Here is a 72,089-nt window from a genome sequence, read left to right on the forward strand (position 1 = left end):
CATTCCTGATTGCATCTCAGCCCTCATGCACACCACTGAGTTCCCAAAAGTAAGCCCCGGAACCATTACACCTTTCCACAGGCGTCGAAGCACCTTGTACCTATTGTGTCCCCACAATGCTCTGTGCTTCATTATTGCAGCATTCCTCATTCCTTTTGCTGCCGATGCTTTTTCCTGTACCTCCATGTACCTGTCGCCCTCATTTATCCATACTCTGAGGTACTTGTATTCGCTCACCCATGGTGTTTCTTGGCCCTGTATTTACACCGCCTGATCACAAGGATCATTGATTACCATCAATCCACATCGAGTGGAGCGCCGCTAGTGGTCTCCACTCAAACTAGAGCATGCGCCGGAGTGCAGCGAACGTTCTACCGCAGAGCCATCTAGTGGGCACTCTGAGTACTAGCAGCGCACTGACTACGCCGGGGGGACAGGCCCCATTCGTAAGCTGCTTCGCATCTAAAACAAACACACAAAAGAGCCCTTCTCGTTCTACCAGACAATTAACCTGTGGTAAATGGAATATTCCATGAACTAACAACGTATGTGGTGAACGGCTCTTACAGTTCATTGGTATTAAAATCGGAATGTTATTCCCTTTAAAATAAAAATGTGTTCTAATTTCACTAAGGCACTAGCAGAACACTATTTAGAAGAATGTACTGATTTATTAATGTCCTGTCATATTTTGTCTGACTGTCTTAATTTTAGTATGTAAGTAGGTGTTTTTCTTTTTTCGTTCTTTCCTGTGTTGTAACGGCTTTGTGCTGTTATTTCATGTACTGTAATGTTCCCTTGCTGATTGTTTATTAGATATTATATAACTTTTTTAGTCACACTTTTCCAAAGTGCCATTATAAAATGTCTCTTTTTGGACCCAAAGTAGCCTATGGCTATGGGTCCATGCAGTGTATGCAAGCTTTCTGTAAAAAATGTGAGCAGTAAAATTGAATTAAAAAAATTCAACTCTGCTCCATTCATCCATGGTCCGCTCGCTGCCAGCGCAAAATTGTTCCGGCAGGAGAGCGAGTCCGCGGGCAGCCAGCGGGTTGCCGGAGAAGGAGAAACGAACGCGTTTACGGCAGCGTTCTGCCCGGTGGGTGGAGCTTCGGCGCTGCCCGAGAAAAACGAACGTCTGGCAGGCACTCGGGCAGCCCGCTGGCTGCCATCTGACAGCCCGAGCGAATATTCGAAGACGCTCAGTGACGCATGATTGACGTCGTGTCATGTCGGAATAGAGTCCTCGTGCTGCCTTAACAGCAAAAATCGAATAGCGAACGGCCGCACACTTGGACTTAATTATAGGGGGGCATCTATAGTTGAATACAACTTAACAAGTTCCGAGAGGCCCCGCTCAGATCACCAAAGTGCGGCAGCCAATAAGAGTCTCCTTCATGCAGTCGGCAATGCTCTCTGAAGGCGGAGTCACAGGCCGTCCAGATCATGACGTCACTGTGGAGTGCGCGCCCATTGGTGCAGGCCTGTCACCATGCGCCTTTGAGGATGAAATGCCACGAACTTCTAAAGCTGTATCCGACCGACTATAGGCCCTGGGTTACTTGCGTCTATTAAGCGGCGCTGCCTTCGTGGCACCTTGTGGAACATGTCGAGCTGCAGCTCGGAATGCACCCATGCGCAGCAAATTGCAGTGCACAAACGCAAACCACTGTCATGCTCAACTTCCACTGTTTGCAGCATGCATCGTGTGTAGTAAGACTTCATAGTTGTTACAGATCGAGAAGTTTTGATTATAATTGTCTCTTGGGGTTTTCGCCATTACTGTTCCATGATTAGACACTGACTGGTATGCTTTCTGTCGAACTAAAAGAACAGGTACCATAAAAATTGATTGTTGGCCCCTTTAATCGATACAAAAAGAGAAAAAAAAATCCCACAATATTTTTCTGTCTGTGCACATGACACCGCCTCAAACGTATTTCTGTTTGAGAACATGCTTGACATTCAGAAGAGAAAACCATTTTCTTTTATATAGAAGGTTTCTTCATTTAAATTCAACAAGCAGACAAATGAAGCATGTCAACTTATGGCAGGTTCACCGCTTGGCCATTGACTCCCCTCCCCTCCTGTGTGACGATGCAGCAACTGAAAGCACTCACTTCTGAACAAAGATCTCCAATCACACCCCAACTTGCATCAAAACATTGTATTGACATTTAGCTGAATAGTAAAAAAACGTAGCTTAAATTTTTTTATGTTCTTATGTTACCAAACTGTGATAAAAATACTCAGAAAGCATTCTTACAATATGTGTGCACAACATTACGCAAAATGTTAAAATGGCATGTCACAAGCTTGTCCTTTAACGTTTGTGGACCATTTATGTATTATCACGAAAGATGTTTGTGCAGCACTTAAAACAAGTGCAATGTCAAAAGCCACTTAAGACTGAAAAGCAAGATTTGCTGTGAATCACAGCTACAGTTGTTTTCAACATGCAGAACATTCCTGAGGGGGCGTCATTCAGGAAACACATGCGTGTGTGTGTGCACGCGTGTGCATGCATGAATTCTGCTCCATTGCATTCCTTGATAAAACCTTTGCAGCTCAGACTAATATCACAGCAGTAAGTTGATTTAAAATTCAGCACCAAACATTTCCGCAATGACTGTCTTGTTTGTTTTTTTTGGCCAATACTTGTAGCGATGCATTTTCTGATGCTAGTGCTTCCGCACTTGGCCAGAGGTCAGAGCCACAGTCTGCCCACATTATCAACAGGATCAGCTGGCAGTGGTGAATGATACGACTGGCATCAAACAAAGCGACATTCAAGGCCACGAAATACCGGCCCAGGTATCTGAGGAGTAGAAGGCATTGGCATGTTCATGAAAACAGTCAGTAATGTAACATATTCCCAGATATTTTTGTTATGGGGGCATGTTGTAAGTATGGGAATGCAGACACCGGATAGCCTTCTGCCTGATTCTGCCTGAAACCTTAGGCATCACAATTTTTAAGCCTGTGGACGAAATGTGCTGGAAATTCTTTGGTGTCCAATTAACTTTTCGCCACAGTGAAACCAATGAAATTAACTTATTAAAGCTTTGTAATTCCTTATGTACTGTCATCAAAAGTTATCCTCTGCCTTTAGCCAGCTAAAATTTTGTCATTTTGTCTTAAATATTTTATTTTTAGTATCAAAAGGCAACCTGCCTAATAGCACATCCTGATGCATCGCAAGAAAAGCGTAGATGAGTACTGCTTATGTAAACACTATACCTGTACACTGCATATGTAGGTTGATATCCTAAATCTGCTTGCTCACTTAAAACAAAACTTTCCTTGAGGCAGGGGTTATACTGAAGGATGGATATATGGACATTAGGCTAATAAGATTCTTTCTAGCACACGTTTATTTATTTAATTGTTTTTTACATACTGCCAGTCCCAATGGGGACAATTGCAGGAGGGCAACCAAAAGATACAAGAGATACATTGAAAAAGTGAAAAATGTATGACAACAGATCTTATATGATAGTATTACATGGATTGTATGGGAGCATAAGCAATATGGTGAAAAACATTTAGAACACAGATTTGGTGCATAGTGGACCATTTCAGTAACATGCAAAAAATGTCACTAATAAACATGAAAAAAAAATCACAGCATATGGCACTGATATAATTACCATAATCAAAAGGCACTCAAGATTTGTACAAGGAGAAAAAATTAAAAAAAACATCAATTTAACTATGGGTGGCACGAATATGGCTATCAAGCAACGTCAAAAAATTATTCAAATCGTTACTATTATTTATACAGCCGGGTTCCATTCTCTAATTGAGTGTGGGAGAATACTTGAAGCAGTTGCTGTTGAAACAGTATTCCTGTAAATTTAATGGATGTCTGTGGCGTGACTGTCTGGTTTCCAAAATGGATATGAACCTAGAGCTGTCGATGTTTAGCTGTTTATGAATAGGTTGGAAGAGCATTTTTAGGCGTGAGAGTTTAGCGTGATTTCGTAATGTTAGTAGCCCAGCTCTTGCGATTATCTCAGTGGGTGAATTGAGGAAACTGTATTTGTTGTAGATAAACCTAACCGCCTTTCTTTGTACACTTTCTAGCTTTTTAATTAAGTTACTTGTGGCCGGGAACCAGACTAAGTTAGCGTATTCTGTTGTAGGTCGAATGAAGGTTTTATAGGCTAAGAGTTTTGTTTGAGGTGGTGCGGATCGTAGTCGTCTTTTAAAGAAAAATAAGCTTTTTAAGGCTGATGATGTAACCTAGTTAGCATGTGCCTCCCATCTAAGGTCCCTAGAAATCACTAGTCCAAGATACTTATGCTGTTTGAGGGAAGTTAGTTGCGTGTCGCCAATAGTGTAGGCAAAATATGAAATGTTTTGTTTACAGGTTATTCTTAAAGGCCGTTTTTTTTACGTTTAACGTCACCTGCCATTTCGTGCACCAATCTGACACTGATAATAGAGCATTGCTGAGGACCATATGATCTGAAGGAGAGTTAATTTCCTTGTAAATAATACAATCGTCTGCAAAAAGCTTTATGTTTGTTCTGATGGATTGCGGCAAATTGCTAATAAAAATCAGAAATAGAATAGAAGCTAAGACGCTGCCCTGTGGTACACCTGAGGTAACTTCCGTTAGTTCCGATGTTTGCTGGTTTATTTTCACAAACTGCGTCCACTTGGTTAGATATGCACCAATCCAATTTGTGATTGGTCCTTTACCTATTGTCGCCTGCAATTTTTTTATAAGCTTTTGATGCGAAACCCGGTCAAATGCTTTCGAAAAGTTGAGTGAGATAAGGACGATCCGCTTTTGACGGTCAATGGCTGATGACAATTCATGTATTAATTCGGTAAGTTGGGTAATGGTGTCACGAAACTCGTGCCAAGATGGTGTCAAAATGTTCTCGTTTTCAAGGTAAGTAGTTATATGTTTAAGAATAATGTGCTCAAATATTTTACAGATTGTGCTTGTTAAGGATATCGGGCGATAATTAGCAACGTCAGCTTCACTACCCGATTAGTGAATTGCCATTTATGAATTGCCTGTGCCATTTTCCAGTCATTGGGCAGTGAAGATTTTCTTAGGGACATGTTAAATATAATAAACAGATATTTAGTTATCCATTCGGCGTAACGGGTGAGAAACTCATTCAGTATATTATCAGGCCTTGGTTGTTTCTTGATCTTGGTTTTTATCAAAAGGCCAAATGTACCCGCTTCGTTTATGCGGAGAGGTTCAGTGGGGTTTACCCCATGAATTTCGAGAGGTGGTGGGATGTCATCTGTAGTGAAAAACGAGTGAAAGTAGCTGTTGAACAGATTAGCTCGGTCTCTACTTTCTTCTGGAGACATTGTACTATCTTTTTTTATTTTAGGATTTAGGTAGTTCAAAAAATTTTTAAGGTGCATCTTAAGGGGTACTGACACGAATATTTTCAGTTGTTTTTTTGCGTCAAACAGAAGGTAAAGCCCTCAAGAGCCTAGAAAAGGTAGTGCTAAGCGCGAGTGTGCCCTGAAGAAGTAATTAGTCTGTTTTTAAATGCTAGTTTCGGTTCCCACTGTACCCTGACGTCGCAACACGGTATGAGCTTCTCGTCACGTGCTCGCACAATATATAGTGACGTTTCTACGGCTGCTCCGCCCCGTGGCTCCGTTGGTGACGCACAAGCGGCCATTTTGGAAGTTTTGATGACGCACGAGCGGCCATATTAGAAGTTTTGGTACCTAACGTCATCCCAACTAGCCAGACTACTGCGTGAAGTCACCAGAATTTGTACTCTAGCCTGACGTCAAGCTAGTGTCGACGTCCGTAGGTGCACCATGGAAAAGTTGACTTTAATATCAAAATAAAACATCTTGTCAGCATTTGCTGAGCTTCACACTTGCTCAGAGCCGTCTCTGCATACAGGAGATTTGTATGGCAGAGTAAACTCCCATTCAAAAAGGGTGTCAGTACCCCTTTAAGAAAATTAGGTAGAGTATAAGAAAAGTAGTGATTCCTGGCTGCTTTAATTTGAGACTTCATACACTCTTGACTGCACAATTGTTTGCTAGGAAAAAAGAAAATCATGTACTAACCACCACAGATGACCACAGCTTTGCTAGCAACTTAACCTTTGCAGCTGCTTCTGAAACCAAGACACTGAACGTTGGTCACAGTCACTGTGAAGGCTATAAGCAACATACAATTGGCCGCATTTGAATTGCTTTTCAAAGTTGGCAGCAGCTAAACTTCAGTTCAGTGTGAGCCAACCACCAGTTACGAGTGCTACCAACAATGCTGCCTCCCTGATTTGCCTTAATTTGATAGTGACATTCCATTTAGTTTTTGGTGGTGGATGCTGTGACTTTCTGCCAGATTGCAGATCTCTGTCCTGTCTTACTGAGGCAGATACTACAAACCATGCACTCTAACTGTAAACAGCTAGGTGTCCTAGAAAAGGAGGAAAACTATTATTTAAGAAATACTCACATGCTTATGCAGAGCTTGCAAGGATGCTTTTCTTTGCTGTTTTAACCTAATGTGAATTCTTGCATTATGGATCAGTATATTGGCCAATTGTGGCCCGATGTATTCTAGCAACTATCTCACTGTTTGAATGACTGCTTTTTTGCTTATGTCACCCATGAGTGGGCACGCATATTTCGTGAGTGGAAGAGCGCCTACAACCACTTGTGATTCATGGAATAAAAAGACAGAATACCCCAAAGGAAAAAACGTGAAAAAAAGAGAGTCAACTCGCAGCTAACTTTATTCTTGAAAGGACATTGCAATATATACCCAAGCCAGACATGTGCAGCACACAACAGCTATTGCTTCAATGTGTTTAGGAGGTCCATTGGCTAGATCTTGCCCTCACAGGATGCAGGAGAGCTTCCATAACCAGGTCAGTTGGCTATACTCAGCAGGATTCCCTCATTCGGTTGTTGCAGCAGTGGCCGAAACCCTGCTTCAAAAGTGAAAGAAAAAAAGAAGGAACCCCAGCGGTTCGAAAAAAAAAGAATGAGTACTTGTCCAGTATGTCTGCAAGGTTGCACGCAAGCTTAAAAAGGTGGCTAATAGGTACAAATCCTTTGGTGCTTTCTGCGCCAAGGAAGCTGTTGGGCGCACAGATTTCAAGAGGACCCAAGGCTGCCCTGTGTGGTAAAAAGCATGCGAGGCCTTATGTCACCTGTGTGGTGGGGGTGGTCTGCAAAATATTGTGCACCTGTGGAAAGGTTTACATCGGCCAAAGCAGCGGATGTGTTAAGGACAGAGCGAGGAAGCGGAATTAAGAATAATCTTTCGGCAGACTGGCCTGTGCACTGCAATACATATAAATGCGAGATTCACCAATATCAGAATTTTTGGTAGAAGAGGCGCTCGAAAGAGAAATGCTAGAAGCTTACAACATAAGAAGCAAAAAAGTTATCCGTGTTAGCGACACGTCTGTAATGTTGCAATCGGCAGAGTTTGAATTTAAGGTAATAGTGTTAAAGAGCTCATTTTGCGGCAATTCCGGCGTCAGTGTCGTTTGTTGTGAGTGAAAAATCAGCGTTGTCCATGAGCGAAAATTGAAGATAGCTGCAAAGAAATAATAAAAATCTTCAGTTTGAGTGGGAATCAAACCCAGGATGTTTGCGTGGCAATTAGGTGCTCTACCACAGAGCCATGCCCATGCTCAAAATTGCTTAGGAAAAAAAAACACTACATGAATTTTAACAATGTGCTTGATTGGCCTGGTTGGTGCTGCATGGTAGACTAGGAATAAAAACAGCGCTAAACACGGGACGAGCAGAGGTCAGCGCCGTGTATGTGTCCTCTTCTCGTCCCGTGTTTAGCGCTGTTTTTATTCCTCGTCTACCACTACACGAATGTTATGTAGTGTGAGGGTTGTCATTACAACCGTAATATTGCATGGCAGAAGCGTGCAATTGCGCCAAGTGTCACAACATGAATTGCACAATGAGTGGTTGGTTTAAAGGGCCATAAGTTACAAAGCACACAGGCATAATAAATATCATTATCAACAACAGCATCAACAAAGCATGCAGGTGCGCGTGTTGCCTTATACTGGGTAGCTCACCAACTTGCAAAAGAAAGAATTATGCTGTAGTGGGCACTTCACAACTGTACTCGCAGTAGGCATTCTATAGTCTGATGCAACTTTAGAAGTTTCCTCCTCAAAGGCAGATGCACACAAGCCTGCACTCAAGACTGACGTCATGAGCCGCACTGCCGGTGGCCCCATCTTCGGAGACCATAGCGGAGAGCATGAGCGCGACTGTATAACCGTGCAGGCAATCCACTGCCGTGCTTCGGCGGTCCAGACTTCTCAAGTTGCAGTTGGAAAGGGCCGATTCACAGGCACACAGATGTTGCTTTCCTTGCGGCACGGTTTAGGTGTCTCCCTAGAGGTGAAGCAAGGCTAGTGATTGACGATACAAACAGGCTCCAAATACGCTATCCCATTTTTGAAAGACTCTTGAAGGTGAAGCTCAAGCGTCCTTCAAGATTTTTTAAAATGTTTTTTGGACTAAAATGTGCACTGGGAGTGGCCAATAGCGGTGATATTGTACGCGGAATGTTGTTGCAAATGTATGGCTTGGGTATATATTGTGATGTTTTTTTGAAGAATAAAGTTAGTCGTGAGTTGACGCGCTTTCCTTTATTGCAGAGGTCATGAATTGAGCCACTGTGTCCAAGCTCTCATAAATCTTTTCTGGCACGACACTCTGCTGGGCAGCGAAGGACTTCACTTTTTCCAAGCACATCAGTGCTTCTTTAGCTGAAATTCTTGGTGCTTCCTCTACAAGAATTACTTCCTTCTCCTCTTCTTCCTGAGGTAGGGCACCCGCTACAATCTCTTGTAGAGAGAGTGGCGCATGCATACATGTCTCAACACGAGAGTCAGAGGTGACATAGTCCTCAAAACACAATGCGCTGTCTGCACCCAGTCTTTCAGGCAATTTCTGATCCATTTGACATGAAAGGATGGTGCCACACGATACGTTCGTAGAACGTAATTGTGCTCAGCACTAATTTCGTTAAACTGAAATGCATTAGCATTGGGTCCAATGACGCTTCGGCAGGGGATTTAAAAAAGTTTGTACAACTGAATAGTTTGTTTATTTGACATTCGTTCAAGTGGTATTCTACTGTATTCACATCTGCAATTCATGCACAGGAGAAACCAATTCTCAGTAGCACAAGAAAACCACACCAGGAATTACTTGGTTCTTCTAAGAAAGGGCTGCAAGAAGTTCAGTTAACTGCAGTGCAGGCACACTGATACTTGATTCATCACTTAGATGAATAGGCTTAGATGACTTCCCATTCTGGTAGGCAAGGGGATAGTGTCCAGCACATTGTCAAGTTTATTGTGTATAAACAATGCATGTCGCCCTTCTCTCACTTCTTCAGCTGCACACATTTTTGTCTTTTCAGAGCTTGTTAGTGCTAAAACCAACGCAGTATATGACTGTCATAACCAGTTTATGCAAAGTTTGGTGCACATAAAAGGACGGGCAATTTTTCTCTTGCTGCTCATCATGGTTGGGTGACGAGTATGCTAAGCGATTGAAAAGACGTATTCACTGATAACTGTATAATAGGTTGTGTAAGGGACACTCGCAGAGCTGCATGCCGGCTTGACTGGTGCGGTCCTAGAGAAGAGGAGCCCTTTGGCATCTCATGGGACAGCTTCTCCAATAAAGTGTTGATGCACATGGTGCCACCTCGTTGCAGTCTAGAACGTGACATCTCCCTTTCTTTAAGGTTGCCTGCTCGCCAGAGGTGGAGCCAACTTGGAACTGTTACAGCACGTTCGCTTCTTGTGAATGCTGCAGGTCGCAATGGCTGTAAATGCTTGTTTGTGCATCGTCGGAGACTACTACCTGTGCTCACCACATGTGAATGTGGCGTGTGAGCATGCCTTCATATATGGTCATGAGTGTGTTGTATGTGCGCATGCAATGTATATGTGTATACAGGATCCATTATAAAAGTAATGCGCATTTTCGGGGAAAAATAAGACTTATACTGTCCCCCTGTATTAATACACTTGCGGGGACGTGTCTGCCACGCCTGGATGGCACCCTGAAAGTCCTCCACGGTAATGTCTCTCAGGAACGCTGTAACATGCTTTAGGATGTTTTCCATGGTGTCCCAATGCTTTCCTTTCAGCTTTCTCTTTAGTCTGAGAAACAAAGAAAAGTCGTGCTAAGCCCAGTCGGGAGTGTAACGGAGATGGGAGACCATCGGCGCACTGCTCTGGGCCAGGAAGTTGGAACGATGAAGGACGTGTGCCTGGGGGCATTGTCATGATAGATCTTCACCGTGGCTTTGATGTCAGCCCTCACGTGAGCGACCTGGCATTTCTATCTCCTCAAACAGTTTCTTCCTGCGATACAAACTCGAAAGGGACGATTCCTCAGGCGTCGAAGAAGACAAGGAGCATCATTTTGATGCGAGACTTGCTCATTCACGCTTTCTTGGGGCAGGTAAATGAACGATTTTGTGTGCACTTCCTGCTCTGCTTTTTCAATTCTGGGTTGTACTCGAACATACAGGATTCATCTCCGGTTACAACACAGTCAAGAAAATCCACCTCATTTTGAATGAAATCCAGAAATTCTTGACAGCACAAAGCTCGAATTTCTTTCTGATCTTTCGTCAACACTTCCGGCATAAGCTTTGCACAGACCTTGCGCATTTGCAGACCTTCGGTCACTATCCCATGTTTCACGTTTCACGTGGAGGCACTTCTTTCCGCTCACACTGCTCGGAGTAAACTGGCGACCGGCTGCATTGGAAGGGCAGACCTTCCACCACATTGACCAACTGGTTTTACCGCGCTGCCATGGATAGTCGCGTCACAATAAAATCATGCTCATTACTAGAGGCCGGATTTTTAGGCATTAAAAAAGCCCATTTTAGGCACCAAAAATAGGCAGGCAAAATAACCTTTTAGGCTTCCAATATCGTAAATATAGGCACAATAAATATGCACATAAATGCAAATAAAGATGTGCACGACCTCTATATATGACAGGAAAACAAAAATGTTATTGCTCAAGGTGGTACAAAGGCGCCAACAGTTGAACATAGCCGTACAATTGTGCTTCGTCCCGCACGGTTCGCAGAACACGGACTTTCCCGTGTTCTGCACAGTGAGTCAAGTGTCCACTGTCGCATCAACACACTCCTAGGTGTCTTTTTGGCAAGACTGGGAACGGCAGAGCACAAGAGCAGATAGCCGGATCGCTAAAAGACCAAAAGGTAGGGATTCCTCCTATTGGCCGGTTCAAATCACATAGAGCCAATTTCTCACCTGGCAGTGAACCACTGGCGTAGCCAGAGAGGGAAGGGGGCTCCGGAGGGGTTCAACCCCCCCCCCAGAAACATTTCAGTTTTGCATGTGTATATATACATGCACACATGCAAATGCACACGCGAACATACATAAAGTATGGTTGAACCCCCCTCCAAAAAAATTTCTGGCTACGCTACTCTAGTGAACCCCTTACAAAGTAAATTGCAAACAAAAGTCCGTGCACATCACCTTTTTTTGTTTTGTTTTTGCTCTTCACTCTCTTTTCCGCTGACAACTCTCCGTGATCTCGCATTTGCCAACTGCTTGCGCGGCGGCAGATGCTCGCCGGCGTGTCCCACTTCACTGCTGCTAGCGGTTGTTTTCCGGAAGTTGGCTGAACTAGAGGACTAGGTTGAACTCCAACCCGTTCCGAACAGTTATTGTTGCTCGGTAACATGAATAACAGTCTCCAACTGCACTTCAAAGCGAAACTTAAGGCTAAACAGCATTCATATAAGCGTCAGTTTTGAAAATAGGCATTTATAGGCATTTTTAAGCATTTAGGCCCAAACACCAAAAATAGGCACTATAAAAAACACAGTAAAAGCCCCTGTTAACCTCTAATTCATGCTCATATATCAAAGTGGCGCGATAGGAACGCCCAAGGAACAAAATAGGCATTTGCCTAAAATCCGGTCTCTACTCATTACTTTCATAATGAACCCTGGATGTATGTGTTTGTATGAGTGCGGGGGGTTTGAACACCCCCACCCCCAATGCCCCCCCTTGGCTACACCAGTGGGCCAATCACCTGGACAAGTTTTTTCTAGGGCTCTTGCAGCTCTCAAAATCATTGTGTGACCATAGCTTCACAGAAATGACGAATGGTGCTGAGACAACATGCCGCAAGAAAGCGTCAACACCTTCAAAAAAAGCACTGGCAACAACGCCAGTGCTCACCTGCTACAACCCTCACTGTGTCTGCAGATGCATCATCATATGGTATTGGGGTAGTCCTCCTTCAAGAGACAGCAAGTCGGAGGCTTCTGCAGTTACCTATGCCCAAAGATCCCTCTCTGACACAGAGACACAATATGTGCAAATAGGGAAAGAAGCACTGGCATTTATATCCATGGGCCCGCGAGCATTACCACTGCTAGCATCACAAGTTGCCATAGTGCTGCTGCTGTAATCAAGCCACCTGGATGAACTTCAACGTCTGCAATGTTTCCAAATGAGACTACTGCAGTTCGCCTACCCCACTACCCACAGCCCTAGAAAGCGCTCTCAGAGAAACTGCAGAAAGAGACTCACAGTAAGAGCCCAAGGTGCCTCAGCAAAGCCCATGATGCAACTGTTTCCCAGGACGTGTTAGAGAGGACTAAGGCAGCTCCGAAGAATGGTCCAGTGTTAGCAAGGGTTACGCACTACTGTACGACATCGTGGCCCAAACATCATCATCATCATCATCATCAGCCTGTCTACGCCCACTGCAGGGCAAAGGCCTCTCCCATGTTTCGCCAATCAACCCGGTCCTGTGCTTTCTGTTGCCACGTTATACCTACAAACTTCTTAATCTCATCTACCCACCTAATTTTCTGTCTTCCCCTCACGCGTTTACCCTCTCTTGGAATCCAGTCAGTTACCCTTAATGACCACCGGTTATCCTGCCGACGTGCTACGTGCCCGGCCCATATCCATTTCTTCTTCTTAATTTCAACTATGATATCCTTAATCCCCGTTTGTTCCCTGACCCACTCTGCTCTCTTCCTGTCTCTTAAGGTTACACCTATCATTTTCCTTTTCATCGCTCGCTGCGTCGTCCTCAATTTAAGTTGAACCCTCTTTGTAAGTCTCCAGGTTTCTGCTCCGTAGGTAAGTACCGGTAAGATGCAGCTGTTATATACCTTCCTCTTGAGAGATAGTGGTAGACTACCATTCATGATTTGATAATGCTTGCCGAATGAGCACCATCCCATTCTTATTCTTCTAGTAATTTCACTCTCATGGTTCGGCTCCGCGGTTACTACCTGTCCTAAGTAGACGTACTCCTTTACAACTTCCAGCCTCTCGCCACCTATCGCAAAGCGCTGTTCTCTGCCAAGATTGTTCCACATTACTTTAGTTTTATGCATATTAATTTTCAGACCTACTCTTCTACTTTCCGTATCCAGTTCAGTAATCATGAGCTGTAATTCGTCTCCCGTGTTACTCATCAATGCAATGTCATCAGCGAATCGCAGGTTACTGAGATACTCTCCATTAACTCTTATCCCTAATTCTTCCCAATCTAGGGCCCTGAAAACCTCCTGTAAACACGCGGTGAATAGCATTGGAGAGATCGTGTCTCCCTGTCGTACGCCCTTCTTTATTGGGATTCTGTCACTTTCTTTATGAAGGACTATAGTGGCTGTGGATGCGCTGTAGATTTCTTCCATTATGTTTATATAGGCTTCGTCGATGCCTTGATTCCGCAGTGCCTGCATGACTGCTGATGTCTCCACCGAATCAAATGCCTTCTCGTAATCTATGAAGGCTATGTATAGGGGTTGGTTGTATTCCGCGCATTTCTCTATCACCTGATTGATAGTATGAATGTGGTCTATTGTTGAGAAGCCTGTACGAAATCCTGCCTGGTCCCTTGGTTGATTAAACTCTAATGTCGTATTAATTCTGTTAGCAATTACTTTTGTGAATAGCTTGTAGACAACGGACAGTAAGCTGATGGGCCTGTAATTTTTCAGGTCCTTGACGTCCCCTTTCTTATGGATCAAGATGATGTTGGCATTCTTCCACGATTCTGGTATCCTCCCTGTCGAGAGACATTTCGTATACAGGGTGGCCAGTTTCTCTAACATAATCTCTCCACCGTCTTTCAACAGGTCTGATGTTACCTGATCCTCACCAGCGGCTTTGCCTCTTTGCATTCCCTTTAGGGCTTTCTTTACTTCTCCTGTTAATACTGGTGGGATGTCAGATTCCTCTGGGATATTACTGCTTCTTACGTTATCATCCTGACTGTCTCGGCTGCTGTACAGATCTCTGTAGAACTCTTCCGCTACCTCAACTATTCTATCCATATTGGTTGTGACCTTGCCATCCTTGTCCCTTAATGCATACATCTGATTTTTGCCTATGCACAGTTTTGTCTTCGTAGCTTTGAGGCTTCTTCCGTTCTTTAGAGCATGCTCAATTCTCTCCATATTATACTTTCTTATGTCGGCTACTTTACGCCTATTGATCAACTTCGAAAGCTCCGCCAGCTCTATTTCATCTGTTGCATTTGAGGATTTCATAGCTTGACGTTTCTGGCCCAAACAAGTGTCCTCCAGATGTGCTCAGGATTGGCCCATGAACTGACACTGGTGGATGGAATTTCACTCACGAAAAACAGCCTACCGAACATTCAAAGTGATGGAATAGCTGCACAGAAGTCGGCGTTGGAATATCTAGAGCTCGAGCCTGTCTCCACACATACAACACATACCTTCCTAAACGCCCATGGGAGAGATAGGAATCGGTCTTCTTGGTGAGAACGGTGGACTCGCGCTTCTTTGCACTTGGCACGCTCACAAAATGTTTCGCGTGAGTTTTATCGGCGGAGCGAGGCTAGCGCGTCCTCTTGCGCTCCCATCTCGCCAACTCCACACAGCAAGGAGTAGCCAGTAGTGAAGTTTTTACGGCACTTGGACGAGCTACGGGTTGAGCGGAGCATGCCGACATCTGGGCACCGTAGATGAGGCCACATCGAGTCGACCATGCAGTCCATAAAACATTGGCGAAATGCGCCCAAAGGCATGGCCTAGCGGAGAACACCTACGGCCGACTTTTGCCACTCTCTTCGTGTAAATACCTGTTTCACTGCTGTTTATCTTCACCATAGTTTCTTGGTCGAGCCATCGTACACTTCTTGCGCAGCAGTCGGCCTCGACTCAGAAAGTCGTCAAGATGAATTTCTTGACTTGATCATCAGGTAGAACCATAGAAGGGCAGCGGAACTGCGAAGCATGTAATACAACACAAATAAGACATGTACTACGTAAAATTATATCTGCATTGATTTATAACAGTCTTTTACAAGCCTCGCAACGTGCATGTCAGGATGGCCGAGTGGTCTAAGGCGCCAGATTTAAGCTCTGGTCCTCGTAAGAGGGCGTGGGTTCGAACCCCACTTCTGACAAATTAATTTTTTTTCTTTACACTTGGTTTTTTTTTTATTCCCCATTTAACGCTACACGTTGTAAGGTAATCACACGCACGCTGTATTTCTAGTGTCCGTCAGAACAGATGCAGGTCGGGGGGCTTCGATGGTCGACGGCACTCGGTGGCGCAGCCACCAATGTCTTTGGATATGCGACGAGCGAGAGCCCCTTCCCTCCTACTTTTACGTCAGCGCTCGTTGACGAGTTATGGCGCGGTGGAGGCGTCCAAATTGAACAGCAAAATAATTTACACGAGCCACAAGGCAAGCGCTAACGGGGCAAGGACCCCTCCCGCAACCGGTTCCAGTGAATAAATTTAAGGCGCACGAATAATATTCGATGCTGCTAGCGTATCTAGCGTAGGTAGCTAGTGATGTGATTGAATTATTTAACCGTGTTCGCCGCCTGTATGATAATTCCCCAGCAAATATGAGTCTCTAAATTGTGTTTAGGGACTCCTTGCTTATAAAGAAATAAATAAATAAATAAATAAATAAATAAATAAATAAATAAATAAATAAATAAATAAATAAATAAATTATTTATTTATGTTTATTTATATATTTCTAAATACTGGAGCACAATGCATTCCAACGTTGAATTAATTGTTGAAGGAAAGTAGCTATATTTGTTCAAGTCTGTTCTAGCTTTAGGCCGCAAAAGATTAAGGTTGTGCGAGCTACAATTACAGGAACGTTGACTAAACCTTAAGTATTTATTTAAGCGGGTACAGGGTGTGGGAACTGTGTTGCCAGACTTGTTAATTTGAGAGATTAGAAGGTGAAAAGTTCCTATCATAACGATGGTAGATAAAACGAACAGCTTTCTTTTGTATGGGCTCAGTCCTGTTGGTATCATTTTTATGAAACGGGTCATAGGTGGAGAGTTTTCATTCTCCCCGAGGGGGTGGGGGCCTGACTTGCTTTTCCACACTTTTCTCTCTCTCACCACATTATATATATAAAGCAGATTTACTTAACGTTTTCGGCTGGTGGACCAGCCTTCGTCAGAGTGAATGATGTTCAAAGAATTCGGTACATATATATATATACAGAGAAAGAGAGTACGACTTCCACATTAAAGAATTTAATATAACTTTAGTCTCTCGGGTGCCGACGCTGCGATATCATTATGAAGATCTCTCGTGGGAGACTCCAGATTTATTTTTCAATTACACAATGACATCTATCCACCTCGTAACGCTTGGCTCGAAGCGAAAAAGGCCACTCGCTGACTGCATCACATAAAATATATTCCCACAATGCGTAGGAACTGTTGAAATTTTTTATTGACATGCCTTACTTTGTTGAAACATGCACCAGACAGGAGAGAGTAGACTAATGCTGGCACAGGAAGCTTTAATTATGACAGTGAATTCAATTTAAGAGGGTCAAAAATAATTCTCAGAAGGTAGCAAATACCATTTGCTACCACTACACCTTGTGCGAGGCTGGCGTTACGAATTTTTCCGCCAAAGGTTGTTTTCTGAACGAGTACTTGAGTTGCTCTTCAGTCACCGGACAAGTAGTAAAACCCTCGCTGATAAATAAAAAATGTGTACCATATCTTTTCCCGGCACTTTTACAGGCAAGCATGTGGAAAGGTACCCATTTGTAGACAACCAAGAAATTACCCTCTTTTAAATGGCAAGCAACTCTGTGCGAAAGGATTCACTGACTGACTGTGTCAGGATTGCTTTGCATTCTCAGTAGCATTTCTGAGAAAGGGGGCGTAAAATCTGCCCCATACATTGACTTAGTAGGGTAGGGGCACGCTGCGATGAACCTTTGCCCCCCTTGATGGGGAACCCTGCGCACGCCTATGGTTCTCAAAACCAGTCGCTACGTGGTTCAAGACTTTTTAACTTGTCAGAGCTTAAGTGGTTGCTTTGTTCATCAAGACAACATATTCTGCGCATTCCAATCCGTTTCAGGGGCATTTTCCACTGAATACTTGAAAGAGATAGTGCAAAAAAAGACACGGACAAAAGAAAGAAACAAACGTACACACACTAATATACCACTTTTGCGCACGACAGTCACATGAACACTTTATAAGACCACAAAAACAGGAATGATACAGAACAGGAAAGCTTATCTCTACAAGATAGAAAACAGGACTGAAAGGCTAAGACATGGCAATTCAATGACCCATGCGCAGAACTCTTTGGCACTAAGAGACAGAGAGGGATTACTAACACAGGCGTCAGCAAAATGATGAATTTGTTTGGCTTCAATGATTAGGCTAGTGATATCGGACCGGCTCTTACTGACGACAATAGTTCCATGAAAGTTCGGTTGGCATGCGCAGCCATGGCAGTGCTGTGCCAAAAAGCCATCAGGTGGCAACTTGCCTACTTTATTGCAGTGCTCACTTAGCCGGACATTAAGGTAGCAGCTGGTCTGCCCAATGTAAACGCGGCCACAGGACAGACGAATGTGGTAAACAACGCACATCACACACTGCACAAAAGGATTTCTGTGCTTTTTTGAGCATTCCAACGGAACAGTCCTGTCTGGGTTGGTCTTTTTGCACAGATTACCGAGTTTGAACGGAGCGAAAAAGACAACACGGGTGTTAACTCTAGCAGCTATTTTGTTGAGATTGTGAGAGACCTGATGGATGTACGGCACGACAGCCACATTTCTGACCTCAGGCGAGGGGCAACCACCTGTGCTAGCCTGGCACTGCCCTCTACCACTGACACTATGAGGTGGGTCGGGTACCCTGCATCTTTTAAACGTGAAGCTTGCTGCCTGAAGCTCACGCCAACCATGTGGACACAAGACTTATTGAGGGCATTATATATTGAGACACATTTTTGCAATACCCCTTTTAACGAGTTTCAAATGGCTTGAATTAAACGCCATTAAGCCTTATTAGCCCCAGGCTCGTAACACCAGCAAATGAGATCGTCTACGAGAGTGATTTTTATATGTCAAGAAATCTCATTACACCATCTGCAGGCAGCTCAACAGTCACAACCAGGGGACTAAGACAGTTACGTATCAAGGATACAAGGTTATTACACTCATCTTTAAAATGGCAGATCAAACACTTAAAAAACACAATAAAATCATCAACGAACCTGAAAATTTTTACATTGCTGTTCCACGCGTCAAGTTGCGTGGACAGCTGACGATCAATTTTAGATAAAAACCGATCACTTAGAAAAGGCGCTAAGCCGGAGCCGATGCATACTCCTGCTTTCGATAAGAAAGAAACATTCTTTCTTTGGATGTAAGTGAGTTCAAGCATATGGAGCAATTCCAGGAATGCGCCCACCGAGGTACTGGCTTCGCTAGAAAACTTTACAGAGCCAAAATCGTCAATACATTCTTCAACAGAAAGCAAAGGCTTGTCATGGGGCAAGGAATAATAAAGGTCTTTAATGTCAACGGAGAATATGGTAAGGCCTTCTTTGGCGTGAGTCGCTAAAAATTCTAACACTTGGTTGCAATTCTTGATAAGAAAAGGATCTCGAATTTCAAGCAGTCTAAGCTTATCGAGTAGATACGTAGCAATTTCCTTCTGCCACGTACCTTTTTCGGATATGAAAGCTCGGAATGGCACATCCATTTTGTGAGTCTTAGCACTAAAAAAAGCATCTAGAAATAATTTGTAGCTTTTCTCGACACTCTTCCGTAGTTTATCGAGGCCTAAGTTATGGAACATTTTCACTGCTTTAGCCTTCACTTTAGCCAGGGACACATTGGTGAGCTCATTAAATACTTCAGAGATAGCTTTACATGCTTTTCCGTTGAAACAACTGCGCGAGAAGACGGCAAAACCATCTTCTTTATCGACGGGTATTACACAGAGCGAGTGTAGGAGCACACGCGTTTCATTGTCCGTGTCTTTTTTTGCGCTATCTCTTTCAAGTATGATAAACCAACAAGCCCGCATCGCTACCCTAGTCGTTTCCACTGAATGTCTGAATGCTCAATGGCCCATGACCCCAATTTTAAAAGCTTGAAATAAAAAAGAAGCAGGCATAAACAGCCCTCTAAATTGCTGTCATACAGGACGGCCAACTGTCCGTTGTCAATGGACGAGGATCCAAGCCAAGCTCTTAAAAAATATCCCCCCAAGGGGGCTCTGCCCCCCATGAAGCAGTCCAGAGGGGGCCGGAGCCCCCCCGTACTCTCCACGATATGAAATGGGTCGACTGGGCGTATCAGCGTTTCGTGCGAGCGAACCCAACCAGACAGGCAACGAGACAGGTATATACCTAGGGTCAGAATCTCTAGCGATTTTCATTGGGGGCACCGTCACTTCTTATCGGAGCTTTTTGGAATGTCGCTTCACAGACCAGTGTCAGCTGATCCATGCGTGCACAGCTTTGCGCGTTCACCTCTTGCCTCTGCACCGACGACAATGACCACGAGTCGCGCAGCTTTCGTTTCGACAACGTAGTACACGAACCGGTGCCCCGTAGCGACTTCATCGTGACTGCCTCAGAGAACACCTAGGACTGCCTTTGCTTGATTGACGGACGTCGAGGGCAAAGCAGAGCGAAGATGCTGCAATGCGCTGCCTTGCCACAACAAGAATTACCGATCTCTGTTATATCGAGTTTTGCCCCGCTAGTCTTTGTCGCACGTAATGTCGCTAGTCTTTGTCACACTTTCTTACAGTTACCTGTAAGAAAGTGTGACAACATAGCTATGCTGCTGTTCTTACATTGTGAATTCGGAGCATGATAAACATTTCGAACTGCGGCATCAGAGGCTCATCCACGATCGCTGCATGAGAAAAAATTTGCTCTGAAAGGACCGATTGTGTGTTTTCATGCACTACACTTCGACATGGTTAACTTGCACCAACTCGTTCAATGTTCGGCTTTGCGTAAGTGATAACTACCACTGATATTATCTCATCAACTAATGGGGAGTTTCTTTGCGCGTAAAAGAAGCTTGATTAAAGGCTCACACTTGGTGGCAATTTCACAATTGTTCAGGTCCGAATGTCGGATTTGTTTACATTATGAAGTGGCATCACGCTTGATGTTTCAAAGCAATTATGGCTGCTTGCAAGGGACAGCAGACGCTTTCCATTCTCAAGTTTTGATACAAGTGGCACACTTCACCAGACAGCGCTTCAACGTGTTTAGTGCGCTCTCAATTGGTGGTGGTTTGTAAAAAACCTTCAACAAATTGTAAACTGAAGCACACTCATGGAAAATATAAAATGAGACTTGAGAACATAGCTCGGCAAACTCACTCAGACTCAGATTGGGCCGTGAGTGTGAGTGAGTTTGGATGAGTAATATTTTGGTGATTGAGTCAGAGTGAGTCCACTTTAGAGGAATGTAGGTGATTCTGAGTCCGAGTGAGTCCAGTTTAGGGGAATATAGGCGAGTCTGAGTGAGCCCTAAGTGCAAAATATACTTCTTGAGAGAGCCTGAGTGAGCTCCACCGACTGTTGCCAACTTATGGTCCTATCTACTTATCTTCAGCATTACTGTCAGCCTTATATTGGCTTGCATTTATACTCAAGTCTATTCACAAGTATCGCATCACACTAGCATTCATGTGCCACCTCAATATTTATTGATCAGAGCCATGAGTTAGGGTAAGGTGTGCCATCACCTCCCCCCGCCAACTCTTTCATGGGAAGTTCTTGATAAAAATATCTCGTGTGAGTCGCGTATTTCATAAAAAAATGTCCTTACTGGATCGATATATGATGATGAGGATATATGATAATTCGAATTTGAAGGCACAAGATCAAAAGGCATATCGTAGAGCACTGATTATGTGAGATATTGGCGTTAAGGAGGATTGACACCATGATCGAAAAAGGTAATTTTACGCTAATGGACTCGTGAGTCGACTCACTCAGACTCAGGTCAAGCTGCGAGTCTGAGTGAGTCCGGCTGAGTAATATGTTGGTGAGTCTGAGCAACTCTGGCTGAGAAAAAGTTTAGTGAGTCTGAGTCCGATTGAGGAAAACTTTGGCGAGTCTGAGTCCAAGTGAGCCCTCAGAGCAAAATATATTCCTTGAGTGAGTTTGAGTGAGCTGCAATCTTTTTGCCAACCTAAATGGTTGAGAAGCATGCATTTTTTTCTTGTACAGCGTATCTCATGTGCCTGCTTAGCTGTCATTCAGTAAAAGTATGCACCATGTAATGCTAATCGGGATTGGGAGAATGATACATTTAAAGCATTTGCAATAAAAAAACGAATGTAAATGAAAAGAATAGGACCATATGCGGCAGGATAAACGCATCTCCATTAAAGGCGTGAACAACAAGAATGGCCAATGGTTAGCTCGAGCAACAAACTTGTCAAAAGGCCAATGGGGCGCACAGTCTAGCGGCCTTACTAGCCTTACTAGGGTGGCTAGAAGGGGAGGTGTGATGACCGGGCGGCAAAAGTTGGCCGCCATTCGCGTGAATGCCGTGGGGTGGCGCTGTCGTCACGGGGGGGCCGTCAGCGAACGTGGCCGTTCTCTGTTCTCGGCAGGGAGAATGCTTCAGTGGAAATGCGTTACCAAATTATACAAAACTTTAGCTGATAATGCAGTTCCTGAGTCAGCGCACAGCTTGTATTGCGCGACTGTTATCATGCGGTTTTGAAATACGGGGTACAGAGCCGAGTTTTGTTCCGACGGAAAGCAAGCAGGCTTCTTGGAAAGCCATATTGAAGCACTACTGCTGGGAGAGCGGGGCTTAATTATGCTCCAATGCGCTCTGATCGTTTTATTCGTGCGCCTCATTACGTGCGAAAGCAGATAACTTGATTTACGCCAACCAAATCAGGATTAAACCATGGCATTTATGGTAATACAACGTTCGGTAGTCTTTTCGAATAAATGCAAAATGTTACTAGGTAAAGAAACTTTATTGTGTACAACAGAATGCACTTCATCGTTTCCTTGGCTTGTCTCACATCACGCAAGCCTTTTTTCTTTTGACTTTTTTGATTCATTCCGCTGTTTGCGCCAATGCTTTGCGCAAACAGCGGAATTCTCTTGAAGCGGTTTGTCAGCCCTCGGAATGGCGTGAGTCATGGGCACGTTACCAGTAAAAAGTAACAGTGTTACAGTTACAGTTACCTAAGCCAAGAAAGTAACTCTGTTACAATTACAGTTACAGCTAGAGTTTCCAAAAGTAACCTGTTACAGTTACTGTGAATAAGTAACGGTGTTACTTTTTCGTTGCTGTATAAAATAAGTAATAGATCACAAAACAAATGTTTTTATTTATTTAATAAAAGATACGAAGGCATGCGGGTAGTCAAAAGTGCACGTGGTAAAACCCTAGACCAAGCAAACCTAAAAGAGGGGCGGACACAAGGAATCGTTGTGTACGCCTTATGCTGCCGCATCAGAAAATGCCCTCGAATACTGCAACTGGAAAACGTGGTTGATGCACTAGGACGACAGCAGTATCCTAGGACGCTTATTAACGATACCCAGAAATGGATGCCATGAGGAACTAGAATGCGTCACGAGTGACGACTGCGTCCATTGTGTGTATTCGCTATGTTCAAGGTGTATCAAACCCTGTTCGGAGAGCTCTGCATCCGCTGGGCATACAAACCGTTTTTAAGCCCCATTATACCTTGGGACATGTGTTCATGCGAAAGCGGCCAGACCACACACCTGCGGACGATCAGAGCGGAGTTATATACCTGTAAAATGCGGGTATTGCAACGCGACTTACATCGGCGAAACAGGCAGGAAAACAGGATGTTGCTAAAGTAACCCATGTAACGCGGATTGGGCTTGTTGAACACTGCTGAACAGCGCACAGCTTTGACCTAAACAATGGCACGCGCTGGCTCGTGAACGAAGGCGGGGGAGAAGAAAACTCCTGGAATCGTGGTTCATTTGCCGCAACGCATCGGCTTGCAACAACCTGAGGATGCAACATGCATACTAGGCGGAGTAAACCTTTTACAATCAGTTCCAAAGAGGTTTTAAAAAATTGCTTCGCTAGTGCACGATATTGCTTGCTCTCATCAGTTTCGCGCGCTGTTGCTTTCTCGCTACACTGTGCAAAAAGTAAGTGTTACAGTTACAAGTTCCTCTAAATTAAAAGTAACTAGTTACAGTCATAAGTTACTTTAAAAAGTAACTAGTTACCGGTAACGCATTACTAGTAACTTGTTACTGCCCCAGACTGCACGTGCCCACTTCAAGAACAGTTCTTGGCAAGTCGGTGCACAGAAAAGGGACACTTTTCACACGCTGGCACGAAGCACCAACGCTGAGTTTTTTTCTTTGAGGTAGACGGCATCTTTGCCAGCATGCAGCACTCATGAATCAACAGCACACGCCAACAGTTCGCAGCAAATTACACAACTACAAACCGCCGGCCAGGCGTTGACAGCCGGATTAGCCTCTCTCCGCGGAAACGCTGACGGCGCCCCAGACGGTAGCGCTATGTTGTGCCCTAGTGGTGATCACGCGAAAGAGGACCACCCTCTCCTATGGCTGGCCGCCGCGCTCAGCACACCTCCCCTTCTAGCCACCCTAGCCTTACGCACGCTCCCCCAGGCCTCCTCCTCCACTCTAACTTCTCCTATACTTTTCTCCCCTTTCCCCCCAGGTGTCGCGGTTGTGGTGTCCTCGCTTGAGAGACAGTTACTGCGTCACTTACCCCCACTATTCACCTAATTTTCCCAAATAAAGAATCTCTTTCTTCCTGGGATTCCCTTATAACCGTCTGTCTACAGATGAGTAGGGGTAGCCCTAGTCCTGTATCTTGGTTTTTCACGTTTTAATACGCTAATGCTAAATAAAAATAAAACATGTTTCATTATATTATTACTTGTTCCTTTTCTTTAGAGCTAAAAGTGTTACAAACAGCGCTCTAACATATTGTAAAACTTATTAAGGTACCACAGTTTCGTACAACACATGGTGACTCGTCGTAGGGCTTTCTTCCTGTGTGTATCCGTTATTGCAGCGAGTTTCCTAGAGGGACCTGTCTAGCATTACCATGAAATAGTTGGTATTCTTGGTCAGATTTATCTGTGGAAAGTGTCACACGTAATGACCAGCATGTTGGAGCGGTTTTTGCTGCTGTACTGGCGGTGTCTTGGATTCATCAGCGCTGGTCGAACTGCACCGATTTCCTCAGCTATAATTCTTCCATAAGGAGGTAAGTATTGCATTAATACATTTCAAGTATAAGTGAACGTTTATCCCGAATGTTTGTGGGCTTTATTAAGCATGGTAGCGTATAGTATAGTCCTGTATGCGATGTCTATGTATGCGCGAAGTACACAGGCGTCGACTGTTAAAGAGAACATGGGAGCGTGTGGCGGCAGCTCGGAGTCGGCGCCACCGCGGGCCAGCGGCTGCAACGAGTTTTGCGCAGGCGCAGTGCGCGCTGTGAGTCGTGCTCTTTCGTCGTCTCCTGCCGTCTGCTTCCGCGCTGCGAATCGTCGCGAGACGAACCGTTGACGCGACTCAAGAGCACCGGGCACGGTGCTCACTGCGTCTGCGCGAATCTCGTTGCAGCCGCTGGCCGGCGGTGGCTCCGAGCTGCCGCCACACGCTCCCATGTTCCCTTTAACAGTGGACCCCTGTGTACAGCGCTCAGCGATTGGAATGCGGTAGTCAGCCGGCATGGCGCGTGGCGCCTTCTTACACGACCGTTGAGCGCTGAGGACACTGATATATTACTAGTTAAGGTATATAATGAAAGGAAAAGCCTTGCTTCCGCACCGTGACAACGTTTGGCTACCGGGCGAATACCCAGCATTCACTGATGACGCTAAAAAGCACCAGCCGTCATGCGTTTCTGTTGAGCATTCCAAGTGTACGTGGATGAATGAATGGTTGGACGGATGGATTCTGTGAGCGTCCCATTATAACGGGGTGGCGACCTGTGCGCCGCCAAGCTAAACAAAGAACTTTTTTGTTCTTTTTAATTTGGCCTAATGCCTTGTCTAGTTAAAGCCCAGTAATTCGCAGCACATCTTTCTAAACCATATGGCAGAGTGACCTTAGTTTTACCGCTATTTATTTTTGTCATTTCTTCACCAATCCTCTAAACGTATATTACTTCTATCGTAGATCTGTTTACCTTTCTATAATTGTCCCTGAAACCCAAGGCTTCGTGTAGGTGAGTGCCCAGACATAAACCCTGGTACATTTTTCTTCTTTACTGAATCTTGCTCTCTTTATAACTACGTGTTCTAAGGCAACCCGACCTCACTTCCAATAGTAAAGCACTTCCCCTTGAATTATCATAAAATGCTTCCCTGCTTATTTCGTCTTTGCCCTTTCGCTAGTTACTCAAAATATTTCGTTTTTTCCATCGCTACTATCCAATAAATCTCTTTCGCCTCTATGACTTTTCACCTAACGTCTTATGTTGCCACATCGCTTACACTGCCGACTGGTGAGTCTCCTTGTTTCTTCTCCACTGTGACTCAACACTCATCCTATACAAATTCTGGAGCACTTTCTTTGCCCGCCTACTTTCACCCTGAGCTTCTGTCACCTCAATCCTTGCCCATCCCATATGACGCTTTACAGCCTCATTTGTCGTCTTCCTGTGAGTGCCCATCTCGAGGTGTCCCACAGTCCTTTGATTCATATCAAGTCCTGATTGCACCTCTGACTTCATACGCACCACTGAGTTCCCAAATGTAAATCCCTGAAACATTACACCTTTCCACGAACCTCAAAGTACCTCGTACCTATTGTATCCCCATAACGCTCTGTGCTTCATTATTTCAGCATTCCTCTTTCCATTTATGGTGGTGCATTTTCGTGTAGCTTTCTGTATCACTCTTAAATGACCCCTGACACCAAAATTGAAACCTCGAGATGTTTGTGTTGTTTGACTTTCCTGTATATGGGGGCACATCTGACCGAATATTAGTGACGAACGTTGCCTTTAAGATATCTTAATTTGGTTTTAAAGTAGGCGCGAGTGCTCACTTGAGTTGGCTGCACCTCGCGACATCCTGGTATGACGCGTGACGTTCCACCAGTAAAGCAAGTATTGTGGACGTCACAGAAGGTTTGCAGACGACAACTGGCACCCAGCGAGGCCTATTGTTCCGCACCCCTCTCGCTATGTTGTCGGGCTGCTCTCAAGGTAGTTTTCGTGAGGGGACACGCACTTAACAGGTTTAACCCATACCCAGGCACCCACATGCTTTCAATCTCTAACCGCGCGCGGGGCCCCGATTTGAAAACCGCGCTTTCAATGTCACCACAGCTTGAGTACATGTGGTCTTTGACACTCCCTGGCATGGGGCGCTAGTTTCTTGTGGTTTTTAGGTGGGCGTTTTGAAGTGATGCTAAAATGGTCACAATTAACTACGCTAGAATTAGTTGTACGATATACTAGAGCATTTACGATTTAACTTGGTGATGTTGGTGATGTGGATTTAACTTGGTGACACAAAGCTAAAAAATTACAGTAAAAAAGTCACCAACAAAAATTTTGCTGTCAGGGGTCCTTTAATCATACACCGAGGTACTTGTATTCTCTTACCGTCAGTATTTCCTGGACCTGTATTGATGCGACCTGATTATTGGGATCGTCCATTATTACATTTTGTTACACTAAATCCTAGTTCTAGACCTTCACCTTCCCTTCCGCATGTGTCTTATCTTCATGCGCTGCTTTACAGGTTAAAATGAGCTGTATATCATCGTGGTTATCTGTGAATACGACAATATCCTTATAACATAAGCCTGGAAGCTGCTGCTCTTGAGTCACACTCACCTGTTAGTGTGGCATGTGGAAACCATTGTTGCTTCATTCTCACTTTTTTCGCTCCTCACCATGTATAACATGAATAACAGCTGAGACAACAGACATTCCTGCCTCGGCCTTTTGCTTATATCAACGTTCTCTTTGCTACTTATTCTTTCTCGTTCCATGCGGACTATAATTTCTCGGTGTATCTTCCTCACAAGCTTATACAGTCATTACGTGTGCCAGCTTCTTTCAATATAGTCCTTAAGATTTCCTAATTAACGTTTTGATGCACCCCAGAGAAGTCTAGAAAAGCCACGTTTAGTAATCTGTTTCATATTCTAATAGATATTTCTCTACACTGTGTAAGAACAAATAGGTCATCCTCTAAACGCCTGCCGATTTGGTATACTCTCCGAAGCTTAGAATAACAGAGCTGAGCTAGTTGGTAAGTATTCATTCTAAAAAGACAGGGCGTGCTAACACATACACAAGAAAGAACTCAGGACACCACAAACACCGACTAACAACTGAAGAGACGCACAGTGGTGGAAAAGAACGAAGGCACGAAAACTTATCTGCGCATGCCCATGCAATAGGCGAACTTCCGGCACGCGTCGGGGTCTGTAAGGACCGAGTGGTAGTTCGTCACGTTTGCGAGTGCGTGGCTCAACGGGACAGGCGACAAGAGAATACGCACGAGTGAGTTTAGATCAACATTTATGGGGACAAGGTACGCTAGGGACGATGACGAAAAAACAAGCACGGAGATGAACACACATAAATTAATCTGAAAGTCTTAACCGCGGAATGTCCGTTCAAGGTAGCAAGAAAACGAAGTCTCACGACTCGTAGACGACGTTGCCTTGACGAGGGTCAGTCCACATGCGGCGACGAGTGTCGTTGAAGGCAAGCCCTGGCACGCAGGTGACACGTCCCGTGTGCTTCCCGGCAGGAAGACAAGGCCTCCGTAAGGCCTCCCGTTTGATCACGGCCTTGCGCCGTCCCAGGTGGCGACGGTGTTCAGGAACTCATGACGCCTGCCCGCCGACACAGCAGGAGCCGCGCCCTGTACCGGTAGCCTCAGGCAGGTAGCTCGGCTCCCCAGGTCTCACCGAGAACAGGCATGAGGAGCTCCCCGGACAGCGCCTTGGTCCGGCACGTCCTCGCTGGAGCCACCGCCAACGCCCGAACCACCAGGCAAGCACCAGTCCTCGCTGAGCACGGCCACGACGAACTTCTCGGACAGCGCCCTGGTCCGGCGTGTCCTTCGGCTTGCTTCGCTCAGCCCTCTGCGCGTTCCACACGCGCCTCTCTTCTTTCTCGTCTTCTTTTCTTGTCTTTTTTTCTCGTGCCGCCGCGGCGCGTGCCACCTGCCCCTGGCTCGTCTTCATGTCGCCGTCGTCTTCATTGTCATAAGTCCGCACAAACATTTCAAAATTCCACCAAAAGTCCACAAACACATAAATTCCTTCCACAAATTCCCTCCATTCACTACAGGGTCTATGTGAAAGATAACTGTTAAGGCACTTGATTTCACCTTTATGCAAGTTAATCGACGGTTGGTTCACGCATGCGCTACCACTATTCTCGATATGCCATGCTTCAGTCATCAGGCGCGTTTCTTCATTTCTATGCCGGTACAACACTGCGCATTCATGGAATGTTGGCGTCCACTTACACTCCCGACAACGTAAAGATAGATTAGAAGGTGAGCCTCCGGTTAACGATCTCTTATGTTCCAATAATCTCTGGTTAATGCAGCGGCCCGTCTATCCTATGTAGAAGCGGCCGAACCTGAAAGGGACCTTATACACCACACTTGTACGGCAATCAGTGAATTTGTTGGTGTGCTTTACGAAACAAATATCGGTTCGCTTCTTGTCTTTTATTCGCTCATTCTTCCTCTGCACAGCGGCACATGTCTTACCTAGCTTATTGGCTGCCGTGAAAACAACATTAACGCCGTATCTACTTCCTACTTTCTTTAGCCTGTGAGATACGCAATGAATGTACGGTACAGCTACAACACGTTTCTTCCTATCGCTTTCTGCAACCATACTCGGACTTAGAGGGACACTAAAGGCACATAACATTTTATGTCAGAGTGAAAGCTCAATGTATGACGTCTAAAACAGCAATATTATCAACAGTAGTGCCCTACTTACCGAGAAATTAAGCTAAATGTATCACACGATGAGCGCCATGAGCGGGACACTTTGGAAATGATCCCGATGACGTGAGAGAGTTCGACTACAATTAATCACTCATAATCAAACTAGCTGCAATAAAAAAAGAACCTTTCGTGCATCAAGAGATGTAATAAAATGCTGCTTGTTCCTTTCTGTTTGATTCATGGAAAAAAGAACCTCTTTGGCGTTGCCATGGGGAACGGCGCGCGTGGTTCAAAGCTTCCGTTTTCGCCGAACTGCGCTTTGCCAGGCACCCTGGTTCGCTCATGTGGTCGCGTCTCAGTGGTAGTTTCGGTATTGCGTACTGCTGCGTGTGTTTTGCGCGCTCGTGAAAGTCGCTCTGACAGAAAGTTCGACAAAATGCCGCATGCATGTGATGTTGCCGGATGCCCGAATGGCGCACGCCGCCAGTGCATGCCACCGCACAGTAAAGGCGGGCAACGTTGGGCACGGCAGCAGTGACGTGAGAAACACCGCTTTCAGGCGGGTGATTTGAAGTGCGCCAATGTTACGCGGACCACTAAAACATGATTTTATTTCAAAATAAGCACTTCCTTGGCACAAAAGTTGCACTACGAGGTTTCTGGACCATTATTTGAACAATCAACGTTGGCTTAATATTTGCCTTTAGTGTCGCTTTAACAGTGGCCACTGTCGCTGAACGTTTAAAGAAGTCCGAGCATGGTTGCACAAAGTGATACAAAGAAACATGTCGTAGGTATACCGTACATTCATTGCGTATATCTCACAGGCTAAAGAAAGTAGGAAGTAGATACGTTGTTTTCACAGCTGCCAATAAGCTAGGTAAGATATGTGCCGTTTTGCAGAGGAGGAATGAGTGAATAAAAGGGAAGACGCAAACCGATATTTGTTTCGTAACGCACACCAACAAATTCACTGATTGCCGTACAAGTGCGGTGTGTAAGGTCCCTTTCAGCTGCGGCCGCTTCTATGTAGGATAGACGGGCCGCTGCATTAACCAGAGATTATTGGAACATAAGAGATCGTTAACCGGAGGCTCACCTTTTAATCTATCTTTACATTGTCGAGCGTGTAAGTGCACGCCAACATTCGATGCATGCGCAGTTTTGTACCGGCATAGGAATGAGGAAACGTGCCTGATGATTGAGGCATGGCATATCGAGAATAGTGGTCGATTAACTTGCATAAAGATGAAATCAAATGCCTTAACAGTTATCTTTCACATAGACCCCCCACGCGTGCCGGATTGATAGGTTCGCTTGTTGCATGGGCACGCGCAGATAAGTTTTTGTGCCTTCTTTTTTTTCCGCCGTTGTGCATCTCTTCAGTTGTTAGTCGGCGTTAGTGGTATCCTGACTTCTTTCTTGGGTCCATGTTTGCACGCCGTGTCATTTTAGAATGAACACTCTGAAGTTGTTCCAAAATACCGTTATCTTCTGCCGATGTTTAAATTTTTTATTTCATTGCTTGCATGTCAACCATTGTAATACCGATGTAAGGGCCAGTGGTCTACATGAGCAAATGTTATCTTTCTCTGCCTTGCCTTTATAAATTAAGTGCTGGTTTGTGTAAGCACCCCCCAATGCTTTGCAATATGGTCGTGCCTAATGGTGCACATTTGCACATGCAGCAAACAACGGTAAATACGTACAAGTTAACTTATTCAGTGATTCCACTCCTGCGCCAACTGCGCCAAAGTGCGCCAAATTGTATTTACTGCGCCATCCTGATAATATCGACGAAAATTGCGCCAAACTACGCCAAAATCTCGGGTTTGGGGGCGTCTTATCACTGGCAGTCGCACGGCCGGCGCGTCAGAACATGTGCAGCTTGATCTTGGGGCTGCCAAAGTCGCAACCATGGACCAAGAATTATTCCGCTGAATAAATAGCGCTCGCGCGTGTGTCCCGAATAAGCCACGATGCCATGCACGGTGCCGACGCAGCTTCTGTTCTGCAAGTCGGCTCGACAGCAAAATGCGCTCTCCGCAGAGGCTCGTGACGTCTAGGCCTCTCGGTAGTGAGAAAGTGCGACGGCGATTCAATGGCGGACGTGGTCTGTTCTAGAAACGCTGCTGATAGCTCGTTTCAAGTGTCGCACGGCACGTAAGGATAGCAATGTTCAGTAATAACTACACGTGTGCTGCTAAAATGTCTGTCACTTCTGTTTCCGGACATCGCGGAATGAAATCTGGGATCGCTAGCAGTATATATATGGAACAATGTCGAATTTTCCTTGCTTCGTGTTTATGGAAGAGCACGCGAACGGTGGAAACGCGTTCACACTTTTCCTCGGATATACTTTATCCATGGACCTTCATTCAGAAGAGCTTTTTGGTAACTGCTTATACCAGCACGTCCGAGTTTAATCACTCTGCAGTAAATACCCCCTTAAAGGCCCTGCCCTTTCGAGCTCACGTGCTAGGGTTCCAATTCGAATTTTTTGCTTGCTTTTTAAAACTGTCATCTCATTAATAAAAGCATATATCCTGGTCGGAGCAGCCTCAAATACGCAGCTGTCAGTAGCGGGCCCGTCGCTGACAGCCCACAGTGAAGCGGCTACCCCATGTTACACGTCCGCCCCTCGCTTTCGGTGGTCAATAGCTGACGCGTAAAAAAACTCAGTTTCGCTTAAGGGCGAAGCAATGAATGCGATACCAAAAAATTGTATTGTTAAACGAAGTAAGGCTAGCAGCTAACTCTTTTGGATTCGATCTCGCGTAACTCAACAAAACACTGGTTTAAGGAAATATGGCCGCTCCAGGAACCGAAGCGTTTTCTTGCTCTGAGTTCTCTAAACACGAAGTAAGCGTTGAGAGCACAGCAAGTTTACGAGCCGTCTTCTGATGCCTCGAGATGGCGCGCGCGCAAGCGACTGCGCCCTTCGAACGATGCGGTCCCCTCGCCCCCCCCCCCCCCCCGCTCCCCTGGCGTCCTTTTATGCTCCTTACGAAAGACGGGCAGGGCGTTTCCTCTCTGTTTGATGAGCAATCGACGGCAGGCCCGCATGCGGGAAGATGTTATCTCATGCGCTGTCCGTGCGACGGAGACAGACGGCCGGCTAGCTTAATCTCCCCTTCAGCCGCGTTCGTCGCCAGCGCTCGCGAGCTTTTACCCGCGGCTAGAATGCGCGTGGTGATGTTATTAATTTGGTCTTTATACAGAAAATTACGGCAATGGCGACGGCAAAAATCCGTGGAGAGCGTCCATATAATTGTTATCACAATAAACATTTTAAAAAAGTTGAGGAGCCATTTCACTCTATGAAGTGGATGATAAGTGAAGCTGTTTCGCGCATGGCAAGGAGGTGACATGGTGGAGGACAGTTTGGTATGTAAGGCCAGGTTGTTAACGTTCATTACGCAATATTAATGCGAAAGCATCAGATGCTTTATCAAACACGAAAATTGACCGTCGGCGGCGTCAATCGATTGATGCAAAAAATAATCATGTGATGGCGTCATCATCACGTCATAGATCGTCAAAACTTGTGACATCATCATGGCGTCATATATCGTGATGTCACGTGATGACGCCATCACGACATCGTCGCTTTACACTGCTTCTGTGATCGGTGCGCCGATCAAGGAGCTAGCGCAAAACCAGGTGAGGTGCAGATAGTTTGCAGAGAAGGAGGGGGAGGATCAACCCGTCGATCGAGAAGAAAAAGAACTTGGCTTTCGCCTTGGAGTTTTCTTAGGGGAATGCATTAGGGACAGTGTGGCTCTTTGGCATTGAGGCACTGCTGTACATCACGGCGTTTGTCTACAATGTCTGCTGATAACCACATAGATGTATTTAGAGTGTTATTTCATAAAGTGCAATTTTATTGATCTGGTATTCTGTTTATTTGCTAGTGTCGAATGTAATCGCCGAAGAGGTTAATTCAGAACACTCAACTGCATGAGCCCTTATTTTTTCAATAGCGAGTGAAGTATGGAGTTCTCCTGAGATGATTTTTTCCATGAGATTTGCAATGAATCGAAATATTTCTAGCCTTCATATGAGCCCCATAGTAATATTCCGGTGCTTGAATGTTATTGCAATATGCTTCTGTAGTGCACTCCAGGACGTAAAATTCGCTGCTCCAGAGTGCTCCCAGATGCAAATTTATCTGCTCGAAAGTGCTCCAAGATGAAAATTTTGCTGCTCCAAAGTGCTCCAAAACGGAAATTTTGCTGCTCCAAAAATTGCTCCAAATCAGAAGTCCTCGGTAGCATCACTGCTTATTTTAAATCTATTAAAAGTAGCTTAAAATGTACATTAATAACCGTTTCATTGTTCATCTAGCCAACCAAGTGGGCTGAACGCACACCTTGAAACTGTGCATGTGCTTCACAAAATGGGCTAAGAGCCATTATAGCTTTTACTAGAAATGCGTTTGATGTGTTATTGTTTTACTTTTCACTTTCAGGTGGTTACAGGAACATGTGCAAACACATTCTACATCTCAAGATATGTTGCTGGAAGCGTTCAATAAATGCGGTTAAGTTTCACCATCATACTATACTTTTCCTGTGCTCTGTTCGCTCGACCAGTCCTGTGATTGATAAAAGTAGGAACCATGTGACATGCAATAGCAGCCAGCTAATATCTGTTGGAAACAAGATTATGACTGGAAATTATTCCAGTGGGGGGGGGGGGGTGTGAATGGGGCAAGTGGGACCACTTCTTGTGGTTTCACTTGCCGAATTTTTTTGCCTCGGAAAGCACTCATATCGAGTAACAGTCTTATTTTGTAGCATATGGTGCAATTCCATGGGTCCCTGCACCTAAAAATAAATGTCATTTGATATATCAATGTTATCTCTGGAACTGCTATGGACAACCAATGGATGTTCAGTCTTGTCAAAATGGACGTCCTCTAAATATTGTATTAATATTGCCGATATCATATCAATATTGTCTGTGAAACTGCTGTGGACAATCTATGGTTGTCCGCTGTCTTCAAAATGGACATCCTCTCTATATTGTATAAATATTAAATTAAGTTTTGTGGACATCCTCTGAAGATTAACTATGGTTGATATTTATGTAATGTCCACTGGATGTGAGATGGTTGGCTGGGATAGGATTACAGCAACCTGCAAGGATGCAGCTGCCACTCTGACACAGTAGAGTTACCGTGCATAATGCACCATGGTTTTGTAATAGTTTGCAGGTACTAGCCTACGCATGGTGTTATCAACCCTTGGCTCAAAGCACAAACAAGGTCTATTCGAAATGTAGTTAAATTGTACCTTCAACATCCACTCTTGATGTTGCAAATTTTTTTCTGCCAACCTACAGAGACAGTTGAAACTCGATCTAAAGAAGTGATGAGGATGCTCTAATTACTTCATTAAATCGGGAAGCTCGTAAAATCGAGAAGAAGACTTTTCGGCTCTTCAACGTGTAAAATTGTAACATATATCGACAACCAAAAGCTACCAGGCCTACTGCTGCGCATGTGAAAAGTCAGCGAGGGTGGCCTTCCCCTGGGGGCTCCTTTGTTGCCCAGACATAGGGGGCACCATGTCTGGGTGTTGCAAGCCAGAAAGACTGTTACATGAAGCAATGACAGGCCATCGGTATGCGTGGAGAACGAATTGAACTTTGAACTTTATTTCGCATCTATACATAGTACAGATAACAGGAACGCAGACAAAAAGCCACATAACGGCTTGACTAGGTCCGTGTCCTTCTTTGGCAACAAGCAGCAAACGTGCAAAAAAAGAAGAAAAAAAATCAATACAATGCATCAACAGAGAGAAAAGAAAAAAGAAACTATGCATAAAAACGAGCAAAAATTTTATGACATGAATCCAAAGTGACGCGTTTCTTGCAGCTTGCAGAATGAAGTGATTGTGCGAGCAGGCCGAGCCAGAAAGTTGCCAGGAGACTATTAGTGCCATGAAACCAGCCACCGCCGTCTGTTGCACCATCTGATATGTGAGAACGTTAGTGAATGCCGAGTCAAGGGGCGTAGCCAGGGGGGGGGGTTCAAACCCCCCAGAAATTTTTCACTTTTGCTTGCCTATATATACACGCACACATACAAACGCACGCACGAACATACATAAAGTATGGTTGAACCCCCCCCCCCCCCCCCGAAAAAAATTTCTGGCTACGCCCCTGGCCGAGTCCATTGGTCCATGCATAGACGCAGTATCCAGCCTCGAGAAAAACCCATCTGTGCAAAATTGCCACTTATTTATTCAGTTACGGGAATACTTGGATAAATCAGGATTGGTGGCCGAGATGCTTCGTTAACTTCGGTTGATGACATTGGGTATTTGCTGGGGAATCAAGAATGCTTTGCTAGATCGGGAACTTCATAAAATTGTGTGTCATAGATTGAGTTTTAACTGTTTTTCGTTTCCTTAAAAAGCTACACATTACCGTCTCTGTGTCTACCTTTAGTCCTGACAGAGCTACTTGAAGTTGTCCCTTGTGTACGTGTGATGAATTCAAATGTTATGAGCCACTTCGTGGCAATGGCCTTTCATTTTAGGTTCCAGAAAAGTTATAGGGTGACTGAATCATTGCGCAGGAACTTCCTTTTCTGTCCAATATTTCCCCATTGAGAGACAATTGAAGCTATGTGCTGTCATGCTGCAGCTGCAGTGTGTTAGCAGTGTTCAGACAGGCACATGGAACCCTGTTCTATGGATCAGTGTACGTGGGAATAAACAAACTGTCATGAGTTATTGTATGCTACTGATTAAGACCTTTAATTTCCTGTTTCAGAAAAATCAGCTGGAATGATATAGGATGAGCGGATCATTGCGGAAATGCAGTAATTCTTTCTCCTGATTGAGGGATCACTGCAGTCGCAATGGAATGGCAGGGCTGTGAATCCTTGTCCACAGTAATGTCTCCATAAAGATGTTTGGCATTTGGAAGAGATCGAACAAAAGCAGACAGGCGGTCTAGAAAGTGTTCACTTGCACCTCTGTCATAGTGATGGGCATAGCCCCCGTCGGCAATGTACTCACGATATGGATGGGCCTATCAGTTGCGCTGCAGGAGAATTCGTGCCAAATTCCTGCATTACTTGCCCTGCACTGATAAACCATGCATATCTGTCACGCAGAGGGGCATACGAGTTATTTGGCACTTCACAAGGGCGGTAATGCGGGTTAGTTGGTTGTTCTTGATCACAAAAAACAGCGCAAAAACTATGGACGAAAACAAAGAGATCATTTGTCTCTTTGTGTTCGTCCGTTGTTTTCGCACCATTTTTTACCAGTTATTTGGTACAATGTTGATGCACTGAAATGCCCACTATCATACAAAAACAATAACTTATACTGCATTTCTTGTTCCATGGACATATTTTGACGTGCCTCTCACAGTTGCAGAATGCAAAAAGGCTCACCCAATAGCAAAGTGGCGGGAGTGGAAATTCTTTATTCTGTAGAGGTTGAACTTTGGCTTGTACAGTGCCCTAGCTCTCTGTCTATTTATGTTCAGTCAGCACCAACAACATTTACCACTTGGTGTCTTTGTGGATTGCAGGAGCAAGATTATCTAGATTGGTTAAAAATATATAGTTATGTAGCTGTCCTCTAACAATACCACATGGCAATGGCTGAAATGTGCTTGTGGTTACCTCAGGGTGCGTACAGGTGCTTGAAGCCTCTGAAAATGGTTGAAATTGAAAAGTACATTTTTAAAAGGCCCTTCAAATTCCTCGAATTGTTTTCCTTCCTGGAAAATGCTTCAATTCCTTGGCATATGGTGTCGAATATTGACTATGGCAGCTGCTGTGTATAGGTAAACGTTCATCGGGCCAACTCCGAGGACACATGCCATGCTCCTTCAGCACTGTTCATCTCCTGCCATTCATTTCATTTACTCCACTTTCCCCCTGGTGGCTTGACTTCACCTCCAGCACTTATGCTATTTCTTTCTCCTCTAGTAATTATCTAACTTTGTCATGCAAGTAGCACACAAAGTGAAACTACATATCTTCTAGCTCATACAATATCCACTGTCCTTGTGTGAGCCAGACACCAATTTTGTATCTGTAAAGCTGTCCATATTGGTTTGGAAACATTGATATTGCAAAAAATTTATACTTGGGATGCTGCTTTACATCCTTGAGAAACCTTCAGTAGCAACTTGAAAGTGCCTTGAATTTGGGCTATGAAAACCTGTAGGAACCCTGCAACCTTTTCACCTTAGAGTTAAACTAATGAACAGTTTTTGTGATTCACATTTATGAGAATGAATGCAATAGGGTTTTCAGCTGTACTTTAGTGTGCAAAAAGACAATCTTTATTTGTGCAGGTGCCCACGCTCCAAGTTCACTTGTAATCCTGCGGAGTCCGATGTGGCCCCATGGAGAAAGTAGGGGCTGAAGAGCTGTGTTTCAGTATGCTTTGCTTATTCTGTTTTTAGCTATTTCAAAAGATGCCAGAAGTGGCAGTAGTGTCCCGATATCACTTGGCCATAAATAAGCACAGCTCTTGCAACACTGGCTCTGCCAAAAACTAGGCACATACCGTAAAAACCGGAATATAGGTCAGACCGGAATATAGGTCGACCCCCCAAACTTTGAATCTCCAAAAAAGAAATTTAAAAAAATCGCAAAGTATTGCGGCGCACCCTTACCTTGATAAATACGCGACACAACCAGCTGCACTGTGGTGACATTTCTTTTTATTTGGACACTGATATGTAGTTAAACGCCAGAAGGCCACGAAGTGCTGTCACTCAGACTCGTCCGAACTTGAGTCGGACGACGCCTGCTTGTCACTAGTAACGTCCCAGAGTGCATCGTCCTCCGTTTCATCCAATGCGTTGCTGATGCAGCATTTGCAAAAAAGAAACACAGTTTCGCCGCAAGGGTGAAGCAATGAATGCGATAGCAAGAAACTAATGCTATACAAAGTGAGGCTCGCCAATGGATACTCTCAGTTTGAACAGCGCTCCTGTTGCAAAGGCGGCCGGAGCAGCGAAGGAAACTAGCGTGCTTGAAGTGTCGAGCTGTGACACTTGATAGTTCGCGCTCATCTTCTGTTTGTTCGTTTAGCGGCGTCCCTTGAGCTCGAGTGACTTTCGTATGCTCCGTAACATGAGCGCGGTGAAAGCGTGAAACATCCCTCTTCCCCTCACCACGAGAAAACCGCGCGAGCAGACAGCGGAAGGGCAAGGTTCTCCCTGCACAAATATAAGAAGCGAGCGAGCTCGCCGACGACTTTTAAATGCGCCCGTCGCGCTCCTAGCGCCATCTCGCTGGTAATGAAGAAACGCTTATAAGCGTCTGCCGTCTCTGAGTCCGTGCAGCGGTAAAGGGTGTGTATATAACGCTCGCCTTTAGCTACGTGGAGGATCTGCGTTTCGTGGCGCAGTGGTTAGCGCCACTCGCTGCGGAGCAAGAGGTCCCTGGTTCGATTCCGCGCTTCGGAAGCATTTTTCTGAAATATTTTTCTTTGGGGCTTATATATATATATACATACTTATACATATACGGTGCATGACGGCGACGGCAAAATTCAGCCGAGACTGTCCATATAATTGCTATCGCAATAAAAGACTTGCGCACCATCTCTTCCGGGAGAGATTTCCATGCTGACGACACCCAGCCACAAACGGTCGCGAGAGGTGGACGTCGTAGGCGGCCAGCGGGGGTCTTGGGATTGTCACCCAGCATCCACTCATTGTAGAGCTCGCACACGCGATCTTTAAAGGGTTTGTTGAGCACTACGTCCAGCGGCTGGAGGATTGATGTTAGTCCCCCAGGGATCACGACAAGATCCGTCTTGCCATTGGACAGGGCTCCCTTTACATCGGCCGTGAGGTGGCCTCGAAATGAGTCGAGGACCAACATGCTTGGTCGCTGAAAAAGTGCACCGGGTCGCCGATTCCACACGAGCTGGATCCATTCGAGCATGAGGGACTCATTCATGAACCCTTTTTCGTTCGCTCTCACGATCACATCCCGAGGAAAGTCTTCTTTCGGTAGCCCTTTTCTCTTGAAAATGATATAAGGGGGCAGCTTCTTTCCATCGGCTGTGCACGCGAGCATCACTGTAAATCGCGAATGCTCGTTGCCCGTTGTCAAGAGCTTCACTTGCTTTGATCCTTTAGCGGTCACAGTCGCGTTCGAGGGCATATCAAACCAGATCGGAGTTTCATCAGCGTTGGCCATGTGTCCCATCATGTAGCAATGCTGTCGATGAAGCTGTATGACGAAGCGCTGATACTCGACCAGCTTGTGATCGAAATCTTCGGGCAGTTTTTGGCACACGGAAGTACGCCGCCGCAGCGCAAAGGCCTTCCGCTTCATAAATCGGCGCACCCACGATGGCGAGCCCTTGAATTGCGCCCTCGTGAGCCCAGAGTCGTGCGCTTTCTCGAGAGCTTTCACGCGATGCACTCCGCTGTCACGGGTAGCAACCGACCTTGCACGCAGCTCGTGGACGAACTCTGCAAGTAGCGTTTCCGGTTCGGGGTGCACTGCAGTCCGTCCACGAAACGAAGTTTTTCTTTGGTTGCTGCAGGATGTCATGCGCTGCTTTCGGCTCCTCCAGTATCGGACGCTTTTCTCCGATGCACCGAATTCCCGTTGTGCCGCCAGGTTGCCGTGCGCTTTGGCATGGCAACCTGGCAACGATAACTTGTTTCTTAAAGCCTATCATAAACTGCCGTCGGCTACCACTCATTTCTGAAGGAAACAGAAAAATAAAAGCAGCGGATAACCGAAGCAGCCACACTGGACAGAAGAAAAAGCAAAATGGCGTTGCCTAACGGTGCCGCCAGCCCAAGGAGGTTTAAAAAAAAATTCTGGAGTGGAAGCTCTCGCAACGCCTTGCCAGCAAAAGTGAAGCCAGCTTTTGCCCACCAATGAGCTCGGATACATGCTCTTTTCTGGTGGTGCCTACTTAGATATCAAATAGCTCAGATCTGTCAGTGTAAATACTACGTTAATTATAAAATAAAAGATCGTTGTTGCCGACAAAAGTAACACCTCGAAAGGAGTAATGACGATTGATCTCCAATAAAATTTGACATGAGTTTGAGGCTTATTTATGAAAACTAGTAACACAAAGACACACTTGGAGCAGTATCTGACCCGTAAACTTTGCCATATTAAGTTCGTCTGGCGTGCGAAGAAAACGCTCGCTTTCCTTCGCCAAAAGCCGATGGTTTACCATGCCCCTACTAAGATGGCGGGCACAGCCGCCATCTTTTGGTGGGCACGGCTTCACTATTGCGCAGTAATCGCCACTCCAGCAATTTTTTTTAACCTCCTTGCGCTAGCCCACTGCTGGTGATGCTCACAATGGTAATGGAGGCTTCTGACTTCAGCTGCCCATTGTTGCGAGACTTCCACATTTTTTTCTGCCAATGACTGGTATATAAGACGAGGGTCAACTTTTCATCGCGTTTAAAAAAAAAAAAAAATTCAACCTATATTCCGGTTTTTACGGTAGTTCAAGTTAAAGTTTTTAAACGATCTGTTTTTGTCGTCTCGTGTGAGCTGCCGTACACACATAGATGAATCTTTGTTGCTGCTTGGCGGTAGACTCCACGCTTCTCTCCCAGCAGTACAGCTCTCTTCTCTTTCTTTTATGTATCACTCTTGTTTTATTTATGTTTCAGTGACCAAAGTATGCATGTTCACTTCGCGCGTGTGAAAGGGAAATGCACCGGTGTTAAAACAGCATAAAAAGATGCAAAAAACGCCAGGCCTGCGCTGAAAGCGCAGCACAGTCACAGCGAAAGCTGGAAGAGCGGCGTTTCTAGAGCCCGTTGTCAACTCTCTTGGGGCTACTATACAAGTACACTAGAAAGATACCCACTACGCCATAAATCACAATTTTTGTGAAGTTGGGAAGCACCTACTAAGCCATTATTCGTTATTCTGCGGAGAAGCGAGGCACCAGCCGCACGTGTGTAAGGCATTATGTGCACTTTGTTGACGCGACGACTGTTGATGATGAAGAATTATGGCTCAGCCCTTTGTAATGGGTTGGAAGATTTAAACGGCCCACCAGTTAAGTATTTGCATTGCGTGACGCCCGGTTGCTATTTCCCTCTCCCGTCATGCTGTATAACATACGTTGCCATGGGAGAGAGACGGGGTGGGGTGAAGAACTTTACTGAGACCCCAAGTAAATGGATCATGCGCTTATGGGATTCTTTGGCAACCAATACAAATGCACTTGCGAGGAACCCACTACGCTCTAAATCATTGTAATTTTACTGAGACCCCGAGGAAATGGATCATGCCCTGATGGGCTTCATTGGCAACCAATACAAGTGCACTTGCGAGGAACCCACTACGCTCTAAATCATTGTAATTTTACTGAGACCCCGAGGAAATGGAACATCCGCTTATGGGCTTCCTTGGCAACCAATACAAGTGCACTTGCGAGAAACCCACTACGCTCTAAATCACTGTAATTTATCTGAGACCCCGAGGAAATGGATCATGCGCTTATGGGCTTCCTTGGCAACCACTACAAGTGCACTTGCGAGGAACCCACTACGTTATAAATCATTGTAATGTTTGATAAGTAGGGCAGCAGGCACTGGGCCATTTTTCGTCATTCTACGAAGAGCCGTGGTACCTGCTAAACGCATGTAAGGCATTATGCGCACTTTGTTGATGCTGTGCCTGACGACGATGAAGAATTATGGTAGAGTCCTTTGTAATGGGTTGGAAGCATTCAACAACCTACTCATTGCGCAATTAGCATTGTGTGAGGCCTGGTTACAGAATTCGCGTTGTGCGACGCGTTGCGCGACGCTTGGTGCTTATTTTACTCTCTACCATGCTATATTGCATATGCTAATGTGATTCCTTCCCGACATGAAGTCTGTATAGGACCTTTTTGCATAGCAGTTCCAAGCACCGGAATGGCTCAGAGGTTGAATACTGGGCTCCCACGCAGAGGGCCCAGGTTCGAACCTTGTTCCATCCTGGAATTTTTTTCTTATTTCGTTTTTTTTCTTATTTCGAGCGATACTGGTTACGGACACCGGCGGCGGCGGCGGCGGCGGACAACTACGGCGCCAAAAACGGCCGGTGAAATGATCTCATAACAGCTTTCGCTGTAAAAGTTAAAGGGAAATATAAAACTACGCAGAGGGGACAAAAGCCGTACCGGTGTGTTTTTAAAACCTGTAAATGATTTAAAGCAGTACTGTTTTCTACTTTGGGAGAGCCATCATACTTGCATAAAAACATTTTTTCAAAGAAATGTTACTAAGCTTGTGTTGAATGTACTAGTCTTTCTTTGATGGACATGATTTCAGTACCATTATTTTGTCACTGTATAACCATAGTGGTAGCGATCTTGCCATGCTTTCTTTTGTTCTTCAGCTTTTGAATAATATTCTTCTATGTAGGAGTGTGTTTTCAGGTCTTACAGTAAGCAGCACGATTATTTTATTGAGGAGACTGCTGCTAGGACTGTCGGTACGTAGTTCAAAAGAACGACGACACCCAGCTTTGAAGGGTGCCTACAGAAGAAGGAATTGCGCTAACACAGACACCCAGCGTATGTGTGCATTCCATTTCTTCCTGTTGTATAAGCCTCCTTTAAGGCTGGGTGTTGTTCTACCAAACTGTTTTAGCCAAATTGTGTGAACTGTCTTTATTGTACAAAAATAAAGTCTATAATTGAAATGTTGACTGTCTCCAATGAAATAATTCTGCTCTTCTCCCAGTGCAACTATTAGCTTCAAATTTCATGGAAGCTTTGTTAACGATGAATACATCACCAGAAGTTGTTTGTTTTGTTTGGAAGCCGAAACGCCATAAATGTTTTGTTTGGACTGGTCGGCGTCTCTTTTTTGTTTCAAATGTACCCTACTAGCCAGATGGGATTCCGTCATGATCTCGACTTCAAATCTCATGTAAAGGGACACTAAAGGCAGATAAAAATTTATGTCAGAGTAAAAGGTCAATGTTTGAGAACGCCTAAAACATCAGTATTGATTCGAAGTCTCACTGCCAGTGGAAAAGAAGGGAAGTGCAAAAAGAGAAAGTGGACGATGACTTAGCTCCTGCGATTACCACAGTCTTTTTGTCTCAGTGCCCAATAAAACCCCCTTAAAGGAGTCCTGACACAAAAATTTTCGCCCCGCGTTTTTTTGCTGCAATGTGTTGCTGGGGACCTGTTAGTCATAACACGGCACATCGTTTGCTGCAGCGTGCGACAGATAATTAATTACAAGCTCCTCATTACCGACACAGCCTCAGTTTCGGTTTGACAGAGCTCCAAAAACGGCAAGCCGCCGGGTGCAACTATCACCACCTAGCGAGTGAAACGCTCGGTCGCGTGAGCACACAGAACAGTGACGCATTTCCGCGCGGTCGGTCGTCGTCGGGCTCATCGTCGTCTGATGGCGACGATTTTCTTGTGGCGGGGATCGAAGGAATTTTCGACGTGGCAAATCACTTCATGTTTGACCCGCTGGCGAGGAGCGATTCGTCGGGAAGCGCGTCAAAACAGAAATGGCGGCTACGACGTTATCGTAACTTGTACCGGCTGCAACGGTTACGTAGGGGAAGTAGGGGGGTCACCTCGGGTCACCTCCGAGGGTGTCAATGCACTAGGTGCGGCCTATAATGCTGGATCGCGCTCGCGAACTTCAAAATTCATATAAAATACATGCCAAGCTTTATTCGCTGCCGATATTTTGCAGATGGTACACGCACGTACACGGGAATCGATCCAGCAGGCTATCTCGGCCGCGAAATTTTGTGTCAGTACCCCTTTAAGCTACTCCGTAGTATTTAACAGATTGGTGGAGGTGCTAGGTAGGACCAGTCTTGTATGCGTTACCGAAAAAAAGTAACTAAGTACGCTACTCGTTACGCTAAAGGAAAAGGAACGCGTTACCGCCCTACGTTACCCATAAAAAAGTTAACGCATTACCGTTGCCGTTACCGAAAAAAAGTAACGGACGTTACTTCTGCCGTTACTCCATAGTCAGAAATCTTAATCAACCCACCCTCGCAGCGGGAACGTACAATAGCAACTTTATAACGCTCGTATTTATATTTCACATAAAAGTTCTAGCTGAAACAAAAATTTTACTCGAAGTACTGATTTAATTTTAAAGAGAATAATTTGCACAAATGCGCTGTACCTTGGCAGTACTGCCTAAAGTTGCCTGTATAGTTACATGTGACGGCTTCTGACTCTGCGGCACATGGGGAAGTCATTTTTTCGCAGTGGGACAACCAAATAAAAGTGATCGATTTCATCGCCAACGTTCTGCACAAAGAAAACATCACTAACAAATTTGCAGTAATTATGACGACGCGCTTTTACTTACAAAACAAATGCGCAAATTTTTTAGCAGTAAAGAAATGCTTAAATGACATAAATCTAGGGAAAAGTATTTGCGCGCATGGGCATTTTTTTTTCAGTTTAACTTGTATTATTACCACAAATATGGCGCTTGTGTATGTGAAGGTGTTCAGCGTTAGCCTCGCTCGCACGAATTCAATAACCAGAAACGTCGCAGTTGCAGATAGCAAAAAGCAAAACTAATTTTTAATACTGAATTTATGAACAGTACTAGTGTATTTTAGGGACAACATCCTAATGTAACTACTAAGTGCTGAGCGTAAGCAACAGTTGCATTTCAAAGCTGTCACCGGACAGCTTGACTTGCTTCTTAGCGAATACATCTGCACCTATGCTAAATAGAAGCTCGAAGGATGCGCTATATGGTACTCGTGTAATCATTGCCAGGAAGAGCTGGTGAACGTGCGTTAAGTTTTCCTTGAACCCGCTCAACGCAATGTCATGCGGCACCAAAGGTCCTTAGACAGTCTCTCATCTTCAGATGGCGATGATGTCGAGCAGGCATTTCCGAAGAAGTCATCCTCCGTTGTGTTGGAGTTCACACCGAGCCTTGATGTCCATAAGCCAAGAGAATCTCGAGAGCTTACTTTTGACGGTTACGATCGAGGACTACATTTCGCTTCACTTAATCGACAATCAACGACAACTTGAAAGTCAATAGCCAATCCACGACAACTGAAACTCGATAGCAAGGTAGCCGAAACTATAGCAGATCCGTTTAATAAAATTCGCCAATTTGCTTCCCATTGCAATTTCCCCTGCACAATATAAAGGATCCCATGCGGGGTCGCTTTGCGAACGCTTGGCGGGCAGACAGCAGTCTGCCGCAGCCACAAAATAACTGAAGCAAAGTGCCAGTACGGATGAAGAGAGAGAGACAAAATAACGTCGGGGTGAGTTCTGAGAAAGGCGCTCCTACAAGACTAATTAATTTTGTGTAAGACGGCGAGGGTAATTGGAATGAAAAGTAACGAGTAACGTGAGGCCTCACGTTACCGAAAAATGGTAACGAAAGTACGTTACCCGTTAAAGTTCCGAAATTGTAACTAGTACGTTACTATGTTACTGAAAAAAGTAACGCGTTACCGGTATTCCGTTACTTGTAACGCGTTACCGCCAACACTGGGTAGGACTAACCCAACGACGGAAGCTTTACTACCTGGACTTTGCCGCAGCCGCCGCCTTGCCGGACTCCCACCTTCACCGATCGAGATGTCCCATGACCAGACCTCTGATGCTTCGAGGTCAACTCCAGCGGGTTTCGCGCCATACTACCGAGTGCCTGCAAACTTCGGTGGGACCTCGGGAGAAGACGTCGACGTGTGGCTCAAGAACTATAAGCGGGTGAGCAGAAGAAACGGCTGGGACGCAGAAGCGCAGCTCATTCATGTTGTATTTTTGCTAACTGACACTGCTCTCATGTGGTACGAGAACCACGAGGACATGTTCACGACTTGGGAACGTTTTGTTGAGGAAGTACAGAAGTGCTTCGGTGATTCTGACGCAAAGAAGAAGTGCGCGGAGCAGACATTGGCTCAGAGGTCACAGTTTCCAGGGGAGACATGTACGACTTACATCGAAGAAATCTTGAAGCTGTGCAAGATAGTGAATGTCAGAATGTCTGAAGAAGACAAGGTTGGGCACGTTCTTAATGGTATAGCCGAAGACGTGTGCCATTTTTTAATTGGGAAAGAGAGTTGCATCACGTGTCTGACGTGATGCAACACTGCTGTACCTTTGAATCGCTGAAGATGCGACGAACCTCTCCGAAATTCAGCTGCCTGTCTAACGTCCCAACGTTGGCTAGTGGCGACAGAGTGTCTCCCACCGACCTTGCTTCGACAATATGGCAGATTGTCAGAGAAGAACTGCTTCGAAGTCAACAAACCTCTCATTGCCCCAGTGACTTCCAGGATGCCGCCTATGCAAGAGAACCAGAACGTGCGCCAACTTTGGCTACTCTTGCTCCATGGCAACCATCGGTTAATGCACGAGATGCCGATGAATACCGAGGCACACGGCGATCTGGGTTCTCACATTGGACGCCATCCAATAGACCTTTTTCAAGCAATCCCAGAACCCCCCGCGGGCGTGCGAAGCACTATGGGAAACGTGTGTACGGTGAGCCCGCCGGCTGTTCGTCGCTCGCTGCTCGTTGGTGCCGTGGAAGCACGAAACGAAAAAAACTCATCGCTGCTGGTTGACTATTATTAAATCCTAAATACTACACATGTCTGAACGCACCTGCATGTGTCTCTACGCATGAAATGCGAAAGGTGCAGTCAGTGTAGATGTTACCGAGCGGATGTATACCGGATGTAGCATTTAAGTGGCATGCGAGTTATTAGGTGCCGATACATGTAGTCAAAACGTGCTATCATGAGCAATGTGAGCTGAAATGCCGAATTCGTATTTATTCAGTGATTGCTTGTTCACAAACCGCTATGGCATTTAATGCCATAGCGGCTCGTGATCAGGTTTAACCAAACTGTAGAGAGGTGTTAGAAAGTTTCAGATATACAGATGATTATTTGATTTTAATTGACAAGTCACGCGCTGTACAAAGAAGTGAGCACATTCTAAACATGTTTAAAGAAAAAGGGATGGGACCAGAATTGACTTGCGAGATGCCTTGCTCTGGTAATTTGCAGTTTCTTGATTCATGCTTTTAAGTTTCACTGCGGAACATGTTTGCGGGCAGTGTAGCACACGTTCAGCGAAATAGGTGTTTAATTTCGCGTCGGCGCATTCGAATATTGTTAAACGAGGAATTGTGATGTCCTGATGCACGCACGGCATTGGAAAAAACTTGCGCACATAAGATGAGCAGTAGTTTCCAGTTGCAAAGTGATCAAAGAGGCGGGATACCCTGCGTATCGTTGTATCGGTTTGCGAAAATCTGTTCGCATGGCAAAGAGAGATTAACAGGGACGTCTTCCATCCGTAAATAATGAAGAAACTAGAAATATTGCAGTTATTCCACATATGTATAAGAAGTTGCATGGCTTGAAGAACATAGGGAAGCGATGTGGGGGGGGGTGAAGGTTGTGTTTGCCGCCCCAAATAAGCTTAGTCGCATTAAGGTCGCAGGGGTCTGCGGTGGGCAAAGAAAAATGCGGTCAGAGGCATGCCATTTGGTTTGTAAATTGCGTAGGAGTTAACCACAAATTTGTCTTTCTTGTGTCCACATGTACATCGACCAGACTGGTCGATATATTAATACGCGCCTCAGCTAGTATCAAAACTCATTGAATGGAGCCGTCTCATCTTGCATCGCTGTGTCAGTCATGAAAATTTAATCGCATCTTAGAAAGCACAGTAATTTTGTACCATCAACCTAATCAGACTGCGCGAGAAATTTCGGAGGCATATCATGTCACAAATAATGCCACATTTTGTGTCAGTCAACCTTCTCAGTCGTTACAAGACAAGAAATTCAACTTTATTAATCGACTGTAAGCACGCGCCTTGATTGTTTGACTTTTTGTGCCTCTTTATGACACGCGCGACACACTCCCATTTTTGTATATATGCTTTTTTTCACACGTGCAATAAACTTGAAGTTTTGTGTGAGGGCTGGTTTGTGAATTTCCTTCCATGTACTGCTCCTTTCTTTTTTCGCTCTAAGTATTATTGCAACCTGTAGTTATAGCACCAACGAAGGTTAGTAGGCACTTATCGTTCGTTACATATAGGGTGCGAGTGACGCAATGAATGTATCTCATTTCCCCAAATGACGACTACACTTTCTAGTGTACTCTTTAAATATCAGAACCTCGCACTGTACTCGTCGACAGTGTCGATGGACGTTGATTCCAAATGCATCCGCGAATCATAGACCGCTCCCGCACTTCGTAGGCAACTGAGCTGTATTTTTTTTTTCATTTATGCCGTAAGGCGCACTGGTGCCAAAAAAAAATAATAAAAGGTGACGCTTCTGAGCCGCTCAACTGGTCCAACAGTGGGACAGATGGACATCGTCGAGAGGCCGTCGCAGCTAAACACTGAAGTTCGTAATTGAATTGCGCAGTAACATGTTGCACCTTGTTAAATTCTGTGTGTCTAAGAAGTCCTGGCACGGCACAAGCGGAAAGCTACTGCGCGAGGCCCGTGCGCTCGTCGCGGCGGCTGGTGCGGCGTGCACACATTTCCCATGAGCGCTTGCGCGCCCGTTGGTGGCGCTCTATTGCTTGAAAAAAGTCTATTACGAACGACGTTTTAGCTCGCCTGGTTACCCTCAGTGAACGTCGCCTGGCTACGGTGCCCTTGAAGTGTGACACTTATATTCTATGCCTTCTGAGGGGAGTGCTTACTCTGAGCAGCCACATGTGTCTCGACCTCTTCTGGTGTGCTACAACTGTGGTGTCCCGGGTCACATTGCACATTTTATTTGCAACCGCCGTCCTTCATATCAGCTACAGCCTTTGTTCATGTCTTTCCAGCCTTTCGACTATCCGCTCTCCGTGCCACGGCCACCACGCACACCTACAGGATTACGCTACCCCTGGCTGGCCTCTAATCGAAGTTTGATGCCACCACCAGCTCCACGTGCTCCACAATCATCATCGCCACGGCAATGCACGCGTGGTCACCGCCACCGGGAAATTAGTCGGTGCGACCAGTGGGGGGGGGTGAGGCCACGAGATACCAAGCGCTATCTACAGATATACCCCCGTCAGCGTTTATGTTGAAGAACGGAGTTCATGTTCTTACTACCATGGCACTTGTGGATACAGGCGCGACAATCACAGTGATGAGTGTTAACTTTAAGAGCCTTCTCAGACCTAAAGTGATGTTTTACCTGAGCTGTGGTGTGACATTTCGTGGTGTGAGTGGCGACGCGTTTTGTCTTGTGGGAATTTGTATTGAGGGCGTGTCCTTGTGTGGCAAGGTGTTTTGTACGGAATTTGCAGTAATTGCACGGTCTACACATGACGTTGTTTTGGGTATCGATTTCTTGCATGCGTGTGGGGCAACTAGTGACTGCAGAAGTGGGAACCTTCCAGTGCGCGTTAGTTTTCCAGCTACTCTCAGAGAATTCCTGTTGTGATAAATGCGCCCTTTTTTTCTCCGAGCACAAAGTAGTTGCTGTATCTTCTGCCGTGTGTGTTCCCGTGACTTGCTCTGGTGACGATCTTGCCACGTTTGATGCCGCGCTCAAACCGATTCATTTGGCCTGTCTGAAAAAGAACGTCCTAATTCCCCATTGCGTGGTGTGTGTAGTTGATGGATGCGCAGGTGTGTGGACAATCAACAGTTCAATGGAGCGTGCAGCTTTGCCAGGTGGCATGAAACTTGCAGTATTCAAACCTGAACTGCCTACGACGCTGGTTGCACTTGTTGATGCTACCGGCGAGAATGGACATTTAGGTTCACAAGGTTCCGAGGATTCACAATTGTTAAAAATGATCATCAAGTCATTTGGTTGAAGCGAATATCATACACTGCTCGACGTTTACTCTGAGCTCTTGAAAGTGTTCGTTTTTTCTAAAAGCAGCCAAATGCCTTCAGTCAGCTACATTTTTTTTTCTTGTTTTTCCAACAGTATTTATGTCATGTAACCTTGTGACCCGTGGTTACCTATTGTTATCCCCCCCCCCTTTATGTAATGCCCCATAAGGGGCCCTTAAGGGTAAATAAATGATGATGATGATGAATTCCAGCATCCTGGATACGTCATCAGATCCACACTGAGTCGGCGCATCCCATACATCAGAAACCTTACCGAGTGGCACCATCAGAGTGCACGATCATCAATGAGCAAGTCCAAGAGATGCTGGACAAGGAAATAATTCAAAAATTGGCGAGTCCCTGGGCAACCCCCGTCATTCTAGTGAAGAAGAAGCATGGTACGTGGAGATTCTGCATTGATTGCCGCCAACTGAATTCTGTTACCAAGAAAGACGTCTGTCCGCTGCCGCGCATTGATGACGCCATAGAATGCCTGCATTCCGCTTCCTAGTTGAAGGTCAAACTGGTAAGCGCAAATAAACAAGACAGGGCACAAGAAGAATGAACATGGACAGGCGCTCCGATGTGTGCTCCGATGTTCGCGAACTTTAAGATGTTAGGCAGGAGCAAAGATACTACCGCCCGTGAACTGATGGAGGCGTTCCATATATCTGTAAGAGGGAGTGCTTGTGTTAGCGACACATCCGTATCATTATTTGATAGTGAACGCACTTTTTTGCGTGCTGTTTTGGTAACCGTTAGATTTGGGACCATGTGACCACGTGCTCATGCGCTTTTCTGTATCGTGAGTATATATTGAAGGTTGAAGATAAGTAAAAGTTAGTTGAAAGTAATAGCGCCTGTCCATGTTCATTCTTCTTGTGTCCCTGTCTTGTTTATTTGCGCTTACCAGTTTTACCTTCAAGTATGAACCAACTCACCCAGTTACAAGTTTTATTCCGCTTCCTACTTTTCTTCTCTTGATCTGAGATCAGGTTATTGGCAAATTCCGATGCACACAGCTGACAAAGAACGGCATTTGTTACGTCTGATGGGCTCTACGAATTCAACGTAATGCCATTCGGATTATGTAATGCGCCTGCGACATTCGAAAGATTCATGGACACTATTCTGCACGGTTTGAAATGGCAGATCTGTATGTGTTACCTTGATGATGTCGTAATTTTTGGACGCACATTTCAGGAGCATAACACTCGTCTAGACCTCGTGCTCAACTGCAGTGTGTTGAAAAGGCTGGCCTTGTACTGAATTCGAAGAAGTGTCACTTTGGCGAGTGACAAACATTGGTAATGCGACATCTCGTTGATAAAGATGGCATTAGACCTGATCCACAGAAGGCAGCGGCCGTTGAATTATTCGAGCAACCAAAATCTGTGAAACAGCTTCGTAGCTTCGTAGGGCTCTGCTCGTATTTCCGGCGGTTCACACCCAGGTTTGCGGATGTCGTTCACCCTCTGACAAATCTGCTTCGCAAGAACACTCCGTTTCAGTGGACCCTCGTCTGTGATGCCGCTTTTTGCCAGTTGAAGTGCCTTTTAACTTCACAGCTAATAATTTGGCACTTCAGTTCTTCGTCGCCAACAGAGATTCACACAGACGCAAGTGGCATTGGTATCGGTGCCGTTCTCGTTCAGCGCTCTGGTAACAAGGAACACGTGGCGTGTGCCAGTCGCTCTTTAAGCAAGCCTGAACGCAACTACCTGTGACCGAACAGGAATGCCTAGCGGTAGTGTTTGCCGTGCAGCGGTTTCGCTCATACATCTACAGTCGCCCGTTCACCATCGTCACAGGTCACCATTCCCGGTGTTGGCTGATCAATCTTCAAGACCCATCCGGTCGCCTCGCACGATGGGCCCTTCCTTTTCAAGAATATGTCTTCACCATTTCGTGCACGAGTGGCCGCCGACAAGCTGATGCGGATTGCCTCTCTAGGATGGCACTACCTACGACGGATCGTGAAGTGGATAACTTTGACCACCTTATCGCTTCTCTGTCACCTTACTTTCCCGATGCCTTGACTTTCACTGCTTAGCAGCGCAAGGACCCAAGCTTGAAAGCTCTCTTCCCTGTAACACAAGAGCCTATAACTGAAGGCAGAGTCTGCATTCGAGATGGTCTTCTTTATAAAAGGATCTTGTCAACGACGGGCACCCGCTTTCTGCTGGTCGTTCCTGTGTCTCTTCAGACATCTTTCTGCGTATCACGCACGACGACTTGACCTCTGGTCACTTATAGGAGCTGCACGAACACTTAGTCGCACCAAAGAGCAGTTCTATTGGCCTCAAATGCACAAAACAGTTGATAACTATGTAACAATATTATTAATAGCAGTGCTCTAGTAATTGAGAAATTAAGGTAAATGTAGCACACAGGGGACGTTTTGGAGGCTGCTTTTGCTGCCACCCGGGGAAGTGAGTGCTTAGGGGGGGCGACCTGCTGATACCGGCTCCCTCTGCGCTGCGCGTGACTCCAACTTTCGGGGGTCACGTACTCATCTAGTTACCAAAAACATCATGACAGGCCGCCTCAACTACCCCCATAGCAGCCGACGTGACAACTTGGAAAGGGTGTAGCTCTCTCGGAACGGCTACTGCGTTATGAGTGTGCAGCGGCAGGTATTTTTTCTTTATATAGGAAATTGCGTAAGGATCTTAAGCAGAGTTCTCTGTTTTACTTGTGCGTAGAGACATGGCCGAGAACGTGAAGTAGGGACATTGACGGCATGCCTTGGAGGTCGTGGGTGGGGATAAGCGCTCGGTTCACCCGAATAGCCGCTTAAAACCAGCTTGACTTGGCTTGAAGTGTATAAATACGTGGTGGCAGAATCGCTGAGCAGGAAGTTTTTTTACATGGTTTTTCAGGTGGTTTCGGTAGGGTGGCTAAAAACTAGAGCGACTCTAGTTTAGGTAGGGAGAGCCTATTTGCACCTCAACAACTTGGGGTCACGTGACGCCAACTTTTGACGTCCCATATGACGTCATTGGTTAAAGCGATCGGCTTTAGCTGCCTTATTGTGAAGTTGTGACTACGTCTTGTCAAGCGAATCTGAGGTCACGTGAATCATGATAACAAAAGAAGGAAGGAGCATTTTGGTTTGTGTGCACGAGTTCTCAAGTTATCTTACATGCTTGTGATCGTCATCTGCGCTTCCACGCGGCGTGCCCTGGCGGATTAAAGAGCCCGGCGAAGGAAGCCCGCGTAATCGAAGTCACTCCACTGTGCCGCTCATGGACTTATGTCATGTGTCGTTGCGTAGGTATGAGAGTAACGAGTGCTGTCGAGGGGAGTGCCAAGTGTGTTGTGTCACAGGTTGGGTGTAGGGAGCCTACATGAACGGCCGGTCGAGTCTTGTGTTGCGCTTTGAACGCCAGGGCTCGCGATAGCGTGCCACAAGGAACAGGTATGTTTGCCGGCATTTGCTGCTACCGCTGTTAGCGCCATATGCTTTACATCGAAGGTATCTACTGAAGCCTACAGGTGTACAGCCCGAAGTCCTCCCGATGGCCATTCAGTTAAGCCTCACGGCGTTACACAGATAGCCGCTTCTCATTTTCTGAAGAAGTAACTAGTGAGCAGTCGACTGTTAAATTTCATCTGCAAACTACAGAGGTCAAGTGGAAATTATAAGAGCTCGTTTTTCTTTGTCAGACACAATATTAATGAGAACTGATCGTGTACTGTGAGCTGATCGTGAACTGAGAACTATTAATGAGGTCAAGAAGCTTGTCTGGAACACCGGAATGGCACGCTCCAGCACTCTCTGGCGCCATGTATATCGATAACTAGTTGGCAGCCCACACTTGAGCATTTAACCTTAGTGGCTTTGCATGTAAGAATTTGGGCTCTTTGAAACCAGTTGTAATCAAAAAACGTCACCAGTGCAGTCCGGAGGGCGCCTTTTTGGTGTTTTAGACAAATGTGCCGACCAGTGACCTGTACTGTACTACGTTACGCACCTGCACGGCAACACACCCGACTCGCCAGTGAGAACAGCACTTGCTCTGGTCCCTGCCTAGGTGATCTAGTGGTTATGGCGCTCGGCTGGTGATTCGAAGGTCACAGGACGGAATCCGCGGCGGTAGCATTGCCGATGGAGACAAATGTGTTTGAGACCCATGTGCTGAGATTTAGGTGCACGGTAAAGAAGCCCAGGTGGTTGACATTACTGCAGCCCTCAACTACAACGTCCCTCATAATCATCTCTTCTCTTGGGGCTTTAAACCCCAACAGATATTACTCTTTGGCCGAGTTGCGACGCGGAATGAAGAGGTGCAAAAGAAAATGGGGTACCATGGCACACTGTAGCAAGCTAATGGAAGAAGCAAAGACCGCAGGTTAATTTGGTCCGAGGATCTATCTAGGTGCTCCAGTTCTTGATCTGTCTTCACGTACCCACGCCAGTTGTGTTTGCCTCTCTCAAAGCCCAGGAGATGCGATCGTATGATTGGTTCATTGCTTAGCGATGATGAACCATCAATATCTACCACAATCAAGCCGCCAACGAACTACGCAGTGTAGATGATGACCACAAGAATGTAAGATAACTTCAATTCGTGCATGCAAACGATGATGGCAACAAGACGTGCCTTCCTTTTGTTTATCACGTGACCTGAGAGTCGCTTGACAAGACGTAGAGTAGCACTGACAATTAAGCGAGTTGGTACGGATGCATGGCTTCAGAATGGCACAACAAGGCAGACAAATGATCACACGAACACAAGTGCCTACTCACAACTAAAGTTTATTCAATATCACAGAGCAGATATATGCACACACCTGGCTACACACAACGCAAAAAGAGCAAACAAATGCCAAAGCACGTTATCCATTCAGGTACAGGATTTCTTTATCCTGTAGCGCAATTGAGGGGCAGCTGATACAAGACTGTTTTTTATTTTGAATGTTCCATGCTTCGATTATTTCCCTAGACGTCTTGTCATGATGCCTTGAAATAATGCTTGTGAGGCTAAACTGAGGTGCGCAGCCGCACTTCTCACAGGGCTGAGAAATGTGCGAAAAGCTGTCACAACGTAGATTGGCCTCATGTTCCCTTAATCGCACATTTACACATCTGCCCATCTGGCCTATATAACCAGAGCCACAAGACAACGGCAGACTGTAAACCACGTTCGTGGCACAACTGATTGCTCGATTCCTGTGCGTGACGCCACAACCTTCTTTCTTTTCTTTTTTGGCCTCTGGCTGTCTTCCTACACGTTCACAAATTGCCCCTAATTTTTTAGGTACTGAACAAATCACTTCAACTACATAATCTACTTGCGACGTTTTTCGAACCATGGGACAAGGCTTGAACATACGGTACAAATGCAACACATTTTTTTTCCCTTTTCAATTAGTTCTTTTTTCGCTTCCCTGCCCTGACCTTGTTTTACCACTCAAATTAACTTTTCACAAGTTCGTGTCAAAACGTGATCCGGGAACCCTGCTATTTTTAAACTACCCACCTGTGTTGACACACTCTCATTTATTCTATGAAGGCACGTCTTATATATAGCTGACCGTAGAACAGAGCCAGAAATTCCGTGCCCATTACAAGATGGTCATCTACATAACACCACACCCACCAAGTTCCTGTTCAATATCTTCATCATGCAACCCAAAAATATATCGCTCAGAACCGGGGCAATCCTCGACCCGATACAAATACCCTATCTTTGCAAGTGCAGCTTACCCTCAAAACCTATAACAGTGAATCTTAAATAACACCATAATAATTCTAGGAAGGAACTGACAGAAACACAGCAATTATTGACAAATTCACACTCATCATTGTACCAATCAAAGCATCTTTGCACACATCCTATCAATTTCTCCTGCGGCATAGAATAATACAAATATTCCGCATCAATAGTAAACACACTGTATTTTCCTGGTTTGCAGTTTGCAGAGTAATGCACAACTTCCTCTGAACTAGACACCATGAATGGATCCTGAACATTTAAGTAGTTTAAGCATTTCTGAAGAAACTGAGACAAGCACAACTGCCATGAACCTTTTTCAGAAACTATGGTTCTGAGTGGCAAACTGTCTTTATGTGTTTTTACCATGAAAAAGACCTTCACGTGAAAACCTTTTGCCTTTTTCAAACTAGAGGCTACTTTTTCAATACCGTTAGCTTCCAACAATTCTACAGCCTTCTTCTTAACCCCCTCCAATTTGACAGATACCACCTTAAAATTCTTGTTTATAGCCACAAACGCTTTTTCAAAAAACATGCTTTCAGGTAACGCAACAAAAAAGCCTTGCTTGTCCATGACAAGCACTCAAAGATCACGTTTAACCAGGAAATCAACATTGTTAAAAAAAAAAGTCCTGGGGCTTGGGGGGAGGTTGTTCTGGATTCCATTTTAGAAGTTCTGAAAAAAGGCCCTAGGTTTGCTGTGGAGCCTTCGCTTTCCCCTGTGGAAAAGGTCACAGTTTACAGGTCGGTAGCTTGACTTGTGCGAGAAGATGGTAGACCTCGGTTTATCGATGAAAATGTTGATCTTATTGCCACTTCGGGAAAAAGTTGCCGGAGAAAATTGAACACTAAGCCCGTTGTTGATTTCCTGGTTAAATGTGATCTTCGAGTGCTTGTCTTGGACAAGAAGGCTTTTTTGTTGTATTACCTGAAAGCATGTTTTTTGAAAAAGCGTTTGTAGCTATAAACAAGAATTTTAAGGTGGTATCTGTCAAACTGGAGGGGGTTAAGAAGAAGGCTGTAGAATTGTTGAAATCTAACGGTATTGAAAAAGGCAAAAGGTTTTCACGTGAAGGTCTTTTTCATGGTAAAAACACACAAAGACAGTTTGCCACTCAGAACCATAGTTTCTGAAAAAGGTTCATGGCAGTTGTGCTTGTCTCAGTTTCTTCAGAAATGCTTAAACTACTTAAATGTTCAGGATCCATTCATGGTGTCTAATTCAGAGGAAGCTGTGCATTACTCGGCAAACTGCAAACCAGGAAAATACAGTGTGTTTACTATTGATGCGGAATATTTGTATTATTCTATGCCGTAGGAGAAATTGATAGGATGTGTGCAAAGATGCTTTGATTGGTACAATGATGAGTGTGAATTTGTCAATAATTGCTGTGTTTCTGTCAGTTCCTTCCTAGAATTATTATGGTGTTATTTAAGATTCACTGTTATAGGTTTTGAGGGTAAGCTGCACTTGCAAAGATAGGGTATTTGTATCGGGTCGAGGATTGCCCCGGTTCTGAGCGATATATTTTTGGGTTGCATGATGAAGATATTGAACAGGAACTTGGTGGGTGTGGTGTTATGTAGATGACCACCTTGTAATGGGCACGGAATTTCTGGCTCTGTTCTACGGTCAGCTATATATAAGACGTGCCTTCATAGAATAAATGAGAGTGTGTCAACACAGGTGGGTAGGTTAAAAATAGCAGGGTTCCCGGATCACGTTTTGACACGAACTTGTGAAAAGTTAATTTGAGCGGTAAAACAAGGTCAGGGCAGGGAAGCGAAAAAAGAACTAATTGAAAAGGAAAAAAAAAAATGTGTTGCATTTGTACCGTATGTTCAAGCCTTGTCCCATGGTTCGAAAAACGTCGCAAGTAGATTATGTAGTTGAAGTGATTTGTTCAGTACCAAACAAATTAGGGGCTTCCAAAAGGACATGCTTCTGGGCTAGTTGGTGCATGTATTGCTTAGGTACAGAAGACTGAGGCGCGAAATACATTTCTTGAAAAAGGGAGAAGCAGAAGAGAAGACAGAGAAGCGCCAACTACCAACTGTTTAATGACAGACTACGAAAGGTACAGTAAAAAAAGGAAACATTTCCGCGCATGCGTGAACAGGGGACATCAGACGTGCAGCGACATGGTCAAGCCAACATGGTATCTAGGAAGCGCATTTCTGTCGAATACAAAGATATCGAAGTGTCACTGACACAATCAGAGCCTTTCTTTTTTATATAGAAAGCTTCCAGCAGCTCTCTAGCCGTTTGTTGTCTGCTTCTGCCAAGAATCAGTACTTGCGCAAAGCATGGTTCACATCCGCAGGAGTTGCAATGCGCCGGAAGGTGCGCCTGATCTCTCTTACCTAAGCTGTTGGCATGCTCCCTCAATCTGTCATTAATGCAACGTCCCGTTTGTCCAACGTAGGACTTGCCGCAGCTCAGGGGTATTTCATACACCACCTCTTGTGCACAGCGCCTAAAAGGTTTTTTGTGCTGCTTCTGACAGCCCCTCAGCTCCTCGCGTGTGATACGCGGGCACAATTGAGCCAACTTGTTGGGAGCTGAGAAAACAACCGGGATGCCGTAACGGGTAGCCACCTTCTTCAGGTTATGGCTCACACGGTGTATATATGGAACTACCTCTGGCTTAACCCGATCCCTTTCTTCCAAGTGCCTGATCGCACCGGCAGCGCTGGCTTTTACCTTCTGCAGCAGGGATTCAACCACGGAACCAATGACAGATCGAGGGAAACCGGCTTTGGAAAGTCTTTGAAGCTGGTTCCCAAAACTATCCTGCATAACGTGCTCACATGATCTGCGCAAGGCCAACTCCAAGCAAACCTGAGCGATTCCACGCTTCACAGTTTTTGAGTGTGCCGAGTCATACTGCAGCAACTCTTTCTTGCATCGTGGGAGGTACGTACAGCAAACATGATCGCTCAAAATCGTTAGTTTGAGGTCTAAAAACTGCAATGAGTTGTCTTTGGGAAGCTCATTAGTAAACGTGAGACCAGCAGAGTTTGCTCTAAAAACATCTAAAATCTGCTCAACCATCTCAGTACGAGGCAAAGGGCATCTATTGTCAATAACGACTAAAAAATCGTCTACGTATCCAAAAACTTTTAAAACATTCGGATGATATGAAGTAAAAGCACTTTGTAGTGCGTGGTCAAGGAACGATAAAAAGATATCACATAAAATGGGTGCTACTCGCGATCCAATGCAGATGCCCTTTCTCTGTAAAAACATGCCATGTTCAAACGAAACAAAAGTGTGGTTGAGGTAGGCTTCTAGGAGGGTAACAAAGTTCGCCGTCGACACCTCCGTTTTAGTCACAAAAGTGGCTTCGCCACTTTCCTCGATACACTGCTTTACCGCTCGCAGCAGCTCTGGATGCGGAACCGAGTAAAAAAGGTCGCACACGTCTACGGAAAATAAGTATCCTGTATCCCGACTTCCTCGGAAAAACTCAAAAACTTGATCCGAGTTTTTTGTCAAAAAAGGGTCATGAAATTCAAGAACTTTCAAGGATTTGAGCAAAAAACTGCTGACCTGGTATTGCCACGTGTCACGCTCACTAATAATGGTACGGAAAGGGACGTCTACTTTATGTGTCTTAGCACTGAAGAAAGCTGTAAGGGAATCTTTTTTACTCTTTCTGATCTGTTTAGCTAACGTTTCACACCCGATATCCTCACACAAAGAAACCACATCTTTCTTAGCTTTCGACACGCTCACTTTTACGGGCTTGAAGTTCTTGTTGATCGCTTGTCGTGCTCTTTCGTCAAAAGCGTGTCTAGGTAATGCCACAAAACCGCCCTCCTTATCGGACTGCATAAGACAGAGTTCATTATCTCTAAAAAATGACACCACACGTTGCAACACTCGCACTTGTCGTCCAGGTCCGGCCTTGGGAGCTGCCCTGTGTAGACTGTCGACACCTTCCAGCAGGCATCGCTCGCGCTGTTCGTGGGGTGCCTTCCTTGCTACTTGCCGATTCCACGCAAGAAGTTCTTGTGCCGCAGCTTGTGGCTCAAGGCCATATTTCGGCCCCTTATTTAGAAGATTAGCTATATCGTCGGGAATGTCGGTTTCACCAATAACCCTTAGCCTCTCAGTACGGTCTTTTTTGGTGGAAGACTTAGTCATACTCCTCAGCAGGCACGAGAGCATGCTGTTCCACGTAGCTTCTACGGCAGTACTCACGACCTTTCTGTGGTCCTTCAATTTCCTTGTAGCCACCCATGCAGGGAAATTAGTATGACACAGGCAACTGAGAATGTCGTTGAAAAGCCTCACTTGACGGCCCAGTTCAGAACGCCAAATCTTGCACATCCGTTTGATGTGGCCCCAAGACGGAATGACGGCCCCGAAGAGAGAAGTGACTTCACGGGGCGGGATTCCTTTTCTGATGCAGAAGCCTAGATACCGTGCTTGGCACGTTGCTGCCACGATGTACCGTGACACCGTGTTCGCATCGGGAAAACTGGAAGAAGACGAAGAATTTCCGGCACAAAGAGTACCGGAGCCCACTGTACGAGAAAGGTATTCCAAAAGGACATGCTTCTGGGCTAGTTGGTGCATGTATTGCTTAGGTACAGAAGACTGAGGCGCGAAATACATTTCTTGAAAAAGGGAGAAGCAGAAGAGAAGACAGAGAAGCGCCAACTACCAACTGTTTAATGACAGACTACGAAAGGTACAGTAAAAAAAGGAAACATTTCCGCGCATGCGTGAACAGGGGACATCAGACGTGCAGCGACATGGTCAAGCCAACATGGTATCTAGGAAGCGCATTTCTGTCGAATACAAAGATATCGAAGTGTCACTGACACAATCAGAGCCTTTCTTTTTTATATAGAAAGCTTCCAGCAGCTCTCTAGCCGTTTGTTGTCTGCTTCTGCCAAGAATCAGTACTTGCGCAAAGCATGGTTCACATCCGCAGGAAGGTGCGCCTGATCTCTCTTACCTAAGCTGTTGGCATGCTCCCTCAATCTGTCATTAATTCAACGTCCCGTTTGTCCAACGTAGGACTTGCCGCAGCTCAGGGGTATTTCATACACCACCTCTTGTGCACAGCGCCTAAAAGGTTTTTTGTGCTGCTTCTGACAGCCCCTCAGCTCCTCGCGTGTGATACGCGGGCACAATTGAGCCAACTTGTTGGGAGCTGAGAAAACAACCGGGATGCCGTAACGGGATACAGGATACCTCGGGATACAGGATACTTATTTTCCGTAGACGTGTGCGACCTTTTTTACTCGGTTCCGCATCCAGAGCTGCTGCGAGCGGTAAAGCAGTGTATCGAGGAAAGTGGCGAAGCCACTTTTGTGACTAAAACGGAGGTGTCGACGGCGAACTTTGTTACCCTCCTAGAAGCCTACCTCAACCACACTTTTGTTTCGTTTGAACATGGCATGTTTTTACAGAGAAAGGGCATCTGCATTGGATCGCGAGTAGCACCCATTTTATGTGATATCTTTTTATCGTTCCTTGACCACGCACTACAAAGTGCTTTTACTTCATATCATCCGAATGTTTTAAAAGTTTTTGGATACGTAGATGATTTTTTAGTCGTTATTGACAATAGATGCCCTTTGCCTCGTACTGAGATGGTTGAGCAGATTTTAGATGTTTTTAGAGCAAACTCTGCTGGTCTCACGTTTACTAATGAGCTTCCCAAAGACAACTCATTGCAGTTTTTAGACCTCAAACTAACGATTTTGAGCGATCATGTTTGCTGTACGTACCTCCCACGATGCAAGAAAGAGTTGCTGCAGTATGACTCGGCACACTCAAAAACTGTGAAGCGTGGAATCGCTCAGGTTTGCTTGGAGTTGGCCTTGCGCAGATCATGTGAGCACGTTATGCAGGATAGTTTTGGGAACCAGCTTCAAAGACTTTCCAAAGCCGGTTTCCCTCGATCTGTCATTGGTTCCGTGGTTGAATCCCTGCTGCAGAAGGTAAAAGCCAGCGCTGCCGGTGTAATCAGGCACTTGGAAGAAAGGGATCGGGTTAAGCCAGAGGTAGTTCCATATATACACCGTGTGAGCCATAACCTGAAGAAGGTGGCTACCCGTTACGGCATCCCGGTTGTTTTCTCAGCTCCCAACAAGTTGGCTCAATTGTGCCCGCGTATCACACGCGAGGAGCTGAGGGGCTGTCAGAAGCAGCACAAAAAACCTTTTAGGCGCTGTGCACAAGAGGTGGTGTATGAAATACCCCTGAGCTGCGGCAAGTCCTACGTTGGACAAACGGGACGTTGTATTAATGACAGATTGAGGGAGCATGCCAACAGCTTAGGTAAGAGAGATCAGGCGCACCTTCCGGCGCATTGCAACTCCTGCGGATGTGAACCATGCTTTGCGCAAGTACTGATTCTTGGCAGAAGCAGACAACAAACGGCTAGAGAGCTGCTGGAAGCTTTCTATATAAAAAAGAAAGGCTCTGATTGTGTCAGTGACACTTCGATATCTTTGTATTCGACAGAAATGCGCTTCCTAGATACCATGTTGGCTTGACCATGTCGCTGCACGTCTGATGTCCCCTGTTCACGCATGCGCGGAAATGTTTCCTTTTTTTACTGTACCTTTCGTAGTCTGTCATTAAACAGTTGGTAGTTGGCGCTTCTCTGTCTTCTCTTCTGCTTCTCCCTTTTTCAAGAAATGTATTTCGCGCCTCAGTCTTCTGTACCTAAGCAATACATGCACCAACTAGCCCAGAAGCATGTCCTTTTGGAATACCTTTCTCGTACAGTGGGCTCCGGTACTCTTTGTGCCGGAAATTCTTCGTCTTCTTCCAGTTTTCCCGATGCGAACACGGTGTCACGGTACATCGTGGCAGCAACGTGCCAAGCACGGTATCTAGGCTTCTGCATCAGAAAAGGAATCCCGCCCCGTGAAGTCACTTCTCTCTTCGGGGCCGTCATTCCGTCTTGGGGCCACATCAAACGGATGTGCAAGATTTGGCGTTCTGAACTGGGCCGTCAAGTGAGGCTTTTCAACGACATTCTCAGTTGCCTGTGTCATACTAATTTCCCTGCATGGGTGGCTACAAGGAAATTGAAGGACCACAGAAAGGTCGTGAGTACTGCCGTAGAAGCTACGTGGAACAGCATGCTCTCGTGCCTGCTGAGGAGTATGACTAAGTCTTCCACCAAAAAAGACCGTACTGAGAGGCTAAGGGTTATTGGTGAAACCGACATTCCCGACGATATAGCTAATCTTCTAAATAAGGGGCCGAAATATGGCCTTGAGCCACAAGCTGCGGCACAAGAACTTCTTGCGTGGAATCGGCAAGTAGCAAGGAAGGCACCCCACGAACAGCGCGAGCGATGCCTGCTGGAAGGTGTCGACAGTCTACACAGGGCAGCTCCCAAGGCCGGACCTGGACGACAAGTGCGAGTGTTGCAACGTGTGGTGTCATTTTTTAGAGATAATGAACTCTGTCTTATGCAGTCCGATAAGGAGGGCGGTTTTGTGGCATTACCTAGACACGCTTTTGACGAAAGAGCACGACAAGCGATCAACAAGAACTTCAAGCCCGTAAAAGTGAGCGTGTCGAAAGCTAAGAAAGATGTGGTTTCTTTGTGTGAGGATATCGGGTGTGAAACGTTAGCTAAACAGATCAGAAAGAGTAAAAAAGATTCCCTTACAGCTTTCTTCAGTGCTAAGACACATAAAGTAGACGTCCCTTTCCGTACCATTATTAGTGAGCGTGACACGTGGCAATACCAGGTCAGCAGTTTTTTGCTCAAATCCTTGAAAGTTCTTGAATTTCATGACCCTTTTTTGACAAAAAACTCGGATCAAGTTTTTGAGTTTTTCCGAGGAAGTCGGGATACAGGATACTTATTTTCCGTAGACGTGTGCGACCTTTTTTACTCGGTTCCGCATCCAGAGCTGCTGCGAGCGGTAAAGCAGTGTATCGAGGAAAGTGGCGAAGCCACTTTTGTGACTAAAACGGAGGTGTCGACGGCGAACTTTGTTACCCTCCTAGAAGCCTACCTCAACCACACTTTTGTTTCGTTTGAACATGGCATGTTTTTACAGAGAAAGGGCATCTGCATTGGATCGCGAGTAGCACCCATTTTATGTGATATCTTTTTATCGTTCCTTGACCACGCACTACAAAGTGCTTTTACTTCATATCATCCGAATGTTTTAAAAGTTTTTGGATACGTAGACGATTTTTTAGTCGTTATTGACAATAGATGCCCTTTGCCTCGTACTGAGATGGTTGAGCAGATTTTAGATGTTTTTAGAGCAAACTCTGCTGGTCTCACGTTTACTAATGAGCTTCCCAAAGACAACTCATTGCAGTTTTTAGACCTCAAACTAACGATTTTGAGCGATCATGTTTGCTGTACGTACCTCCCACGATGCAAGAAAGAGTTGCTGCAGTATGACTCGGCACACTCAAAAACTGTGAAGCGTGGAATCGCTCAGGTTTGCTTGGAGTTGGCCTTGCGCAGATCATGTGAGCACGTTATGCAGGATAGTTTTGGGAACCAGCTTCAAAGACTTTCCAAAGCCGGTTTCCCTCGATCTGTCATTGGTTCCGTGGTTGAATCCCTGCTGCAGAAGGTAAAAGCCAGCGCTGCCGGTGCGATCAGGCACTTGGAAGAAAGGGATCGGGTTAAGCCAGAGGTAGTTCCATATATACACCGTGTGAGCCATAACCTGAAGAAGGTGGCTACCCGTTACGGCATCCCGGTTGTTTTCTCAGCTCCCAACAAGTTGGCTCAATTGTGCCCGCGTATCACACGCGAGGAGCTGAGGGGCTGTCAGAAGCAGCACAAAAAACCTTTTAGGCGCTGTGCACAAGAGGTGGTGTATGAAATACCCCTGAGCTGCGGCAAGTCCTACGTTGGACAAACGGGACGTTGCATTAATGACAGATTGAGGGAGCATGCCAACAGCTTAGGTAAGAGAGATCAGGCGCACCTTCCGGCGCATTGCAACTCCTGCGGATGTGAACCATGCTTTGCGCAAGTACTGATTCTTGGCAGAAGCAGACAACAAACGGCTAGAGAGCTGCTGGAAGCTTTCTATATAAAAAAGAAAGGCTCTGATTGTGTCAGTGACACTTCGATATCTTTGTATTCGACAGAAATGCGCTTCCTAGATACCATGTTGGCTTGACCATGTCGCTGCACGTCTGATGTCCCCTGTTCACGCATGCGCGGAAATGTTTCCTTTTTTTACTGTACCTTTCGTAGTCTGTCATTAAACAGTTGGTAGTTGGCGCTTCTCTGTCTTCTCTTCTGCTTCTCCCTTTTTCAAGAAATGTATTTCGCGCCTCAGTCTTCTGTACCTAAGCAATACATGCACCAACTAGCCCAGAAGCATGTCCTTTTGGAAGCCCCTAATTTGTTTGGTACTGAACAAATCACTTCAACTACATAATCTACTTGCGACGTTTTTCGAACCATGGGACAAGGCTTGAACATACGGTACAAATGCAACACATTTTTTTTTCCTTTTCAATTAGTTCTTTTTTCGCTTCCCTGCCCTGACCTTGTTTTACCGCTCAAATTAACTTTTCACAAGTTCGTGTCAAAACGTGATCCGGGAACCCTGCTATTTTTAACCTACCCACCTGTGTTGACACACTCTCATTTATTCTATGAAGGCACGTCTTATATATAGCTGACCGTAGAACAGAGCCAGAAATTCCGTGCCCATTACAAGGTAGTCATCTACATAACACCACACCCACCAAGTTCCTGTTCAATCCCTAGCAAAAATCACCCATAGAAAAACCAATAGCCTATCGGATTATTGAACATATTGGTCAATTGGTATCATATTGGTCAATTGGTATCATATTGGTCTATTGGTATCATATGGGTCTATAGGTGGCATGCTGGTCTATTGGACCTCTATTTGTTCATTGGTGTATTTGTCTATTGGCACTCTATTTGCCTATTGTGTATTTGTCTATTGGCATTCTGTATACCTATTAGTACCGTTAGTACTGTATTTGTGGATTGGAAATCTATTGGCCTATTTCTCCGCTGGGAGCCCGTAATTTTGACATATCAAATAATGGGCATTTGAGGACTGCAACATAGCAGCGCCTGTATAAAATGAACAAATTCTATTTGAAGGGAGGCATGTGCTATATTTATCATTATTACAGGATAACTTCATCAAATCGGCGATCATCCCCGCAACAAGCTTTCCAGCTAGGCATGCTGTGCTTCCTTGTCGAATATATGCCACTGCACCGCTTCTCTAGGTAGTGCCTGAAAAAAAGAAACAAACATAAAATACTAAAATACCAGGAAGTAAGAAAGAAAATATTTAGATGCGCTACTGAAAGAAAACTGAAGCATTAGAATAAAAAAAATATGCAGATACGACACACTGTAGAATCAGCATAAGGGAAATTCCGGTGAGCTGGCTGTAGGTAACAGCTTAACGTGACAGGGACGGATCTTTTGTCAAATTCGCACAGCAGATTCGATTATACTTGTATCCCAGAAGCATAACCGCAGTCACGTGTGTGGACTTCGGACACTAGTGGGAAAGGCCAAACAGCACTAGCACCAAACCGATCGCAGCGTGTGAATTTCGGGACTTCACGCAGAAATCTTCATTAAATATAGTGCCTCTCTACTGCACCCACGTGTGTCATAGAATGGGGTTCAGTCAGCATGACTAGTAATTGATGATGGGACAGACACACAGGATTTTTATTGCCAATAAACTTCTTCCCTCTCCCATAAGTGTATTATTGAGGGTGAACGAAGGCATGATTACATATTTTAGTCTATTTAGATTATCGCGAAAACAATGCGCAAGTCGATAACGTACGTCTATGCCAGCGTCTGTATATGCGAACAGCCCACACGATGTTCAAAACTATTGTACTGTGGAGCGGAATAAATACAAACGAAGGGGCTAACTTTAAAAAAAAAAAACTATGCCAAGTTCTCAGACTTATTCCATACCAGTTACAATGCTAGGGCCGTGAGAGCTGGGCACATGCAGCGACAAAATCATTTTACGTGGCTAGAGGTATTATTTCAATACATCTGCAAATACCCTAAGTGAACACTGATTTATCGCTCTTGTCCTCGCTGTCCGGTGGGCACGCTGGCAGATGGGCGAATTAGTAGCACAGCAAGAGCAACTTTTACTGACTAGCAAATATATAAAAAACAGTTCACTTACCGAACATCGGCAGGGTATGCCCTCCGAAGCAACCACCTTTGCGAGCAGCATCCTGTCAGCACACTCGGTACCACTTACTGCTGAAGTCCGAGACGCTTTTAGCGCTGAAACGTTTAACTTCTTTGACGCTCATGAACGACCTTGCATTGTCGTCGCAATTACACACGTGCGTTTTCGTGCAACCTTCAACAGACACAAACATACAACATTTCTAAGCCTGACTTCGACCACGAACATGCCGCACCACACACTCGTGACTCGACTGAAAACACCCGCTGCGGCTGTGGCTGGCTGTAGTCGGCTCGCTTGCTGGCTGGCGCTCGTGCCGTGGCCATACCACAAAAACAAGATTTTATTTTTTGCTATTGTATTGCAATATTTTGCTCTATTTCCAACCCCTCGAAAATATTCAGCTGCTGACACATTGGGAGGAAGGTTATGGAAAGCGTAGCGAACCGAAATTTCAGCTGCGAAACGAAAAAGAAAATAGAAGACATACAGCGCCTTCACGCGACAGCTATTATCTTCAACGAGCTCTTTTGGCAAGCCTGTATCACTTTGGTTGCTCGGCGTTGGTTGCTCGTGAATTTGTTATTGTTATCGTGTTTCCGCATGTTTTGAACTTCAGGTTTTTCTCGTTTTTATATGACGCGCATTACGGGTGACCCCGCAGGTACAGTAACCTGCGGCAGCGAATGCGATGTTCACCGTCGTAAGAAGTGCAAGCGCTCGAGCGAGCTTGCACTTACAACCTACCACCTACTACTTACAAAGGCGACGAAAAGAAACGCGAACAGCGCTGTTCGCATTTGTTTTCTCCGCGCTCTTAGCTTGGTGACAATAAAAATACGCTAGTCTCGTGAATGTATCATGGATAACTTGTCTTATTACCAGCCAGGCTACAACTGTTTTGAAAAGTAATGCGACCAGCGGAGCTGGTAGATGCCGTACTGTTCGCGTTTGTTTCCATAGCGTTTCAGTGTACTATTCTAGAACACTGTACATAGCGTGCTGTCGAGGGAGAGAGAAGGAATGTAGGAAAGGCAGGGAGGCTAACTAAGAATCGCAATAGCCCACCTGCTGAAAACAACTATGTATACATTATGTGCACACATTCAAGCAGGAAATGACGACTTCTACCTTATATGCTGACTTCGCTTATTTTATTAGCAGCTTATTTTCCCACCCCGTTTGCACCATGCAAGGATAGCAGAGTACAAATTGCTGCCTTTACAAGAACATTGAGTACCGCAGTTAAAACATTACCTATACTGTGGCGTTCCCTTTTCAACTATGATAACTTTCTCTTTCTGTAAACCTGTCTTTTTGCGGGTTTATCCCACAAATATTGCATAACCATAACCTTGAGTACAGAATGAAATTGCACTACAGGCGTCTGTGTAATTATTTTGGTGAGATTTATGAAAAATATGGCTGCGATATTTTGGAACACTTACGTAAAACGGCTGCCACTTTGCTCAAATACTGAACAAATCAAAAACTGCCGTTTGGCTGAATTCGCTACTGCATGACCCTGTAAGTGAATTAAATACATATAGGTGGCCTTTTAATACCATGCATAACCATGTGACTTTGGTGGCAATTCACACCTGCTAGTTCTATAAATGACAAATAGGTGCTATTTATTGGTTCTATAGGTGACAAATAGACGTCGCCTATTAAAGCCTATTGGTGCCTACTGGTTCTATAAGTGACAAATAGCTGCCACCTATTGGTACTAACATATACCTATTGGTTCTATTGGTGACAAATAGATGTCTCCTATTGCACAAATAAAAGATTTATTGGTCCTATCGGTGACAAATAGATGTTGTCAATTGGTCTCTATTGGTTACAATAGAATTCTAATAAGACCAATAAAGCTCCAATTGAGCACTTATACAACAAATAAGATTTTTCTATAAGACCAATAGAAAATTCTATTGGCATTTTTGCTAGGGATATCTTCATCATGCAACCCAAAAATATATCGCTCAGAACCGGGGCAATCCTCGACCCGATACAAATACCCTATCTTTGCAAGTGCAGCTTACCCTCAAAACCTATAACAGTGAATCTTAAATAACACCATAATAATTCTAGGAAGGAACTGACAGAAACACAGCAATTATTGACAAATTCACACTCATCATTGTACCAATCAAAGCATCTTTGCACACATCCTATCAATTTCTCCTACGGCATAGAATAATACAAATATTCCGCATCAATAGTAAACACACTGTATTTTCCTGGTTTGCAGTTTGCCGAGTAATGCACAACTTCCTCTGAATTAGACACCATGAATGGATCCTGAACATTTAAGTAGTTTAAGCATTTCTGAAGAAACTGAGACAAGCACAACTGCCATGAACCTTTTTCAGAAACTATGGTTCTGAGTGGCAAACTGTCTTTGTGTGTTTTTACCATGAAAAAGACCTTCACGTGAAAACCTTTTGCCTTTTTCAATACCGTTAGATTTCAACAATTCTACAGCCTTCTTCTTAACCCCCTCCAGTTTGACAGATACCACCTTAAAATTCTTGTTTATAGCTACAAACGCTTTTTCAAAAAACATGCTTTCAGGTAATACAACAAAAAAGCCTTCTTGTCCAAGACAAGCACTCGAAGATCACATTTAACCAGGAAATCAACAACGGGCTTAGTGTTCAATTTTCTCCGGCAACTTTTTCCCGAAGTGGCAATAAGATCAACATTTTCATCGATAAACCGAGGTCTACCATCTTCTCGCACAAGTCAAGCTACCGACCTGTAAACTGTGACCTTTTCCACAGGGGAAAGCGAAGGCTCCACAGCAAACATAGGGCCTTTTTTCAGAACTTCTAAAATGGAATCCAGAACAACCTCCCCCCAAGCCCCAGGACTTTTTTTTTAACAATGTTGATTTCCTGGTTAAACGTGATCTTTGAGTGCTTGTCATGGACAAGCAAGGCTTTTTTGTTGCGTTACCTGAAAGCATGTTTTTTGAAAAAGCGTTTGTGGCTATAAACAAGAATTTTAAGGTGGTATCTGTCAAATTGGAGGGGGTTAAGAAGAAGGCTGTAGAATTGTTGGAAGCTAACGGTATTGAAAAAGTAGCCTCTAGTTTGAAAAAGGCAAAAGGTTTTCACGTGAAGGTCTTTTTCATGGTAAAAACACATAAAGACAGTTTGCCACTCAGAACCATAGTTTCTGAAAAAGGTTCATGGCAGTTGTGCTTGTCTCAGTTTCTTCAGAAATGCTTAAACTACTTAAATGTTCAGGATCCATTCATGGTGTCTAATTCAGAGGAAGTTGTGCATTACTCTGCAAACTGCAAACCAGGAAAATACAGTGTGTTTACTATTGATGCGGAATATTTGTATTATTCTATGCCGCAGGAGAAATTGATAGGATGTGTGCAAAGATGCTTTGATTGGTACAATGATGAGTGTGAATTTGTCAATAATTGCTGTGTTTCTGTCAGTTCCTTCCTAGAATTATTATGGTGTTATTTAAGATTCACTGTTATAGGTTTTGAGGGTAAGCTGCACTTGCAAAGATAGGGTATTTGTATCGGGTCGAGGATTGCCCCGGTTCTGAGCGATATATTTTTGGGTTGCATGATGAAGATATTGAACAGGAACTTGGTGGGTGTGGTGTTATGTAGATGACCATCTTGTAATGGGCACGGAATTTCTGGCTCTGTTCTACGGTCAGCTATATATAAGACGTGCCTTCATAGAATAAATGAGAGTGTGTCAACACAGGTGGGTAGTTTAAAAATAGCAGGGTTCCCGGATCACGTTTTGACACGAACTTGTGAAAAGTTAATTTGAGCGGTAAAACAAGGTCAGGGCAGGGAAGCGAAAAAAGAACTAATTGAAAAGGGAAAAAAAATGTGTTGCATTTGTACCGTATGTTCAAGCCTTGTCCCATGGTTCGAAAAACGTCGCAAGTAGATTATGTAGTTGAAGTGATTTGTTCAGTACCTAAAAAATTAGGGGCAATTTGTGAACGTGTAGGAAGACAGCCAGAGGCCAAAAAAGAAAAGAAAGAAGGTTGTGGCGTCACGCACAGGAATCGAGCAATCAGTTGTGCCACGAACGTGGTTTACAGTCTGCCGTTGTCTTGTGGCTCTGGTTATATAGGCCAGATGGGCAGATGTGTAAATGTGCGATTAAGGGAACATGAGGCCAATCTACGTTGTGACAGCTTTTCGCACATTTCTCAGCCCTGTGAGAAGTGCGGCTGCGCACCTCAGTTTAGCCTCACAAGCATTATTTCAAGGCATCATGACAAGACGTCTAGGGAAATAATCGAAGCATGGAACATTCAAAATAAAAAACAGTCTTGTATCAGCTGCCCCTCAATTGCGCTACAGGATAAAGAAATCCTGTACCTGAATGGATAACGTGCTTTGGCATTTGTTTGCTCTTTTTGCGTTGTGTGTAGCCAGGTGTGTGCATATATCTGCTCTATAATAATAATAATATCGGGGGTTTAACGTCCCAAAACCACGATATGATTATGAGAGACGCCGTAGTGGAGGGCTCCGGGAATTTAGACCACCTGGGGTTCTTTAACGTGCACCTAAATCTAAGTACACGGGCCTCAGACATTTTCGCCCCCATCGAAAATGTAGCCGCCGCGGCCGGGATTCGATCCCGCGACCTGCGGGTCAGCAGTCGAGCGCCATAACCACTAGACCACCGTGGCGGGGCCATATATCTGCTCTGTGATATTGAATAAACTTTAGTTGTGAGTAGGCACTTGTGTTCGTGTGATCATTCGTCTATTAGTCTGCCTTGTTGCGCCGTTCTGAAGCCATGATAAGACGTAGTCACAATAAGACATAGCCAGTTCAAGCAGATCGCTTTAACCAATGACGTCATATGTGACGTTGCAACTTTGCAATACAGCGAACTTGGGCATGTTGGTGTAGCATAGTGAAACACACAGCGCGAAACTACGACGGGGACACAGGAAGGAAACACACACAGTTTATTAGATGAATTTTCCTAGCATATATACAGAAAGCAGCCACACCAATGCGCATGTCAAAACAGATACACTTCCTATGATCTTGTAAAATCCGATCGAAGAAATGC

General features: G+C 45.1%; 2 long non-coding RNA genes and 1 other non-coding gene across 3 annotated transcripts; 2 read left to right on the forward strand and 1 right to left on the reverse strand.

Annotated features, from left to right (window-relative positions):
* Nucleotides 1–6,713: 6,713 nt before the first annotated feature.
* LOC119375528 (uncharacterized) lies at nucleotides 6,714–15,372 on the reverse strand. Its single transcript, XR_005180374.2, has 2 exons — nucleotides 15,136–15,372; nucleotides 6,714–6,938 (listed from the first exon to the last, which is right to left on the reverse strand). It is a non-coding gene; the product is annotated as an uncharacterized LOC119375528 (long non-coding RNA).
* A 6-nt stretch (nucleotides 15,373–15,378) lies between these two features.
* Nucleotides 15,379–15,462, forward strand: Trnal-uaa (transfer RNA leucine (anticodon UAA)). The gene has a single exon. It is a non-coding gene; the product is annotated as a tRNA-Leu (tRNA).
* An 8,897-nt stretch (nucleotides 15,463–24,359) lies between these two features.
* On the forward strand, nucleotides 24,360–33,923 carry LOC119375529 (uncharacterized). The gene is made up of 3 exons (XR_005180376.2): nucleotides 24,360–24,596; nucleotides 25,517–25,565; nucleotides 33,746–33,923. It is a non-coding gene; the product is annotated as an uncharacterized LOC119375529 (long non-coding RNA).
* The last annotated feature ends 38,166 nt before the right edge of the window (nucleotides 33,924–72,089 follow it).

Source organism: Rhipicephalus sanguineus, chromosome 11 (genome assembly GCF_013339695.2).
Source record: "Rhipicephalus sanguineus isolate Rsan-2018 chromosome 11, BIME_Rsan_1.4, whole genome shotgun sequence".
Lineage (NCBI taxonomy): Eukaryota > Metazoa > Arthropoda > Arachnida > Ixodida > Ixodidae > Rhipicephalus > Rhipicephalus sanguineus.